Below are 72,089 nucleotides of genomic sequence, written 5' to 3' on the forward strand. Positions count from 1 at the left end.
TCCCACAGCTACCTGGATTACACCTCCTCCCACCCTGCCTTTTGTAAAAATGCCAGCCTGTATTCCCAATTCCTCCGCTTCCACCACATCTGCTCCCAGTAGGACCAGTTCCACCACCGAACACACCAGATGGCCTCCTTCTTCAAAGACTGCATTTGGTCGATGATGCCATCCAGCGCATCTCATCCACTTTGTGCACCTCCACTCTCAAACCCCACCCCTCCAACCGTAGCAAGGACAGAACCCTCCCTCCTCACCTTCCACCCCACCCGCCTCCGCATACATCACATCACCCTCTGCCATTTCCACCACCTACAAACGGACCCCACCTCCAGAGATATGTTTCCCTCCCCAATCCTATCTGCTTTCCATAAAGACCATTCCCTCTGTGACTCTCTTGTCAGGTCCACACCCCGCATCAACCCACCTTCCCCTCCTGGTACCTTCCCTTGCCACTGTAGAAATTGCAAAACCTGCACCTACACCTCCCCTCTCACCTCCATCAAAGGCCCCAAAGGAGCCTTTCACATCCATCAGAGTTTTACCTGCACTTCCACACATGACATCTACTGTATCCATTGGTCCTGATGCATTCTCCTCCATATTGGGGAGATAGGACGCCTACTTCCAGAGTGCTTGAGAGAAGTAGGGCGGCACGGTGGCACAGTGGTTAGCACTGCTGCTTCACAGCGCCAGAGACCCGGGTTCAATTCCCGACTCGGGCGACTGACTGTGTGGAGTTTGCACGTTCTCCCCGTGTCTGCGTGGGTTTCCTCCGGGTGCTCCGGTTTCCTCCCACAGTCCAAAGATGTGCAGGTCAGGTGATTTGGCCATGCTAAATTGCCCGTAGTGTTAGGTAAAAGGGGTAATTGTAGGGGAATGGGTGGGTTGCGCTTCGGCGGGTCGGTGTGGACTTGTTGGGCCGAAGGGCCTGTTTCCACACTGTAAGTAATCTAATCTAATCTAAAGGTAACACCTCGGCACACCCGCACCAAACAACCTCACCACCCTATGGCCAAACATTTCAACTCCCCCTCTCACTCCATCAAGGACATGCAGTTCCTAGCCTCCTCCATCGCCACACCTTAACCACCCAATGCCTGGAGGAAGATCACCTCATCTTCCGCCTCGGGACCCTCCAACCACATGGCATCAATGTGGACGTCACCAGTTTCGTCATTTCCCCTCCACCCACTTTATCTCAGATCCAGCTACCCAACTCAGCACCACCCTCATGACCTGTCCATCTTCTTCTCCACCTATCCGCTGCACCTTCCTCTCCAACCTATCACCCCCACCTCCATCTACCCATCACACTCAGTTATCTTTCCCCTAGCCCCACCCTCTCCCATTTATCTTTCCACTCGCTTGACTCACAAGCTGCATTCCTGATGATGCCCGAAACATTGATTCTCCTGCTCCTCAGATGCTGCCTGACCTGCTGTGCTTTTCTTGACTCTGATCTCCAACACCTGCAGTCCTCACTTTCGCCTTTGCTTACTTCTTTGTCTGCTCAATTCTTCCCTCTTTCTGGGCTCCATCTCCACCTATCGTTTACCCCTGTCCTCTCCCCAGCTCCATCTTCAGCATACACACCAACCTTTTCCTAACTGCAATCAGTTCTGAAGAAGAAGGGTCATGGGATCCAAAACAGTACCTCTGCTTTTTCTTTACAGATGCTGCCGGACCTACTGAATTTTTCCAGCAATTTCTGTTTTTGTGCAAAGTACTTATTCAAGCCATCTGCAGTCTCTTTGTTTTTCATGGATTCCTCCCCCCCCGACTCACTTTCTATTGCACAAACATTCCCTTTTTAAATGCCCGTGGAAACCCTTATCATATGTTTTTATTTTTCTTACTAGCTTTCTGTTATACTCTAATTTTCCCTCCGTGTTAAACTTTTATTCATGTTTTGCAGATTTTATATCCTGTTCAATATTTTGACCTGTTATTCGTATTTGTGCAATGATATGCTTTTTAAAGTTTAGATTAGAGTGGTGCTGGAAAAGCACAGCAGGTCAAGCAGCATCCGAGGAGCAGGAAAATCGACGTTTCGGGCAAAAGCCCTTCATCAGGAATGGAGGCAGGGAGACTCTAGGGTGGAGAGATAAGGGGCCTCCATTCCTGATGAAGGGCTTTTGCCTGAAACGTTGATTTTCCTGCTCCCCGGATACTGCCTGACCTGCAGTGTTTTTCCAGCACCGCTCTGGTTTCCAGCATTTGCAGTCCTTACTTTTGCCTACCCGATATGCTTTTTAAGTTAACCCAAAAAATCTGCAAGTGTTTTCTCATTGAAATGTTTCTATTCTGTGTATTCTGAAACAACCCCCTCAATCTGCCATTGCGTCTCTATTAACCTATCCCTGAATCTAATTTTCCAGTTCACTTTAGCTTGCTGTCCTCATTATTACCTTTATTTAAGTTAAAAATACTAGTCTTGAATCCACTCTCCTCTTCCTCAAAGTGCACCATATTGTGTTGCTGTTATCTAGGTGCAACATTACCATGAGGTCATTAATTCATTCTATCTCATTGTACAATACAAGATCCAATATAGCCTGGTGTCAATATAGCTCTCAATCTGTTATTCTCAGAAGCTATCCCAAAAAAATTCTATGAACTCATCTTCTCGTCTACATTTGGTCGTCTGATTTTTCCAGTCCACATGCAGATTAATATCCCCCTTAATTTTCCTACTTCTCACAATTTCCTATTGTTCCTTCCTCTGTAATCCTTCTGACTTTGAGTGTACTGCTCAGGGGGCGCTGTGCAAATGACTCCTTACCTTTATAATTTTGCAACTCTACCGGAAACTATTGCTATATTCTGGTTTCTATTTCATCCCTTTCTATTGTTCTAGTGCATCCCTTCTAATTCTTCTTAGCCTTTGACCTTTGTAAATATCTTTTAGCCTTCAATATTCAGTTCTCAATCAACGTCATGTTTGGACCAAGGCCGCAATGAGGTCATGTGCTGATAGACTCTGCTGGAAATGAAGCTGAGTAAGTAAATTATTGTGGAGGAAATGTTGCTTAATAGCACTGTTGATGACTCCTTCTTCACTTTGCTGATGATTAAGAGTAGACTGATGGGACGGTTATTGGCCCATTGGATTTCTCCTGCTTTTTGTGTCCAGGGCATACCTGGGTAATTTTCCACATCCCTGGGTAGATACCAGTATTATAGCTGTACTGGAACAGTGGCTAGTTTTAGAGGTTAATATTCAGTACTATTACTGGAATGTTACCATGGCCCATGGCCCACATGGAATGAATTGAATTGGCTGAAGGCTGGCATTTGTGATGCTGGAATCCACTGGAAGAGGTTGAATCGGATCATCCATTTGAGTCTTCAGGCTGAAGATTGTTGTGAATATCTTTTGCACTGATATGCTGGGCTCTTCAATCATCGAGGATGGGGATACTTGCTGGTTCCCTCCTCCAGTGAGTTGTTTAATTGTCCACCATCATTCACCACTGGGTGTAGCAGAATTGTAGACTTTACATCCGACTCGTTGGTTGTGGGATTACTTTGTCCTGTCAATTTCTTTCCATTCCACCATGTGGCATGTAAGTAATCCAGTGTTGTAGCTTCACCTGACACTTCATTATTAGATTGCCGGTCACTTTGTGACCTTCAGTTGTTGATGTTTCTGCCATTTTCTCACAGTTTCTCACTAGCTAATATGTCCATATCCCTCAGGATTTCTAACACTGCTGACAACTCTCCTTTCAACCTTCTTTTCTCTGAAGACAACAACCTCAGATTCTCTAATCTCTGCACATACCCCACCCTTGGAACTACTTGTTAACAACAGGAGCCTATATTTATACAGGACATTTAAAGTAATGTAACACCCCAAAGCATGGTGTGTGAATGGAGGCAATAGCGTTCCTTTTAGATTTTCAGCCTTGACCTTGGTGCTATAAAAATATAGGTTGTTGGTGGTTGCAGAAGTTACAGGGATGGGTAGTTCTGTCGATGTAAGTTGGAGGTGTTGCTACAGTTTAACCTGTAACCAGTACCTGCTTCAGCCACAGTTTTTACTGATGGATACTGAGTTCAGTTGCAGCAATTGCAAACAAGTAAATGACTGAATAGTGTTTGAATAGTAATGACTGAATTCTTACATTAAATTTCCTCTCAACACAAGTTTTGTTTCTTCACATTGTCTCATGTCTATCTCTTTTTATGTTTCAATATCATCCTTTTTGTCATTTACTTTCCCCCTGCCTTTCACCCTATCACTGACCCTTCTGTTTGTTCTCTTCTTCAATTCCTCTTTTCCTGAACTGATCTAAAAACTGTTACATCTCCAAGCACTCTACCTTGGACAAAAAGTCACTGCCCTGAAATGTTAATTCTGGTTCTCTCTCCGCAGATGCTGGACCTATCCATTATGGTCTGTTTTTACATTTACTATGTGTTGGTCTTGACACACCCAGGTTCTCTGAAACTGGGACGTGACCACTATTCAGTCATTTACTTGTTTGCAATTGCTGCAACTGAACTCAGTATCCATCAGTAAAATACTGTGGCTGAAGCAGGTACTGGTTACAGGTTAAACTGTAGCAACACCTCCAACTTACATCGACAGAACTACCCATCCCTGTAACTTCTGCCACCACCAACAACCTATATTTGTATAGCACCAAGGTCAAGGCTGAAAATCTAAAAGGAACGCTATTGCCTCCATTCACACACCATGCTTACTTGCACATGCACCGTCAACTATTCACTTTTCCTGGCTAAGATCTACGAATTCCTTTTCAATTACCATAGAATTATCATATGTACAATTATTTCAGTTGTTTAAACAGGAAGCACATCCCCTCTTTTTCAGAAGGACTCTAGAAGGATAGTAACATTGTAGCTATCCAAGTGTCACCACATCTGATGAACAAAATAAAACACATCCTCCATGTTTGTTTGTATGTAGTTTACAAATTGCATACAGGTTAATTTTTATATCAGTTTTAGTGCATCACAATCATAATGCTGCAAAGATTACACACAAGCTTTATCTTGTCTGTCACAGTAGCTTTCATTTTTGTGGGTCAAGAGCTCTTGCAGGAAATTTAACCAATTTATTACGTTTGAAGTTTCTCACTTGCAGACAAATAGCTAACTGTCTTCTTGTTTAATTTTGTTTAATTGTTCCATTATTAATAAATTTCCCTCTTCTCACATTCTGCAGTTTATTAGGACAGTTGTGTGTTGGCACAGTCTTTCTATGTGAACTCTGCAATTCAACAAGTCAGAATGATTTTCATAGAAGCAGAATAAAATCCAATAGTACCTTTGAGAATAGAATGATGAGTTTAATAGCCTTGCTTTTACATTTCGGAAATATGCTTTTGTTCTTTCAATACCTTCAGTGTTTTCAAATTCATCCTTCACACACTAACGCATGGTGCTCATAGGCATGGATGGCAATCTATATATATCTCTGATAGTTTTATGCTGAGCTCTGTATAGACCTGACAAGTTTTGTGAAAAAAAATTATATGAGGTTCACAAATCTTATTCACTATCTCACATAAGTCTTACTGGTTCTCATGGATTTTCCTGCAGTGCTTTATCCACATATAGTTTTGATAACATCATCAAGATGTCCCGTATTTCAAGTCTGCTTTCCATTTTATGTAATTTGGTAAGGGGAGACTGTGGTGTAGTGACAATGTGACTAGCTTATTAATCGAGGGGACCTGGGTTCAAATCACATTGCAGCTACTGGAATTTCATTTCAATTAATAAAATCCAGAATTTAAAAATTGTCAGCGGAGTCTCTGTAGTCTACTCTCTCAGTTGAGAGAGATGGCTTGGCAGTGGTTTAACCTGAGGGTCACACCTCAGGTAGGGCACAAGGGATAACCTTCATGGTGACTTCAGCTATTTGTGGCACCCTGCAAGACAAACAGCCATTGAGCTAACTGACCCCTCCCTATAGCTAGTCAGTGAAATAACTATCATTACTTCTCATAAGAATGGCTCTGTTTCACTAATATGCTTTATGAAAGGAAATCTGTTACACGTGATTCCAGAACCATGACAGTGTTGTCGATTCTTAACTGCCCTCTTAAAATTACGTAGTTAACCACACAGTTCAAGGGCTATCAGAGATAGGCAACAAATGCTGGACTTGCCAGCAACACTCACATTCGATAAAAGAATAAATAAATAAACACATTTTAATTAATGTTTTCTGCACGGCCCAAGAATTGAAGTCTCTCGATCTATGTATCCAGTTCCAGGGATTTTGGATTTTGAGAACAAAATGTGCGTTAATAACATCTAAATTGTTTTTAAAAATCCTAATAACTATTGTTTTGATGTGGAGGTTGAACCCCTCTGTGAATTAAAACACGCAGAAAATCTCACCTTGCCTTGATATCTATTAAAATGTGAGTGTGTGAGTGACAGAGAACTCCTAATTCGGACTATTTAAGGAAAAATAACAATTTATTTTCCTAACTCTAATAGTGAATACTAAACAATGAACAAACGGAACACTGTTTCCTTTAATCAAACGCCTACTAACATACTGTTCCATAACACACTTATTAAACATTACACTAACCTAACTCAAGTCCACACAGCCTCTGTCTGCTGCACTGTCTTCAATCTTCCAGCTGCTGACCTCTCGGTCTTTTTCTTTCTTTTCACTGTGAGTATGTTTTACATGAAAAGGTATCTTTTGACAGAGTGTCTTCTAATTTCGTTAAGAGCAAGATGTTAGATGGGCAGTTCGCTCTCTGGCTCTATGGATTGATGATAGTTGCTCTCCCCTAATTTTTAAAATGCTAGGTTTATATATGTCCCTGTGGTGCATTAAATTCTTATAAATTGATTGGTTTCCAGGTGTCAAAACAATAAAATTCAAATTCCATTTGCTTCTGGCATAATTTAAATTAATTGGTTTAACTTGAATTGTTGTCAAAACAGCAACCAAAACTCAGGTATCCATTTAACGGCCAATTGTTACATGTATCTATTTTGAAACAGCCCATCTCCCAGCCTTTCCATTCAGGCAGCTGAGCCTGCACTTTAGTTTTCAGAAAACACTCTATCTTAAAGTGAACATACATACTTTCGACTTTGTGAAATTATTTTTCATGTTCCTTCGAAACCTTTATCTTGTTGTGTAAGGTAATGATTCTGAACAGGTTAATGTTGAACTACACTCAGCTCCTCTTACTCTGTTGATGTCGCTCAGTCTTTGGTTGGAGAAAATCAAGAGATTTGTATGAGCTCCTGTTGGGAGAAAATGTGTCTCCTATAGCTTCTGACAATCTGAAGTAATTATGCCAAAAGAACTCATGTAACTTGCATATATTATTGTCATACAATAAACTACCTTGTTTTGTAAGAAAGTGCCTCTTCTGTTCAGACGCTGCTGTGGTCTGTCCTGTACCTTGAGGAGTAGACAGGCCCTTAGATGCAACATAGAAAGGAGGATTGATGGCGACAAATTATTTCAATAACGCAGACCCAGAGAGTCACATTCATGTAGAGTGGCAAAACACACATTTCTTTCACAAAGTTTTTATTCTATAAGTTATGCTTTCTTCACACCTTCCATTAGCTTGCCAGGTTACTCGACCTCATACCTCATAGTGTACACCAAAGGCTAGAAAGTTTCTCTTAGACACTTTCTGTGGACGAACTCTGAGAAGATTCACTCTATATCTTTGTCCTTTTTGAAGTAATGCATTTATCTACTCCTGAGCACCTGTAGACCCAAGGTTGTAATCATTACTCTGTGAAATAAGTCCATTGAGGCTGGTATCCCAGCACCAAGTCACCCTTTATTTACGTGAAGAGTCCTTAGCAGTGATCCAGCTCCCTCAGAGCCAGCTCTCAGAGTGAACAGAACTTCTGACCCTCCTGTTTATATTTGTCAGCCAAGGCTCCCTGATGGGAACAAGTTAACTGCCCCAATTAGGGAACTCATATTCTATGCGGTCTACCTGGCTGACCTCGGTACAATCACTGTACTTAGTAGCTAAACACATAGATCTCATCTTTTAAATTTTTTTTTTGGATGTTGATTTCACTGGCAAGGATGGTAAATTATTGTCTATCCTTAGTTGCTAAAAGTGCTTAATTACATCAGTTCTGAGGATACACAAGAGCCACATTGGTGTGAGATTATAATCACATAGAAATATTTATAGCACAGGATGAAATCATTTGCGTCAACATGTCTATATCAAACCAGGTAAAGACAACAGTTTCCTTTCTCTTAATTTAACTGGGAAAATATTAAATTCATTGTATTTTTACAACTATCTAACAGTTCATGGCCAACTTTACTGGCATCAGCTCCTTTGCTAATTTATAATCTGAAATGATCAAACTTCTTGTCCTCTGGATTATTTTTATTTCAAAAATATACTTTATTTATAAAAGAACTTATGTACATAGTCCCTAAATCAATTCAGTATAGTAGCAGATTAAGAAAAAAAATCATAGAATCCTTATAGTGTAGAAGCAGACTATTCAGCCCTCACCAACTCAAAAGGGCGTCCCACCCAGTCCCATCACTGTATTTATTGTGGCAAAAACTATTGCCAATTTAGCATGCCAAATCGACCTAACCTGCACATCTTTGGACTGTGGGAGGGAATGGGAGCAAACCTGGGCAGACACTGGGAGAATGTGCAAACTCCACATGGTCAGTCACCCAAGGCTGGAATTGAACCTGAGTCCCTGGTGCTGTGAGGCAACAGTGCTAACCACTGAGCCACTGTGCTGCCCTAGGTGAAGTCTTCACCTGATGAAGAAGCAGCGCTCTGAAAATTTCTGATTTCTGGTAAACCTGTTGGACTATAACCTGATGTTATGTGACTTTTGATTTTGTCCACCCAAGTCCAACATTGGCATCTCCACATCATGAAGAAAGAAACAGAGGATTGATTGATTTGATTTATTGTCATGCATACCTAAGTACAGTGAAAGCTTTGTACAGGCAAATCTTAGTAAGGAAGAACATACAGATCATAGGGTGAAAAGAACGTGTGGACAGAGTAAGGCATAAAGGTCACACCACACAGGATGAGCACGAGGCAGCAAAAAAACCAAAGGCATTTCTTACTTATATAAGACTATTTCTACATATATTTGAGGCACTGCGGGGTCCAATAATTGAACGGTCCTTCATTTAACTTCAGCAGAAAGACTTTAGAGTGATCTTTCCCCATTGTGTCTGGGCGTTAGCTGCTCCTAGCTTTAGTGCATCCCTCAATGTATAGGCCTGGACCTTGGAATGTGCCAGTCTGCAACATGCTGTCGAGGTCAACCCCTTGTGCTGGAAAACCAACAGGTTTCAGGCAGACCAAAAAGCACCTCCCACTGAGTTGGTGGTCCTCCAGGTGCACTCAATATTTGTTTCAGCGTGTATTCTGTGGAACAGATTACAGCACAGAGTCCTGCATCATGGAGCTAGTCTGGATGAACCTCGATAAAAACCATTGCATCTCTCTACAGACTTCCCTTACACAGGCACATTCCAGAAAGAGGTGAGTGTGAAGTCTACCCCTGCTTCGTGGGCAGCGTGTGGTGGTGCAAACAGTCCGGGCGTATATGAAGGATCTCACAGGCAGTGCCTTTCTCACCACCAGCCAACCGATGTCTTGGTGCTTGTTGGAAAGTTCTGGTGATGAGGCAGTTAGGCAGTTAGGGAACAACCCGACAGGATCTACCCCTCCTTTACACACAGGTTCTTGAGGACACTATGTGCTGACTACTTCCTGATAGACTTGTGGTCAAAGATGTTTTCCTTTGCAAGTCTCAGAACAGACCTTGGCGATGTCAGACCCATCCTTGGCAACATTGGGGACAAATAGAACTTGGTGTTTGTGTATCGAGGGTCTATGCACAGTTTGATTTGATTTGGTTTATTGTGGTCACATGTACCTAAGTACAGTGAAAAGCTTTGTTTTTCAAGCAGTAGAAGCAGATCATAGCAAACGAGGCTGCACAGGAAGTACAATAAGCAAGATCAACATTAGCAAGATCAACATTATTTGAAGTTAGAAAGGGTCATTCATCAGTCTAATATTGGCAGGGAATAAGCTGTTCTTGAACTTGTTGGTGTGTGTGTGTATGTGTGTGTGTGTGTTCAAACCTTTGTATCTTCTGCCTGACAGAAGAGGTTGGAAAAGTGCATTACTGGAATGGGAGGGTGTCTTTGGTGATTTTGGCAGCCTTTCTGTGGCAAAGTGAAGTGTAAATGCAGTCCATGGATGAGAGGTTGATTTCTGTGATGGTCTGAGCTGTGCATCCAACTTTCTGCGGTTTCCTTTGGTCCTGGGAAGAGCAGTTGCCACACCAGGCCATTATAATGCAGCCACACGCAAAGGAGACCATCAGGATGAGGGCAGCGTTGGGGACATTCTTCCCCCTACATTATCCAGAGTTTTATCCAAGATGTCCCTGCAGACACCCATCCATCTTAGACCTCCAGGTGAAGTGGAAGATGGCTTGGGTGACTGCAATGGCACAAGTTTCAGGGAATGGGCCAGACCTGCACCACATACAACACCAGAGTGCCTCATACCTGATGACCAGGTTTTTACCTGCAAAGGAGAGGGAGTGGTGTTCCCAAAAGCCCAGTTTCTGCTTCACCTTGACAATGTGCCCCTCCCATGTTTTTGCACATGACCTGGCCCCTCCGAACCACATTCCCAGCACCTTCAGGTAACCTGTCCAGATGGTGATGGGGATAAAGGATTGGTCGGCCCAGTTCCCAAAGGCTTTGCTTTTGCCTCAATTTATCTTGGCTCCAGAGACCAGTTCGCACTACTCGCAGATGCTTATGAATCTATGCACTGACAGCGGATCCGAGCAGAAAATGGTGACATCATCCATGTACAGGGAGGCTTTGACCTGCAGGCTTCCTCTGCCTGGAATAGTCACCCCTCTCAGGCTCACATCCTTCCTGATGGCCTCAGAAAAGGATCTACACAACACACAAACAAGGCAGGAGAGAGTGGGCAGCCATGCCTGACTCCAGATCCGGTTGGGAAGCTTTCTGATTCACACACATTGATTGTGATTGCACTAACAATGTTGGTGCAGAGCAGTCAGATCCAATTGCAAATTTCCTCCCCAAAGCCCATTTTGGTCAGCATGTCCAAAATGTAAGTGTGCGATATCCTGTCACAGGCCTTCTCCTGGTGCAGGCTGAGGCAGGTGAAATACCGTGTTCCATATCAATACTCTCCCAGACCTTGAGATCATCACTGGATCGTGATTGTGAGTGGAACTTGGAGGATCGTTTGTTGAGTTGATGTCAGATTTACTGTCACTGCTGGCTTGGTGACTTCTAGACTTCATCAAGCTGCTGCTTCACATTGGATCTGGAAGATTTCATACTCCGTTATGGCATCCTCATTTCCTTTATCGTGAGTGCTGCTCTGAAATACCATATCAGCAGTGTATATCCATTCCCCTTGCTTGTATGTCACATCCAGATAATATCTCTGTAACTGGAGGAACATTCTTTACAGATGTGTTGGAGTAGACAGGAGCAGTTTGAGAAAAATACTTTGAAGAGGCTTGTAGTCAGACCCGACTGTCACTTTGTCTTTTCCAAGTAAGTATTAATGAGAAAGTTCACAAATACAGCCACTCCTTCTTGACCTGAGTGTACTGACGTTCCATTTGCATTGTGAGTCTGGATATGAATGCATCCAGTTAACCTTGTTGCATGAGAGATTTCCTTCATTATTTATATGAGATGTAAATGTCACTGGCAAGGCTGACACTGTCGTCATCTTTAGGTTCCCTTGAACTGATTGGTTCTCTAGATCGTTTCAGAGGGTAGTTAAAAGTCAACCACATATGGGCGTATCTGGAGTCACATATGGGCCAGACGAGGAAAAGAAATATGCCATCCTTACCATTAGGACATTAGTGAGGCAGGTAGGTTTTTATGCCAATCAATAGTGGTTACATAGTGGCCAATAGATTAGCTTTTTGTTTCAGTTTCAGGTTTTGTTGAATTCAGATTTCACCATCTGATGGTAGGATTCAGACCCACATTCCCAGAGTAGCTGTGGGTTACATTCAGCTTCACTTACCATTAACCAATTATCACGTCTAGGAGAATGAAGACCTTTGCTGTTAAAAGTTGTGATGACATTCCGTTGATGGTTGGCACGGGCAGTGAGATCTCTTTTGTTAGATCAATGCAGACTCTCCAAGATGGCGGCTACGTAGCAGCACAATCAGCCCAGGAGCCTGCAGTTCAGTCTGCTCTGTCTGCCTTACTTTTATTTGCTTTCCATAACTTTTTTTTAACATTTCAATTTATTATGGTGCCTTTCCTTTTTTAAACAACTTTGGAGGGAGGCGTCTTTTCCCAGCCCAGGCTCAGCAACGTGGTAGTTTCCAGTAGTCTGGAATGGCATCTGGCAGGGCGGTCTCATCCAGGAGGTGTGGTCTCAGCCTGGTGTGACAGTCTCAGCTTGGCTCTGCACGGTGGTCCTGGCCCAGCGTGGTGTGGTGGTCTCAGCCCAATAGGGCAGTCTCAGCCTGGCCATGTGTGATGGTCTCAGATGGTGGGGCAGTCTCAGCCTGGCCTTGCGTGGTGTGGTGGTCTCAGCCCAGTGGAGCACTCTCAGCCTGGCCTTGCGTGGTGTGGTGGTCTCAGCCCAGTGGAGCACTCTCAGCCTGGCCTTGCGTGGTGTGGTGGTCTCAGCCCAGTGGGGCACTCTCAGCCTGGCCTTGCGTGGTGTGGTGGTCTCAGCCCAGTGGGGCAGTCTCAGCCTGGCCTTGCGTGGTGTGGTGGTCTCAGCCCAGTGGAGCACTCTCAGCCTGGCCTTGCGTGGTGTGGTGGTCTCAGCCCAGTGGGGCACTCTCAGCCTGGCCTTGCGTGGTGTGGTGGTCTCAGCCCAGTGGGGCAGTCTCAGCCTGGCCCTGTGTGGTGTGGTGGTCTCAGCCCAGTGGAGCACTCTCAGCCTGGCCTTGCGTGGTGTGGTGGTCTCAGCCCAGTGGGGCAGTCTCAGCCTGGCCTTGCGTGGTGTGGTGGTCTCAGCCCAGTGGAGCACTCTCAGCCTGGCCTTGCGTGGTGTGGTGGTCTCAGCCCAGTGGAGCACTCTCAGCCTGGCCTTGCGTGGTGTGGTGGTCTCAGCCCAGTGGGGCAGTCTCAGCCCAGCCCTGCGTGGTGTGGTGGTCTCAGCCCAGTAGGGCAGTCTCAGCCTGGCCTTGCGTGGTGTGGTGGTCTCAGCCCAGTGGGGCAGTCTCAGCCTGGCCTTGCGTGGTGTGGTGGTCTCAGCCCGGCCTTGTGGGATGGTTTCAGCCCTGTGTGGTGGTCTTGGCCCAGTGGGGCAGTCTCAGCCTGGCCATGTATGGTGGTCTCAGCCCGGTGAGGCATTCTCAGCCCAGCCCTGCATGATGGTCTCGGCCCAGTGGGGCAGGCTCAGCCCGGCCGAGCGTGGTGGTCTCAGCCTGGTGAGGCATTCTCAGCCCGGCCCTGCATGATGGTCTCGGCCCAGTGGGGCAGGCTCAGCCCGGCCCAGCGTGGTAGTCTCGGCCCAGTGGGGCAGTCTCAGCCCAGCCCAGCGTGGTGGTCTCGGCCCAGTGGGGCAGTGTCAGCCTGGCCCAGCGTGGTGGTCTCGGCCTTGTTTTCCAACATACCCTGAAACCAGGAGCCGTTAATTGAACTGTGATGAACTGTTACTTTTTTTTCTTCAGTCATTAATTTAGGCAGCGTGGAATGGAAAGTTATAAAAGTTTGCACTGTATGTTTGTAAAAATACACCTGACAATAAATTGCTAATGTCCTAACTCTTCTAACTTTCCAGGTTGTTGCACTGCTACCATGCTGCTAATCCAATCTGAATGAGTTATCACTTTCAGAATTATTCCCTTCTTTTACAGCTCACCGACCTTGCCTTTCAGGTTGGCCTTGAGGGCAGCTGGAACTCTCCTTGGCAGATGCTAAATTAGTCTCACACTCTCTTCTATGTTGCAATGACATTCTCCAGGAAGACATCCTGAACTTGTAACGGCATTCTACTCCTCTAGGATCCGTTCTCTGCTCAATGGTGTAGTGCGGTGACAAATTTCAAATCTCTTTTGGCATCTTGAGGGTTACTGGTCCATGCTTTAGACTAAGATGAATATCTTTTGCCGGCCATCTATGATGTGAAATTCCAAATCTTTGTTATTGCCATTATATTGTGCTCACAAAATAATCTGTCCTTTTGGTAAACGTACAGTGCTATCATATCCTATCATATAGCCTTTACCTTACTTTTGATGGCTTCATTTTTGGATGATCCTTTTGGATGAACTGCTTTGCACACTGTGAAGGTCATGAAAATGCATGATGCATGAGTCTCTATCTTACACTTTATGTTGCCCTGATATTCTCCTTCTGCAGTTGTCATTCTAATAATCACAAACAGTTGATATCCTAGCAAGCTGATCGAATCTGTTTCATGGTATAGTGTCTTCAGCCGATATCTCTCTAGTGCCCATCTATACCTGCTTGATGTGCTTCCGACTGGCCATACACTTATTCAGTTTCTTGCTATGAGACCACTGTTTGCCCCCCCTGGATGTGCCTTCTGTGCCTTTCTATGACATCATTTGCAGTACTTGCATCCTGTCCTTTGACTGGGATTGTTCTGCCCTTTTCGCTTGGAACGTCTATCAGCACTACTCTGAAAGCTTGTGATCTCAAATAAACCTGTGGGACTATAACCTGGTTTCATGTGATTTCTGACTTTGTCCACCCCATGTCCAACACTGGCACTTCCACATTGTGGCTAACATTGAAGTCACTACTCTTCAAGCGCCATCTTTCGTTGCTGAGCCAACTCTCCTCCACCCACTGCTTCGCCCTGTGCTGAACTCTTCAATGTCAGAGCCACCTCTCTCACCGGTGGACGCACCTTGATGCCGCTGTGATACCCTTCCGTCACTGCTGCACCGTCGCCAGCGCTGGAGCTAACCAACCACGAAGTTGGCGATCCTCAGGTGCCATCAAGTTTCTCCTCTCTCAGTAGATGTGTTTTTACTGTGGACTCTCTCATGCCTAATGCAATCCAATCTTTAATAAGAATGTCTTTTAATTGCACAAGTTCACAGCATTCTAGGAATTGTGTTAATGCAGCCACATATTGATCAATGGGCCCTCTTTCATCAGAGGCCCTAATATTGACCATGTACCATTCGGGGATCAGTGTGTGCCTTTGAGGCTTTCAAACTTTCTGCAGGTTTATTTTTTACTGAGGAAAGATTTTGTGTGGAACACATTTAAATCACTTTCTCCCCATCGCTGATAATATCTAACTGCTCATATCTGCTCTGACTTATTAAGTAAATCTATTGCATTTTTGTTGATAAAATTGTCAGTCCTGTTTCATATCCTTTTTCATTTCAACTGGCATGGGAGAGGAGAAGTTGCAGCCAGTGTATCTTGCCTAGTCTTTCAGTTGTGGCTTGCCCTTTGTCCAGGTTTTGACTTCCGATGGTTTTTAGCAGTGTTTCAGCAGACCTGAACATTCCTATGTTCGCCTTTTTGTAACTATACTTCTAGACAGCCCTCCATAGAATCATAGAGCCATCAAGTTGTACAGCACAGAAACAGATCCTTCGGTCCAACTCGTTCATGCTGACCAGATATCCTAAATTAATCTAGTCTCATTTGCCAGTATGGTCCACATCTCACTAAACCTTCTTATTCATATAACCATCCGGATACCTTTTAAATATTGTAATTGTACCAGCCGCCACCACTTCCTCTGGAAGCTTGTTTCAGACATACACCACCCTCTGTCTGAAAACGTTGCCCCTTAGGTCTCTTTTAAATCTTTTTCATCTCTCCTTAAACCTGTGCCCTCTAGTTTTAGACTCCCCTATTCTGGGGAAAAGACTTTGGCTATTCACCCTGAGCATGCCCCTCATGATTTAATAAACTTCTGTAAGGTCACCTCTCAGCCTCTGATGCTCCAGGGAAAATAGCCCCAGCCTATTCAGCCAATCCCTATAGCTCAAATCCTCCTTCCCTGGCAACATCCTTGTAAATCTTTTCTGCACCCCTTCAAGTTTCACAATATTCTTTCTATAGCAGGGAAACCAGAATTGCTCGCAGTATTCCAAAAGTGGCCTAATCAATGTCCTGTACAACTGCAACTTGACCTCCCAACTCTTATACTCAATACTCTGACCAATAAAGGCAAGCATACCAAATGCCTTTTCCACTATCCTTCTACCTGTGATTCCACTTTCAAGGAGCTATGAACCTGCACTCCGAGATCTTTTTGTTCAGCAACACTCCCTAGGACTTTACCATTAAGTGAATAGATCCTGCCCTGATTTGCCTTTCCAAAATGCAGCACCTCCCATTTATCTGAATTAAACTCCATCTATCACTTCTCAGCACATTGTCCCAAGATCCCGTTCTACTTTGAGGTAACCTTCTTCGCTGTCCACTACACCTCCAATTTTGGTGTCATCTGCAAACTTACTAACTACTCCTCCTAGGTTTATGTCCAAGTCATTTACATAAATGACAAAAAGCATTGGTCCCAGCACTGATCCTTGTGGCACATCGCTGGTCACAGGCCTCCAGTATGAAAAGCAACCCTCCACCACCACACTCTGTCTTCTACCTTTGAGCCAGTTCTGTATCCAAATGGCTAGTTCTCCCTGTATTCCATGAGATCTAACCTTGCTAACCAGTCTCCCATGGGGAACCTTGTTGAACACCTTACTGAAGTCCATATAGATCACATCCACCGCTCTGCCCTCCTCAACCCTCTTTGGTTACTTCTTCAAAAAACTCAATCAAGTTTGTGAGACATGATTTCCCATGCACAAAGCCATGTTGACTATCCTAATCAGTCCTTGCCTTTCCAAATACATGTACATCCTGTCCCTCAGGATTCCCTCCAACAACTTGCCTACCACCGATGTCAGGCTCACTGGTCTATAGTTCCCCTGGCTTGTCCTTACCACCCTTCTTAAACCGTGGCACCACGTTAGCCAACCTCCAGTCTTCCGGCACCTCACCAGTGACTATCGATGATACAAATATATCAGCAAGAGGCCCAGCAATCACTTCCCTAAGTTTCCACAGAGTTCTAGGGTACACCTGATCAGGTCCTGGGGATTTTCAAGACATCCAGCACTTCCTCCTCTGTAATATGGACATTTTTCAAGATGTCACCATCTATTTCCCTACATTCTATATCTCCCATGTCCTTTTCCACAGCAAATACTGTTGCAAAATACTCATTTAGTATCTCTCCCCCATTATCTGCGGCTCCACACAAAGGCCGCCTTGCTGAATAGGGGCCCTATTCTCTCCCTAATTGCCCTTTTGTTCTTAATATATTTGTAAAAACTCTTTGTATTCTCATTCACCCTATTTGCCAAAGCTACTTCGTGTTCCCTTTTTGCCCTCCTGATTTCCCTCTTACATATACTCTTACTACCTTCTAGGGATTCACTTGACATTTACTTCCTTCTTATTCTTGACCAAAACCTCAAATTCTTTAGTCATCCAGCATTCCCTATACCTACCAGCCCTAATAGGAACATACTGTCTCTGGACTCTCGTTATCTCATTTCTGACGGATTCACATTTTCTAGTCATCCCTTAACCTGCGAACATCTGGCCCCAATCAACTTTTGAAAGTTCTTGCCCAATACTGTCAAAATTGGTGTTAACTTTTAGATCTGGTCTGTCCTTTTCCACCTCTATTTTAAAACTTATAGAATTATGGTCACTGTGCTCCTCCACTGACACCTCAGTCACCTCTCTGTTTTCCTTCCCAATAGTGAAGTCAAGTTTTGCATCTTCTCCAGTAGGTGCATCCACATTCTGCATCAGAAAATGTTCTTGTACACAGTTAACAAATTCTTCTCCATCCAAGCCCTTAACACTATGGCAGTCCCAGTCTATGTTTGGAAAGTTAATCATCAGATCATGCAGTACAGAAGAGGCCTTTTGGCTTATTGAGTCAAAATAATGCTAAATCTATACTAGTCCTATTTTCCAGCAGTAATGCACATTCAAGTAATTTTTTTAAAAGTTCTAAATCCCAGCTCATTCTGACATTGTTACAAGTTCTCTCAAGACCAATGTTGCTTGCAATGAGTATTTATTGAACAGGCCCTAAAATGGATATCTGCATTGAGTGTACCTCATATTAAACTTCACATGACTACAGAAAGCTGGTGTCACCTGAGGATAGAGTCATAGAGTCACAGAGATGTACAACACAGAAACATGTTTGGTCCAACCCGTCCATGTGATCAAATATCCCAACCCAATCTAATCCCACCTGCCAGCACCTTGTCCAAATCCCTCCAAACCCTTCTTATTCATATACCCTTCCAGATGCCTTTTAAATGTTGCAATTGTACTAGGCTTCACCACTACCTCTGGCAGCTCATTCCATACACGTACCACCCTCTGAGTGAAAAAGTTGCACCTTAGGTCTCTTTTATATCTTTCCCCTCTCATCTTAAACCTATGCCCTCTAGTTCTGGACTCCCCCCCCCCCCACCTCAGGGAAAAGACTTTATCTATTTATCCTATCTATGCCCCTCATGATTTTATAAACCTCTACAAGGTCACCCCTCAGCCTCTGATGCTCCAGGGAAAACAGCTCTAGTCTATTCAACCTCTCCCTGTAGCTTCAGTCCTCCAACCCTGGCAACATCCTTGTCAATCTTTTCTGAACCCTTTCAAGTTTCACAACATCTTTCCGGTAGGAAGGAGACCAGAACTGCACGCAATATTCCAACAGTGGCCTAACCAATGTCCTGTACAGTCGCAACATGACCTCCCAACTTCTGCACTCAATACTCTGACCACTAAAGGACAGAATACCAAACGTCTTCTTCACTATCCTATCTACCTGTAACTCCACTCTCAAGGAGCAGGAACCTATAGTGTTGCATTTCTATCTCAAACACTCTCACAACTTGTGAAAGTATAGGGATAACCCTTTAACAGCTGTAGAAATTCTGACTTACCCAGTGTAACACATCATGGGTGAAAATAATTAATTATAGTTTAAAAATGTCACCCACTGTTTGATACATTTTACACTAGTACATTAGTTTCCCATCTGTTGGATTTGTAAATTGTCCTGCTGAGCGTAGGTGGATGGTATTGGGTACAGCCTAAACTCCAAGAGCATTTATAATTACTACAAATTAAATGAACACTGTGGTCTGTTCATACCTAAGATAGAATATATACAGTTCAAAGGGCAAACATCAGATTTAGATGTGAGATCTGTGCCCCTCACTGTCATTCTCCCATTGATAAGAGAATAAACATTGGCCACAACATTGAAAAATGCCTGTTTTTGTTTCCCTTTGAAATCCTGTTGCTGTGGCATTATTACATCCACCTAAGAGTTCATTTACAGTGCAGCGAGAGATTCAATTTCACACCAATCGCTGGAGGGGGGGGGGGGGTCTCATTGGAGCCCTAAGATAGTCCTGTTTTCCTGGGCATGAATGTCCCATTACACGGGAAACATCTTACTGCAGCGTTTCCATTTGTTTCAATGTAACAGCATTCTGAAAGGTTTGTTACAATCTTGCTGCCTTTTCCCACAAATAAACTTCTCTTGTTGGTGAAGGAGTATTCCAGACTTTGTTTTTTTTTTACGTTTTATGAAATTTAGATTCGGGTTCCCCTAATGGACAATACTTGCTCTCTCCCCCCGGCCAGTCCCACAGTATAAACAGCGGCTGCAGCTGCCCCGCCTCGCCGCCTGTCAGTGCCTGGAGCCCGGCCAGCGGAAGGAAGCTGAAGCCTCCACCCCCGGAACTCGCTCCACGCTCCATGGCTGCACAGGAGGAAGTGGCTGCTCTGGGAGCCATTTATAGCGAAGATTTCCAGCTTCTGTCTGAATCAGGTGAAGATTTGCAGCTCTGCGGGATCTGGGGGTTCAGTTGCTGCAGCTCAGATGTGATATCTCAGAGCCTGCACCTCCTGATCCCCCAGTGAGATTCCTGCAGCTCAGACACTTAGACCCTGGATCTCCTGATCCCTCAGTGAGATTCCTGCAGCTCAGACACTTAGACCCTGGATCTCCTGATCCCTTAGTGAGATTCCTGCAGCTCAGACACTTAGACCCTGGATCTCCTGATCCCTCAGTGAGATTCCTGCAGCTCAGACACTTAGACCCTGGATCTCCTGATCCCTCAGTGAGATTCCTACAGCTCAGACAGATAGACCCTAGATCATCTGGCCCCTGTTAAATCTTTCTGCTCTCATCTAGTTTCGAATTCCCCCCCACCTGAGGGAAAAGAACCTTTACTATTGACCTGGAGAGATTTGATGGGGGTCAAAACAATGGCTGTAGTCTTCTTAACAATTAATTGATGAAAATTTCATTTCATCTTGAACTGAATGTTGAACATGAAGTGTGACAGTGAACAGGCCAACAGAGATATGGTTTGATAATATTCATGTTGAACTTGATGTTGTTACTGAATGTATACAAGAAATGAAAGGTGATTCAGGCAGGCAGTAAACTGTAGCCCATGTACATTTGGTTATATAACTTAAAGGACATCAATCCACAACAAGTCTGGGAGAGGAGGATGGTGGTGGAGGGTTACTCTTCAGATTGGAGGCTTGTGACCAGCAGTGTGCCACTGGCTCAATGCTGGGTCCAATGCTTTTTGTCGTTCATATAGGATGTGAACATAAGAGGTATAGTTAGTAAGTTTGCAGATGACACTAAAATTGGAGGTGTAGTGTACAGTGATGAAGGTTACCTCAGAGTACAATGGGATCTTGATCAGATGGGCCAATGGGTTGAAGAGTGGCAGATGGAGTTAATTTAGATAAATGTGAGTTGCTGCATTTTGGAAAGGCAAATCAGGGTATGACCTTTACACTTAATGGTAAGGTCCTGGGGAGTGTTGATGAACAAAGAGACCTTGGAGTGCAGGTTTATAGTTCTTTAAAAGTGGAGTCACAGGTAGATAGGATAATGAAGAAGGCATTTGATAGGCTTATTTTTATTGGTCAGTGCATTGAGTACTGGAGTTGGTCATGTTGTGGCTGTACAGATCATTGGTTTGGTGTTTTTGGAGTATTGCCTGTAATTCTGGTTTCCCTCCTATAGGAAGGGTGTCGTGAAACCTGAAAGGTGGTCTCTGGCTATTGAACTTCTGGTTAGTTACTTTAACAAAACCATTCATTATTTCAAATTTGGGGTGGCACAGTGGCTCAGTGATTAGCACCGCTGCCTCACGGTGCCAGGGACCTGGGTTTGATTCCAGCCTCGGGCAATTGTCTGTGTGGAGTTTGCACATTCTCTCCGTGTTTACGTGGGTTTCCTCCGGGTGTTCTGATTTCCTCCCCCAATCCACAGATGTGCAGGTTAGGTGAATTGGCAATGCTAAATTGCCCATAGTGTTCAGGGATATGTAGGTTAGGTGCGTTAGTCCAGGGTAAATGGAGGGGAATGGGTCTGGGTGGGTTGATATTTTGAGGGTCAGTATGGACCTGTTTGGCTAAAGGGCCTGTTTCCACACAGTAGGGATTCTATGATTCTCAGTGAGATTCCTGCTCAGACACATAGACCCTAGATCAGCTGATGCCTTAGTGATATTCCTTCAGCTCAGACACATGGTTTCAGGATCTCCTGACCCTTCAGTGAGATTCCTGCAGCTCAGACACAGACACTGGATCTCCTGATCTCTCAATGAGATTCCTGCCGCTCAGACGTGGAAATCCTGGAGCTCCTGCTCCCCCATGAAACTCCTGTATTTCCGACAGCTCAGACATGGAATTATCGAATTGTTGTAAAATACAGATGGCCATTCAGCCTGCCATGTTGGTACTGATTTTCTGCAAGGGTGACTCAGTTAGTTACACACCTTTGTCCTTGCGTTGAAGTGATTAACAAATGTAGTTAATATGATATGGTGCAAAACCCCTTTTCGTATAAGTGGTTCAGGTCTGGAATGTATTGCCTGGTAATGTGGTGGAGGCAGTCGATTGAGGCATTTAAGAGGGCGTTTCAAGCAAATAGTACCATATTTGCTTGAAACAATTTGTAAAGAATTGGGGAAAAGGCAGAGAGAAATATGGTACTAAGTGATAATCCTCATTGGAGAGTCTGTGTGGGCACCATGGCAAGTTCTAAGGAAGGGACACCACACTCAAAACATTAACTCTGATTTCTCTCCTCAGATGCTGCCAGACCTGCTGAGCTCTTCCAGCAATTTCTGTTTTTGTTTCTGATTTTCAGCATCTGCAGTTCTTTTGGTTAATTTTTACAATGGGAAGCGTGGCCCCCTTCTGCATCGTAACAAGTCTGTGATTCTGAGAGTTACCCAATTTTCTTTCCCAAGCCACAAACTGAATCTGCTTCCGGGACTCAGCATCTTCCAGATCATAACCGCTCACGGAAAAATGTTTTTTTCCCAAAGGTTACCATTGCTTCTTTTGCTATAAATAAATAAAAGCAAAATTCTGGAAATGGTCATCAATTTTCTTCAGAATTGTGAACATTATCTGCAGGATTGCTGACCAATTGCAAATCCATCTGTTGGATTCCTCATCCAAAAAATAAGCAGGAATGAACTTGCGTTTATGTATCACCTTCCACCACCTCAGATCACCCATCTCTGGTGCTGGTGTTGCTTTAGCCCTCCATCACCTGCACAGTTAATTTGGTGTCAGTGTTTCTAGATTAGTGCCATCACCAATTTCAGAGTATTAATCAAATCTTTGTGCCTTCTGGCTGGAATGATAACTTTCAAATGCAGTTAGTATGAGTCTTGGCTCAGTGATAGCACTCTCATCTTTGATTAAGTAAGATTTGAGGTCAACGCACAGACCTCCGGCCGGAGCACAGTGTTGAAAATGGCACTTCATTGCAATACTGTGGGAAGTGCTATATTGTTGTAGGTGCTGGCATTTGAATAAAAGATGTGAAATTGCTCTCTCGGGTGGGTTTCATGACACCGTCTGAAGTTTTTTAGGAATCTTAGCACCCAGGTATCCCTCAGCCAGCTTGGCTAGAGGCAGACAATGAGGTAGTATAAGACAAATTTTGTTTTTGGGATCTTACTGTGCATGCCCACACAGCATTTCCTTGCAATACTATAGTGACTAAAACTGAATGCACTTCCTTGACAATGAAACACTTTTGTGATCCATCTGAAGGTAATGAAAAATGTTTTAAAATGTTGGTAGCTGTTAGTAGTTATTTTGAGGATGGCATAGTGGCTCAGTGTCAGCACTGTTGCCTCACAGTGCCAGGGACCCTGGTTCAGTCTCAGCCTCGTGTGACTGTGTGGGGTTTGCACATTATCCACGCGTGTCTGCGTGGATCTCCTCTGGTGCTCTGGTTTCCTCCCACAGTCCAAAGATGTGCAGGTTAGGTGGATTGGCCATGCTAAATTAGTTGTAGTGTGTGAGGATGTGAAGGCTAGGTAGATTAGCTATGTGAAATGCAGAGTTATGGGGATGTGGTGGGATGCTTTTCAGAGGGTCAGCGTCATTCAGTGGGTTGAATGGTCTGCTTCCAAACTCTATGGATTCTATAATTAGTACATATTTCAAGTTGGTGATATTAACAGATCTTTGTATTCTAATTTAGAATTTAAATGCATCAGTGAAACATCAATACTGGGACAACCCAGTTAATCAGTGATATATTTGCAAATACGACAGGTTGCCTGGTCTTTTAGGTTTGAATTATCGAGGGTTTATGGCTCCCCATTTTCTTTGAGCTATAGGTTGACTATCTTTGATCATTGGGTCTGTCTTTGTGCAGTTGAGCATGTTTATGACAGTGGGTTAAAGATACGTGTTTCTGTCTGGGTTTAGGATGTGCTGAAAAAGTTGTAAACTTTTAAAAAGTTACATTTATTTTGGCCTTGTTTTTTGTCAGAATCCTAAGATAGGCTGTCGTGATTGCTTGCGTGATTAATTATTACAAAAACTCCGTTAGCAATCCATCAGCAAGTGCAATGGAGGAAGTAGCTGACCTGAGACAGATTTTGCAAAGCAACTTAATTTTTATTATACTGAGAATTCAGTGCTGACTTTAATTCACTAAACTATGATGTGTTTGTGGAAACGTTACAATCTCAATGCTAACTCTGCAATGTTGAATTTATTTGATGTGTTACAGAATCCAAGGGGATTACTTTCCAAATCCATACCATCTGTGAACACCATGCAAAGAAAATCCAGTTAAAAGTCACTTTTCATTTATCCCCTGAGTATCCTGTGTGCCTTCCAGACATCTCCATCTGCTCAGATCAGCTCAACCGCAAGCAGTGTTGTGATTTGAAGCTAAGTTTGATGCAATATGCAGACTCTCTTCTTGGCCAGCCTATGGTTTATGAGTTGATGATGTGGCTCCAGCAGAACTTTAAGGATGATGCTGACCGTGTCTTAGTGGACCAGACCAGTGAAGGGGACAGTTCACAGCAGCTTTGCAGTGCAGATAGTGGCGTGTGGATGGCACTTTTGCACTTAGATCACATGAGAGCCAAAGCAAAGTACATAAAGAGCATAGAGAAGTGGACTTCTGACCTCAGACTCACTGGAAGATTGATGTTCTTGGGAAAACTCATATTAATTCTTCTGCAGGGAGAGAGGAAAGATATCAAGGTAGTAATCTTGCTTCTCAGAGTTGTGATTTTACTAATCTATCGGGCCTTTTCCATTTCAATAAGTTACGTATTGTGTCTTTACAAAATGTTCTTTTCATGTTAATCTTCTATCTCTGCTCTCCCGAAGTTCTTGGCTCCTTGCTGCAGTGTAGTTTTAGTTTGCATGCTTTGGTAAGAGCCATAAGAGCCCATTATTCAACAGCAAGATGTCAGACCAGTGATAGGGGACCAGAAATATGTCATTCAGCCCATCGAGTCTGCTGAGCTGTTCAGTGAGATCATGCTTGATTTAATAATCCTTAACTCCACTTGCATAAATTCACAACCCTCAGCGAGATGAAATTTGTTTTCCTCTCTTCTTAAATGGGAGACCTCTTACTCTGAAATTATGCGTTCTGGTCCTAGATTCTCTCACAAGGGGAAACAGCCTATCCACATTTACCCTTCAAGCCTTCTAGAATGTTGCTTGCTTCAATAAGGTTGCCTGTCTTTCCCTTTGGACTCCAATGAGTACAGACCCAACTTACTCCACCTGTTATCATCAGAAAATCTCTTCATACCTGGATCAATCTTGTGAGCTTTTCTGGATTGCCTCAAATAAGTCTTTCCTTTGATAACGGGACCAAAAATTTTTTTCCCACTCACTTAATGTATTTCTATCTGACTACAAACTCTGTGTCTCCTCACAACTTGCTTCTCCATCTATTGTGGTATCATCTGCAAACTTGGCTATGGTACATTCACTTCCATCATCTACGTCAGGAATATAAGTTGTAAATAATTGTAACCTGGGGAGTGATCCCTATGACACTTGACTAGTTACAGGTTGCCATCCTGAAAGTGCCCCTATTATCCCAAGTCTTTGTTTTTTATTAGTTAGGAAAATGCTCCCAACAGTTCCTACCTTTTTAAGTAGTGTTATGTGTGATAACTTATAAAAGTTATCACACATAACACTACTTAAAAAGGTAGGCACGGTGGCACAGTGGTGTGGGCGGCACGGTGGCACAGTGGTTAGCACTGCTGCCTCACAGCGCCAGAGACCCGGGTTCAATTCCCACCTCAGGCGACTGACTGTGTGGAGTTTGCACGTTCTCCCCGTGTCTGCGTGGGTTTCCTCCGGGTGCTCCGGTTTCCTCCCACAGTCCAAAGATGTGCAGGTCAGGTGAATTGACCATGCTAAATTGCCCGTAGTGTTAGGTTAAAGGGGTAAATGTAGGGGTATGGGTGGGTTGCGCTTCGGCGGGTCGGTGTGGATTTGTTGGGCCGAAGGGCCTGTTTCCACACTGTAAGTAATCTAATCTAATCTAATCTAATCTAATCTAATCTAAAAGTATTTTGGAAATCCAAATAGGTTAGATTTACTAGTTTCCCAAGATAAAGTCTGCTTTCTAACATCGCGAACAATTCTAAAAAATTTGTCAGTCATAATTTTCTGTTTATGACTCTGCTTGATTATGTTTTGAATTTAGAACATAGAACAATACAGAGCAGAACAGGCCCTACGGCCCTCAATGTTGCGCCGACCTGTGAATTATTCTTGGCTCGTCCCTCTACACTATCCCAAAATCATCCATGTGCTTATCTAAGGATTGTTTAAATCTCCCTACTGTGGCTGAGTTTATTACATTGGCAGGTAGGGCATTCCAAGCCCTACTAAATGCTTTGGTAGAATATCGTTTATAGTAGTGACTAATATTTTCCGATGACAGACGCTAAGCTAACTGACCTAGAGCCACTTGTTTCTCATCTCTCTTTTTGAATAGCAGTGTTACATTTGCAGTTTCCAATCTTCTGTGATTTTCCAGAATCTAACGAGTTTCGGAAAATCATTACCATTGTACCCACCATCTCTGCAGTTAGTTCCTTTGATCTCCTGGGATTAGAGGAGAAAGTGAGGTCTGCAGATGCTGGAGATCAGAGCTGGAAATGTGTTGCTGGAAAAGCGCAGCAGGTCAGGCAGCATCCAGGGAACAGGAGAATCGACGTTTCGGGCATAAGCCCTGAAGAAGGGCTTATGCCCGAAACGTCGATTCTCCTGTTCCCTGGATGCTGCCTGACCTGCTGCGCTTTTCCAGCAACACATTTCCAGCTCCTGGGATTAGACCCAGGAAACCAATGTTCCTTCTGCACTGCATGACTGCGCTTACAGCCGCTCCAAGGTTCCATGCATAACAATCAGCCTTCGACATCCCGATCTTGGTTCTGGAATTTGCTGCTGTGCACGGACCTTGGAGGCCCACATAGCCGGAAAGAAAACTATTGGCTTTGGCCTTATTTGTTTCCCTAGTTTTGTTTTCCGTGTAGTGTTAGTTATTGCATTTATTTCCAGCCTGGCTTTTTCCCCTTGACTATTTAGCCTTTTGGAATGCTCTAAGTGTCTAACACGATGACTGATGCACAAAATGTATTCATCTGCCCTGCTATTTCTTGATTCCCCATTCTTATTTCCCCAGCCACACTCTCTAAGAGGCCTATGTTCACTTTGCCTCTCTATTCCTTTTGTATTTTACAAACATCTATTATTCCTTTTGTATTACTTGCTAGTTTACCCTCCTAGTTTACTTTATCCCACTTCATTATTTTTATGATGATCTCTTGTTGGTTTTTATAATTTTCTCAATCCTCAATGTTGCCACTACTCTTTGCTACATTGTATGCTTTTCCTTTCAATTTAATGCTATCCGCAACTTCCTTGGTTAATCATGGTTGTTTATTCCCTTGCTCGAATTCTTTCTCACTAGGATGTAGTGAGAAATGGATGAACTGCAAGTATATTGCAATAGATGAACTGTTTTCTTAAATACAACCATTGTTTGTCAACTGTCTTTGCTGCTAAACGCCTTTCCCAGTCCATCCCAGCCAAGACTGCCGTCATTCTTTTGAGATTACCCTTATTCAAGTTTAGCACAATTGTTTTTGACTCCAGTTTCTCACTCTCAAACTGAATGCACAAATCTATCTTATTATAATCATTGTTTTCTTGAGCATCTTTTGCTCTGAGATTATTTATTAAGCCTGCTTTATTATATGTCAGTAGATCCAAAATAGCATAATCCCTGATTATCGAACAATATGTTTTGAATAAGGTTTTCCTGAATCCTCTTCCTTGTGGCTACCTTTGCCAATTTGATTTTCCCAATCTATATGAAGATTAAAGTCATACATGATTAATGAGTTTTTTTAATAATACATGGCCTCATTATCTCCGATTTATTCTCTGTCCCACATTTAGCTACTGTTAGGGGGCCTATAGATCAGTGTTCCCTCTAATTTTCTTACTGACCGCAGGGACCTCTGAGCCACATGCAGGGAAGTAGTCTCTAATTTCTGTGTGCAGAATATTAGAGCAACGCAGCTTAGAGGGAACATTGCTAGAGACTGCTCCCACTAGTGCTTCTCTCCCTTGTTATTTCTTTCCGTCCGCCCATAAGGATTCCATGACTTTCAATCCAGATCATCTCTTGCTGTTATACTAATTCCGTACTGTACTAACTAAGCCACCCGACCACCCTTTTCTTCCTGTCTGCCATTTCAAGAATTCAGACCCCTAAATATTCAGTTCCCAGATTTGATTGCCTCGTAAAAAAGTCTCAGTAATGACCATAAGATCATACCTGTTAACTTTTACTTCTGCCATTTACTCATTTATTCTGTCCTGAATACTACATAAGTAAAGAACATTTAATACAGTCCTTTCACTAATTTTTTTCTTACTTTGATCCTATTTATAAATAGAGCATCATTTATATTTGTGCACTCTGTCCCTTATAGTTACCGAAACAAATGTCCTCCTTTGCTGCCAAAATCTTTTGCTTTGTCAGCCTACAAATCCCCTCTTCAGGACTTTCGTTTCCATCTCTGTTTAGTTTAAAGCTCTCTATACAGCCCTTGTTATTTGATTCGCTAGGACTCTGGTCCCATTACAATATAAGTGAAGCCCATGATGCCAAAATATTTCCCTTCTATCCAGTACTGGTGCCAGTGCCCCGTGAATTGAAATCATTTCCTCCCACATCAATCTTCGAGCCATGCACTAAATTTCTTGACTTTATTTATCACATGTCAGTTTGCCTGTGGCGCAGGTAGTTATCCTGAGATCATTACTTTGGAGGCTGTCCTATTTAGTTTGGTCCTAACTGTTCAAAGTCTTTCAGAGCTACCGACTAGTCCTCTTAATGTCATTGGTATCAATGGGGATGATGACAACTGGATCGCTCCCTTGCCTCTCCAAGTTCCTTTCCAACCCTGAGGCGATGCCCTTAACTGTGCCTCTGGGCAGGCAACACAACTTGGTAAAAACAATGACTGCAGATGCTGGAAACCAGATTCTGGATTAGTGGTGCTGGAAGAGCACAGCAGTTCAGGCAGAATCTGAGGAGCAGTAAAATCGACGTTTCGGGCAAAAGCCCTTCATCAGGAATAAAGGCAGAGAGCCTGAAGGGTGGAGAGATAAGCTAGAGAAGGGTGGGGGTGGGGAGAAAGTAGCATAGAGTACAATAGGTGAGTGGGGGAGGGGATGAAGGTGATAGGTCAAGGAGGAGGGTGGAGTGGATAGGTGGGAAAGAAGATAGGCAGGTAGGACAAGTAATGGGGACAGTGCTGAGCTGGAAGTTTGGAACTAGGGTGAGGTGGGAGAAGGGGAAATGAGGAAACTGTTGAAGTCCACATTGATGCCCTGGGGTTGAAGTGTCTCGAGGCGGAAGATGAGGCGTTCTTCCTTCAGGCATCTGGTGGTGAGGAAGCAGCGGTGAAGGAGGCCCAGGACCTCCATGTCCTCGGCAGAGTGGGAGGGGGAATTGAAATGTTGGGCCACAGGGCGGTGTGGTTGATTGGTGCGGGTGTCCCGGAGATGTTCCCTAAAGCGCTCTGCTAGGAGGCATCCAGTCTCCCCAATGTAGAGGAGACCGCATCGGGAGCAACGGATACAATAAATGATATTGGTGGATGTGCTGGTAAAACTTTGGATGTGGAAGGCTCCTTTAGGGCCTTGGATGGAGGTGAGGGAGGAGGTGTGGGCACAGGTTTTGCAATTCCTGCGGTGGCAGGGGAAGGTGTCAGGATGGGAGGGTGGGTTGTAGGGGGTGTGGACCTGACCAGGTAGTCACGGAGGGAACGGTCTTTGCGGAAGGCAGAAAGGTGTGGGGAGGGAAATCTATCCCTGGTGGTGGGGTCCATTTGGAGGTGGCGGAAATGTCAGCGGATGATTTGGTTTTTGTGAAGGTTGGTAGGGTAGAAGGTGAGCACCAGGGGCGTTCTGTCCTTGTTACAGTTGGAGGGGTGGGGTCTGAGGGCGGAGATGCGGGATGTGGACGAGATGCGTTGGAGGGCATCTTTAACCACGTGGGAAGGGAAATTGCGGTCTCTAAAGAAGGAGGCCATCTGGTGTGTTCTGTGATGGAACTGGTCCTCCTGGGAGCAGATACGGCGGAGGCGGAGGAATTGGGAATACGGGATGGCATTCTTGCAAGAGGTGGGGTGGGAAGAGGTGGCAACACAACTTCCATAACCAACTTTTACGACGGCTGTAAATGGCATCTATCTCCCTAAATACACTGTCCCCTACAACTACTAAGTCCCAGATACCTCCCCCATTGCTGAATGCCTTCCTGTACTAAAAGTGTGTGGTCAGTTTGCTTATCCACCTCACTCTCATTCACTCAGCTTGCAAGAACTTGGTACCTGTTGGACATTTGTAGATGCTGAGACTCTTTGCAAACTACCCCTCAATTCTACATAGTTGCCTCACTGGCAGGTCTTGACACTGATATCCAGCTCAAATGTTAAATACCTCAGCTGAGGGGTGTGACCACCTGCTGTAGTTACCTGTCCAGGACCCTTTCCCATTCCCTGGCATGATGTAATGTGTGCAGCCCTGACTCCAGTTCCTCAGCTCGGATCCAACATTGGTTCAGTGCAAGCATGTGGAAGCTGAGTCCAAGTCTTGGCATCCCTTGCACAAGTTGACCAACAGATATGGCAAACTTTATTTTAACCAGTCCTTTAAGAATCAGGACAAATAAACCCCTCAAATCCTGTGATGTTTGCTGGATTAATGTGTCCAATTATTTACCTCAGCGTAAATATACTTATTGTTCAATCGAAGGGCCACACAAAATATCAACAGTTGATTCAATTTCTCCTCAAATACCGCAATCTCTGCAAGTCTGGATTGTCAGTTGAGATTGAGAATGAGAAGGCTCTCTACCAATATGTTTTATTTAAGGCAAAGTTGCATTATTATTTCAGTGATTTATGCTGTAATTAAAGTTTAACAGTGATGTATATGCCCCCTGAATTACACTTCAATTACTTAGCATCTGTTTTTATATTATGTTGTGGATCTCCTGATTATGGAGGAGAAAGTGAGAACTGCAGATGCTGGAGATGAGAGCTGAAAATGTGTTGCTGGAAAAGCACAGCAGGTCAGGCAGCATCCAAGGAGCAGGAGAATCGACGTTTCGGGCGTGAGCCCTTCTTCAGGAATGAGGAAAGTGTGTCCAGCAGGCTAAGATAAAAGGTAGGGAGGAGGGACTTGGGGGAGGGGCGTTGGAAATGCGATAGGTGGAAGGAGGTCAAGGTGAGGGTGATAGGCCAGAGTGGGGCTGGGGGGGCGGAGAGGTCAGGAAGAAGATTGCAGGTTAGAAAGGCGGTGCTGAGTTTGAGGGATTTGACTGAGACAAGGTGGGGGGAGGGGAAATGAGGAAACTGGAGAAATCTGAGTTCATCCCTTGTGGTTGGAGGGTTCTGAGGCGGAAGATGAAGCGCTCTTCCTCCAACCGTCGTGTTGCTATGGTCTGGCAATGGAGGAGTCCAAGGATCTGCATGTCCTTGGTGGAGTGGGAGAGGGAGTTGAAGCGTTGAGCCATGGGATGGTTGGGTTGGTTGGTCCGGGTGTCCCAGAGGTGTTTTCTGAAACCACTCCCTCCGTGACTCCCTCGTCAGGTCCACATCCCCCACCAACCCAACCTCCACTCCCGGCACCTTCCCCTGCAACCGCAAGAAATGCAAAACTTGCGCCCACACCTCCCCCCTTACTTCCCTCCAAAGGCCCAAGGGATCCTTCCATATCCGCCACAAATTCATCTGCACCTCCACACACACATCATTTACTGCATCCGCTGCACCCGATGTGGCCTCCTCTGTATTGGGGAGACAGGCCACCTACTTGTGGAACGTTTCAGAGAACACCTCTGGGACACCCAGACCAGCCAACCCAACCACCCTGTGGCTCAACACTTCAACTCCCTCTCCCACTCCACCAAGGACATGCAGGTCCTTGGACTCCTCCATCGCCAGACCATAGCAACACGACGGTTGGAGGAAGAGCGCCTCATCTTCCGCCCAGGAACCCTCCAACCACAAGGGATGAACTCAGATTTCTCCAGTTTCCTCATTTCCCCTCCCCCCACCTTGTCTCAGTCAAATCCCTTGAACTCAGCACCGCCTTTATAACCTGCAATCTTCTTCCTGACCTCTCCGCCCCCATCCCCACTCTGGCCTATCACCCTCACCTTGACCTCCTTCCACCTATCGCATTTCCAATGCCCCTCCCCCAAGCCCCTCCTCCCTACCTTTTATCTTAGCCTGCTGGACACACTTTCCTCATTCCTGAAGAAGGGCTCATGCCTGAAACGTTGATTCTCCTGCTCCTTGGATGCTGCCTGACCTGCTGTGCTTTTCCAGCAACACATTTTCAGCTCTCATCTCCTGATTATCCCATTATTTGATTAATCGGCACATTCCTGGTCCCATAGGTGCGAAATAATAAAAAGTTTATTGTACATTGAGAAGATTCACTTGATATGATGAGAAGCATCCATCTTGGACTGCCTCTCTTCCTTTAGCTCAAAGGTGCCTGACATTAAGATCATAAGACCATAAGACATAGGAGTGGAAGTAAGGCCATTCGGCCCATCGAGTCCAATCCACCATTCAATCATGGCTGATGGGCATTTCACTCTCCCTGCTACCCTTAATTCACTATAAAGTGAACAGGTGCAGCCCCAACACTGAACCCTGTGGGACATCATTTGTCACCAGCTGCCATTCCAAAAAAAGATCAAGAATTTATCAATCTCTGCCTTGAATACATTTAACGTTCCGGCCACCATTGCGGTCCATGTCAATGAATTCCACAGGCCCACCACTCCCTGGTTGAATAAATGCCTCATTTCTGTTCAAAATTGACACCCTCTAATTCTAAGGCTGTGCCCACAGGTCCTAGTCGCCCTGCCTAATGGAAACAACTTCCCGGCGTCCACCCTCTCTAAGCCATGCATTATCTTGTAAGTTTCTATTAGATCTCCCCTCAACCTTCTAAACTCTAAATGAATACCATCCCAGGATCCTGAGCCGTTCATCGTATGTTAGGCCTACCATTCCTGGGATCATCCGAGTGAATTTCTGCTGGACATGCTCAGTGCCAGTATGTCCTTCCTGAGGTGTGGGGCCCAAATTTGGACACAGTATTCTAAATGGGGCCTAACTAGAGCGTTATAAAGTCCCAGAAGCACATCGCTGCTTTTATATTCCTACAGTCTTGAGATAAAAGACAACATTACGTTCTCTTTCTTAATCACGGACTCAACCTGCGAGTTAACCTTTAGAGAATCCTGGACGAACACTCCCAGATCTCTTTGTATTTTGGCTTTCAGAATTTTCTCATCGCTTACAAAATAGTCCATGCCTATATGCTTTTTTCCAAAGTGCAAGACCTCGCATTTACTCACGTTGAATTTTATCAGCCATTTCCTGGACCACTCTCCTAAACTGTCTAAGCCTTTCTGCAGCCTCTCCACCTAACTCCATATCATCGGCAAACTTCACCAGAATGCCCCCGGTCCCTTCATTCAGATTATTAATATATAAAGTGAACAGCTGCGGCCCCAACACTGAACCCTGTGGGACATCATTTGTCACCAGCTGCCATTCCAAAAAAAGAACCTTTTATCCCAACTCTCTGCCTTCTGTCAGACAGCCAATCCTCAATCCATTGCAGGAGCTCACCTTGAACATCATGGGCCCTCACCTTACTCAGCAGCCTCCCGTGAGGCACATTATCAAAGGCCTTTTCAAAGTCTAGATAGATAACATCCACTGGGTTTCCCTGGTCGAACCTACTTGTTACCTCTTCAAAGAATTCTAACAGGTTTGTCAGGAACAACCTCCCCATACTAAATCCATGCTAACTTGTTCTAATCCAACTTTGCAATTCCAAGAATTTAGGAATCTTATCCTTAACGACAGATTCTAGAATTTTACCTACAGTCAAGATTAGGCTAATCGGCCTGTAATTTTCCATCTTTTGTCTTGATCCTTTTTTGAACAAGGGGGTTACAACAGCGATTTTCCAATCATCTGGGACTTTCCCTGACTCCAGATATTTTTGAAAGATCACAGTCAGTGCCTCCACTATTTCCTCAGCCACTTCTCTCAGAACTCTAGGATGTAGCCCATCCAGGCCAGGAGATTTATCAATTTTTAAACCTTTTAGCTTTTCTAGCACTTTCTCTTTTGTAATGGCTACCATACTCCACTCTGTCCCCCTGACTCAGCTTAATTGTTGGGATATTACTCATGTCTTCCACTGTGAAGACTGACACTTAGTACTTAGTAAGTTCTTCAGCTATTTCCTTATCTCCCAGCACTAGCCTTCCTGCATCAATTTGGAGCGGCCCAATGTCTATTTTTGCCTTTCGTTTGTTTCTTATGTATTGAAAGAAACTTTTACTATCATTTCTAATATTACTGGCTAGCTTACCTTCATATTTGATCCTCTCCTTCTTTCTTTCTCTCTTTGTTATCCTCTGTTTATTTTTGTAGTCTTGCCAATTTTCTGATTTCCCAGTGCTCTTGACCACTTTATTGGGTCTCTGTTTTTCCGTGTTGCATTTCCTGACTTCCTTTGTTAGCCATGGCTGTCTGCTTTTCACCCCCACCGCCAACACTGGATAATCTTTCTTTTCTTTGGGATGAACTTCTGTACTGTGTACTCAATTACACCTCGAAACTCCTGCCAGAAACTCTTCCCCACTAGGCTCTGCTTCCAGTCAATTTTTCAGTTTCTCTCTCATGTCCCTGTAATTACCTTTATTTAACTGTAACACCATTACATCCAATTTTACCTTCTCTCTTTTGAACTGCAGACTGAACTGTACCATATTATGATCGCTGCCTCCTAAGTTTTCCCTTACTTTCAGATCTTTTATAAAGTCTGGCTCATTACATAGCACTAAGTCCAGAATAGCCTGCTCCTTTGTGGGCTCCATGACAAGCTGTTCCAAAAAGCCATGCTGTAAGCATTCAATGAATTCCCTTTCTTTGGATCCACCGGCAACATTATTCACCCAGTCCACCTGCATGTTGAAGTCCCGCATGATCACCGTGACCTTGTCTTTCTGACATGCCCTATCTATTTCCATGTACATCTTGAGCCCCTGATCTTGACCACTGCTGGGAGGTCTGTACATAACTCCCATTATGGTTTGTTTGCCTTTGTGATCCCTCAACTCCACCCACACAGACTCCACATCCTCTGACCCTATGTCATTCAATGCCATAGATTTAATTTCATTCTTAACTAACAAGACAGCCTCACCCCCTCTGCCCACCTCCCTGTCTTTTCAATAAGTTATAAATCTTGGATGTTTAACTGCCAGTCCTGAACCCCCTGCAGCCACGTCTCTGTGATGCCCACCACATCATAATCATTCATGATGATTTGTGCTGTTAATTCGTCAACTTTGTTACAAATACTACGAGCATTCAGGTAGAGTGCCTTAATGCTAACTTTCTTATCACTATTAGAGATATTGGAAATCATAAGATGTCCTAAGTTATCCTTCCTTTTTGCTGCATTCCTAATCTGCCTCGAGCTTAAACCCACCTGCTAACCTGCTGCTTATCTTTCCATTTATCTCCATACTCCCTATTGCTTTCCCTCTCCCTTCCCCCCCCGACTCAGAACTTTAAAGTCCTACTGACCACCCTATTTATCCTTTTCGTTAGAACACTGGTTCCAGATCAGTTCAGGTGGAGACCCATCCCAACGGTACAGAGCCCTGTGGGTTCCAAAATTGATGCCAATGCCCCATAAAATGGAATCCCTCTTTCCCACACCGATCCCTTAGCCACGTGTTTACTTCCCAAACTTTCTTAGAACACACCTACTTAAATAGCAATCACTTGCCTTCCCAACAGCCTCCCTGCTCTGACCTCACTTCTGCCCAGTCCCTACCACTCCGTGCTGTAAAAAAAAAACCCTCTGCTGCTGACACCAGCTCGTGTGAAAAGATCAGGGATCAAATTGGAGACTTCCTTGCATCTTAGATTAAGCTATGCACCCTGCTGAAAGTTGCTGAATTAAGGGAAAATTTACATGATATATTTTTCCTTAAAGAATTCTCAATTCAGTGGTGATAGAGACGAGCATGCACGATAAAGATCAACTCAAGATTGTTAGATGTAGTTCCATCTGATTTGCTTTTCAATTAAAAATGATCTGGTGAAAGCCATGAGTTGGGACAATGCACCGCAATCCAGCTGTTTTTAAAAATTGAATTGCTCAAAAATCATCAACTTTGTGCACTTAACTTGTGTGTCCTTTTGATGTTAAAATGGAAAGGACTATCTAGTCCTCCAGAAAACCTCTAAGGTGGATGTGGACTCCAGTGGAAGGAAATGCAAAGAAAAGATGCTAAGTGTTCTGTGTGAAGTAAAGCTTCAAGCAGGGCAGCTCAGGTAAAGCTCATCAAATAGACATCGCATTACAGCATGTCAAAGTAGATTAGATTAATTGTTTCATTCTGAATATTGGATGAGAAGTACTGATTTTAATAAAAAAAAGTATTTCCCTTTCAGGCTTACAAGCTTTGCTGTGAAAGAGTTTGCATCAGGGGCTGAGTTGCATCAAGAATTTGAAGCGCTGGGCTTGTCAGGCTTGTATGACAAGTTTGTAAGATTTTCAAAGATTCCTGCAACCTGACTTGATGGATGAGTATAAAAGCACACAGCTGTGACTTTGTGAGGCAAATAGAATTTCAATAGGACTTAGTCTCACTGAATACAACCAATATTTAAGTGATGTTTGACAACCATTCAAACCCACGAAACATGGACAGGTAAATCTTTGCAAGAAATCTTCAAAAAAATGTTGAATGCTTTTTTGTTTGAATTTGTTAATAAAATGATTGGGTTTAAATGTGTACTTTGTATGGCTATTCTGTAATGTACATTGAATTGATATTCTGAAATGTTTGGCTTTAAGATTGCAGTTCGGTCAATTATTAAACTGCTCCTACACAGAAAAGGAAGTACGTTTGACAATTCTGGAAAATGTTTGATAGAAACCTGGGAGCAGGAGTACGCCATTCTGCCCATCGAGCCTGCTCCACCATTCAGCTACATCTGGCTTTGATCTTTGAGTCGTCATTGTCTACAGGTTTAGTACCAGAGGACTGGAGGGTTGCAAATGTTGTGCCCCTGCTCAAGAAGGACAGTAGAGATGACCCAGATAATTATAGACCAGTGAGCCTTACATCTGTTGTAGGAAAAGCTTTGGAAAGGATTATAAGAGAGAGGATTTATAATCATCTCGCAAGCAACAATTTGATTGCAGATAGTCAACATGGTTTTGTCAAGGGCAGGTCGTGTCTCACAAATCTCATTGAGTTTTTTGAGAAGGTGACCAAGCATGTGGATGAGGATAGGGCAGTTAACATGGTGTACATGGACTTCAGTAAAGCCTTTGATAAGGTTCTACATGGTAGGCTGTTGGAGAAAATGCAGAGGCATGGGATTGAGGGTGATTTAGCAGTTTGGCTTAGAAACTGACTTTCTGTAAGAAGGCAATGAGTGATGGTTGATGGAAAATATTCAGCCTGGTGTCCAGTTACTAGTGGTGTGTCACAAGGATCACTTTTGGGACCACTGCTGTTTGTCATTTTTATAAATGACTTAGACGCAGGCATAGGTGGATGGATTAGTAAATTTGCAGACGACACTAAAGTTGGTGGAGTAGTGGACAGTGTGGAAGAATGTTACAGATTGCAGGGGGACTTGGATAAACTGCAGAATTGGGCTGAGAGATGGCAAATGGAGTTCAATGCAGCTAAATGTAAAGTGATTCACTTTGGGAAGAATAACAGGAAGGTAGAATACTGGGTCAATGTAAAGATTCTTGGTAGTATGGATGTGCAGAGGGATCTTGGAGACCAAGTACATAGATCCCTGAAAGTTGCCACCCAGGTTGATAGTGCTGTTAAGAAGGTATTAGGTTTTATTGGTAGAGGGATTGAGTTCAGGAACCATATTGTCATGCTGCAACTATACAAACACTAGTGCGGCCGGACTAGGAATATTGTATACAGTTCTGGTCGCCCCATTACAGAAAGGATGTGGAAGCATTGGAAAAGGTGCAGAGGAGATTTACCAGGATGTTGCCTGGTCTGGAGGGAAGGTCTTATGAGGAAAGGCTGAGAGACTTGAACCTGTTCTCATCGAAAGAAGAGGGTTTTGATAGAGACATACAAGATGATCAGAGGATTAGATAGGACAGACCGTGAAAGTCTTTTTCTGAGGATGATGATGTCAGCTTGTACCCAGGGGCATAACTACAGATTTGAGGGGTGATAGATTTAAGACAGATGTCAGAGGCAGGTTCTTTACACAGAGTGGTAAGGGCGTGGGATGCCCTACCTGCCAATGTAGTTAACTCAGCCACATTAAGGGCATTTAAACAATCCTTGGATAAGCACATGGATGATGATGGACTAGTGTTGGGGGATGGGTTTAGATTAGTTCACAGGTTGGCATGACATTGAGGGCCTGTGCTACATGTATTGTTCTGTGTTCTACGTTCTATGATCGGTCATCTACCTTAATATCACTTTCCCACACTATCCCCAAGTCCTTTGATGTCTTTGCTATCTATAAATCTATTGGTATCTGTCTTGAAATGTTCAGTGATTGGACTTCCACAGCTTTCTGAGGTAGAAGTTTCCAAAGATTTACCACCCTCTAACTGAAGAAAGTCGTCATCTTAGTGTTACGCTGGCACTGCATTATATTAGATTGGTTTTATGACAATGTTTTCAAGTGAAAGTCAATTCAATCTGTTGTTGCTGAAAATCTATATACAGGAAAGAGGCACTTTAGGGAGTGAGTTACTTCAGAATTCCCTGCTCATTGTATTTTATGGTTGGTCCAGTTCAGTTCCAGATCCGTGGTAACCTCCGGGATATTAATGGCTTGAGAGTTGGTGATGGCATTGTCACTCAGTGGGAGGCAGCTAGATTGCCTTTTGTGGGAGACTGTTGATGACATCTTTACTGATAATTGAAAGTAGACAAAGTAGAGTAGGAATTGGCTAGGTTTTATTTGTGTTGCTTTTCGTGGATGGGACATTCCTAGACAATTTCTCACATTGCAGTTGTGACATTTTGTGGTCTTGCCAAGACTAATTTGACAAGAATGATCAGGCGATCCAGGATTTCCCAGAGAACAAACACAAGGTGTTCCTGAACTGGCAACTCCATCGAAACATGAGAGACAGGAAACAAGCCAATTGGCAACTGAAGACTGAGGTGTAACAACAAACCCATGACCTAAAGAGTCGATAGTGAGTGGAAAGACTGCAGGAAGCTCAGCAACTCCCGAATAACCACAATGTGCTAAGCTTTTTCACCGCAATCACAGTGGGAGGACAAAATTGCAGCGGAAAGGCACTCTTGACATGAATCCATAACCTCATTGTCCTTGTCTGGATGGAGGGGAGCAAACTGGGAGATCTCAGGCACCATAATTGTCACTACCTTCAAGCAAGGAGTTAAAAATCTCACACCAGGTTATAGTCCAACAGGTTTAATTGGAAGCACACTAGCTTTTGGACCTGTTGGACTATAACCTGGTGTTGTGTGATTTTTAACTTTGTACACCCCAGTCCAACACCAGCATCTCCAATTCAAGCAAGGAGACAGGATGACTGTGGAACGTACATGGGCTTTCCCTACTGCCCACTGTGGGAAAGGTCATCATGAGAATCCGCCTCAAGCTCCTCTTCCAAGTACTTGAATAACCCCTCATCAAATCTGAATGTAACTTCTGCCCATCAAAATGCACAATGGACAAAGCCAAGAAAAGTGCATGGACCAGTACTAAGTTCTGTACTTGGCCTTCTTTGGTCTCTCAAAGGTTTTTGAGTCTGTCAGCCGTGAGGCATTGTAGAATATCCTCCTCAAATCCAACTGCCTGCAGAAATTTGTCACCATTCTACCTGCTTCATGATGACATGCAAACTGTGATTCTCACCAATGGATCTTCACAGACCCATTATGAGTGCAGACTAGGGTCAGATAGGGCTGTGTTATTACACAAATTCTCTTCTCTATCTTTCTTGCCACAGCACTCCATCCTGTCTCCACGAATCTCCTTGCCAGAGTAGTGCTAACCTTTGGATGTGGGGAACTTTTGCCTCCAGGCTAGAACCAAGATCACCCAAACATATCATTGAGCTGCAATATGCAGATGTAACCCGCACATACACAGCCTCAAGAGGCCAAGATACAAACCACCATAGCTTTCACGTAGATGTATGGGAGAATGGGCCTCAGACTAAACATTCGGAAAACAAAGATTCTCTGCCAATCCGCTCCTACCACTCAAAACTGCCCCTAACCATCAAAATCCATGACATCACTGGACAATGTGGATCTTTCCCCAGACCTTGAGAATCTCCTCTCACTATGAGCAGACATTGATGATGAAATCCAACATTAATTCCATGCACCAGGGCAGCCTTTGGATGCCTGAAGAGCAGAGTGTACAAAATATGAGATCTCAAACCCAGCACCAAGATCCGTGTCCTCATTCTCCTGTATGCATCAGAAGTATGGACATATATAGCAAATACCTCACACCGTGGAATATTATGCCCAACACTGCCTTTGTAAAATCCTGCAAATCCACTGGCAGGGTGTACCAACCTGAGCATTCTCTCCCAGGCCACTCATCCTCATATAGAGACACTTTTGTTACACACTACCAGTTGCGATGAGCAGGCCTGTTGTCCAAATGCCAAATACAGGACTCCCAAAACAACTGCTGTCCAAGCTCCACATGGTTAGCAATCACTAGGAAGGCAGAGGAAATGGTATAAGGACACCCTGAAAGCCTTCCTAAACATATGCAACATCCCCTCTGGCACACAAGAATCTCTTGTCCTGGAATGCACAAACTAGAGAAGAAACACTTATGAAGTTGCCAACCACTTTGAGATTTATAGGGTGGAGCACATGGAGGCCGAGCACAGTCCAGAAGGTCCCACACACCCGCCTCATCAAACATAATCTGCCCTACCCATAGCAGACTCTTTGGCTCCAGATTAGACAATGTAGCCACCTCAAAGCCCAACCCCCCAAGTGGGAGCAAGTCTTCTACACTGCTGAAGAAGAAGAAGAGCAGATCTTAATTCTTGAAAACCTTTTTAGATAACCAACATTGTTGAGATGGACCAGCCTATATTATATGGAAAGTCCAAAGTGATGTTTTTCTGAAGCCCCCAGAAGCCACCTGTCGCCTTGTAGTTGAGTGTCATTTTGCGGTCTTGCCAGGAAGGCAACATTTATGTGTTTAGTTTGCAATCCTCTCTCCTTTTTGCTGTATGCCTTGGGACTTCTTTCTGTCAGAAAGCCTCGGAATAACTTTTGGAGTTTTAAGAGCATCCTCTTCAATCAAGCTGGCACAACAGACAATATTTTTTTCATGTCACTCTCAAGTGATATGCAGCTAGTTTCTTCTTTGACCCTAAATCCATATGTGATCATGGAATTTTCTGTACACGTTCACAATTGACAACAATACCTTTAACTGCAGTTGGGCACTCAAAACCTCATCTATTCCCACTACTAGTTAGTGCATGATTATTTCTTCGTTGGACATATCTTGTCTGCACTCAGTTTTCTGATAAACTGTAAAGGTCTGCTCTGAATGTTTCTGTACTGCAGTTTTATGGAGTTTGTTCCTGGAGGAAATTACATCTCTCTGGATGGTGACATGTCCATCTAGCTTTCCTATCACACTTGCTGTGCTTTTTACTTTCATTATCTGTCAAGTTGAATGATGTGAGTACATATTCGCTGCTTCAACCGCCTTCCCTTAAATTACGCTTATCTAATTCCCAGTCTTAGAATCAGGTTTGATTCAGTGTGATCCCCAACTTGTTTTTGCAGCTTGGCCATTCATGAAGCTTGGGGAATAGTTTAATTTTTGGTTAAACGGAAAGGGGATAGAATTTTGATGTTCACAGTGTAGGAGGTTTCGGCCATAATGTCTTTGCCAGTTTTTTGCAAGAACAATACACAATTAACTTCATTGTTGCCGTCACTCCATAGCCCCATAAATTCCTCTACTTCAGTTATTTACCTCATTTCCGTTAAAGAATTGTACAGTGGCCTGTGCCCTAATCACAGGTACTCCATGTGACAAAATGTTCCATACTTCAACAAGTCTGTGTGAAGTCCTTTCTCCACACCCCTCTCCTCACTACCAAATGGCAATTTAAAAAAGAGAACTCTGGTCAGTGATTAACCAAGTAGATTAACCAGAGGAAATAATCTATTTTTTTCCCAATCAAAATCTTACCTCTTTTTAAGGATTGATCATATTAAAATGTTAATTTGGAAGAGACAGCAGCCCAGGTTTTTGCGGTAGAAGAAGGGGTGAGGCTATAGGTTTATTTTTATGAAAATTGGACAGTTAAATGTGGAAATCAGGAAACTTTTGAGGTTATTTGCTCCTTGAAAAGTTACGCTTTGGCTAGAATCTCATCAATCGATGCACCATTCAAACACATTGCATAACCTGAAGTTATTGTTGTTATCTACCAGGTATCCAGTAAACTTACCAGGAAAAGCTATGGGCTTGTTCATTCTAGTTGAAGTATAGTTTTAAATCAGTCTTCATTTGGATAGATGGGAGTTTTCTGTGACAGGACGAGTACCTCTGATCCATTGCCCAGCCTCTGTCTCCAGTTTTAAACGTGGGTGCGATTCATTGGTCTCTGAAAGTTCTGAGTTCTTACTTCTGTCTCCTAGCAGATGGCAACGCCCCCTAGTGGGCATACCCTGGTACTTCTCCTGAGCTAATGTGCTAAATGAATTGAGAGTACAGGGCAACCTCGATTATCCAAACATGATTATCTGAATTTCAGATTATCCAAACAAGATCTCAAGGTCCCAGTGCTTGGGTAAACTATTATCCGAACATTCAATTATTCGAATATTCAATTATCCGAACAAAATTATCCCCACCCATGTGTTTTGGATGATCGAGATTGCACCCTGTATTATCAGCTTTGTTTGGTGCAGTTAGGGGATAGGAGGAAGTGATGGCCAAGTGGTAGTATCACTGTATGATTAACCTAGAGACCCACCTAATGTTCTTGAGTCCTGGGTTCGAATCCTGCCATGGCGGATAATGGAATTGGAATTCAATAAAAATCTGGCTAATGATGACCATGTTGGGAAAAACCCATCTGGTTCACCAATGCCAAGTAGGGAAGGAAACTGTCATCCTTAACTGGTCTGGCCTACATGTGACTCCAGACCAAAAGCAATGGGGTTGACTGAACTGCCCTTTTGGCATGTAGGGATGCGTAATAACTGCTGGCCTAGCCAGCAACCCCATATTCCAAGAATGATTATTTTCTAAAATCCATTCAAAGTGAGTGATGGAAGAGTCAGATGATCTTTGTAAATTGACAGTGGACAGCAGGAACATGTGTAACACATCCAGGGCACTCCCCTAACTAAGTGACTTGCCACTTCGGAAAAGATTGGGACCACACCCAATGTCATGCCTTTGTTAACAATTAAATGAGAAAAATGCAGAAATGCTCCTGCTCAAGTAACCCTCATCAAGAGGAAGGTACCTGAAAAAGAGTAGTCTTAATTACTGTCAAGTACTTTATCAGACACTGAATGTATGATTTAAAAATATGGAGTTTCATTTATTCAGATCTTAATAGTTGGACATTGTACATAACTGGGGAAAAAAGTTCTATTTCTCTAAACCATTTTACTACCCATTTTTAAAATTCACTTTCTATATCTGATTTGATATTGAATATAATATTTTTATCTTAACCTTCCTAATTCATACTCTGTGTTGCTCATTAATGACATAGTGCATTGTGATAGTGGTAAACATAGTTGTCTTCCAAGCAGTTTACCTGGGATTGATACCTGGCTGTCGCAAGGTTTCAATTTTAGGGTTGCACAGTGACTCAATGGTTAGCACTGCTGCCTCATAGCGCCAGACACCCGGGTTCGATTCTAGCCTCGCGTGTCTGTCTGTTTGGAAATTACCTGCTCTCCGTGTCTGTGTGGGTTTCCTCCAGGTGCTCCAGTTTCCTCCCATGGTCCAAATATGTGCAGGCTAGGTGGATTGACCATGCTAACTTGCCCACAGTATCCAGGGGTATGCAGGCTAGATGGATTGACCATGAAAATTGCAGGGTTACAGGAATAGGGTAACAGGTTGAGTCTTGTTTCAGTGTTGTTTGGAGGGTCAGTGTGCACTTGGTGGGCCACATGGGCTGCTTCCACACTGTAGGGATCTTATGACTCTTCAGCCTGATTGCTGATGGAAATCCGGAGTTGTTTGTCCTGTTCAAATGTTCTGAAGAGAGGGCTACACTTTCCAACTGTTTAGCTGAGAGGAACAGCCAGTGCCAAAGCCAATAGATAATGTGTTGTTAAGTGCAAATGAGCTCATCTAATCTCATTTTAACCTTTTATTGCTACAGTGACTGTTATACTGGTATCTCAATATATTTTCCATGACCATCACTCTCCATCCTCGGCATATTCTTGATGAATCCGTGCATACTTTGTGGCTTTATTGTCCCTTTACAATGTGGTATTCAGATGGAGCAAAATGTTCTACCTGTGATCGAACTAACATTATGTGAAATTTAATGCTTCCTACTTTAATTTGCACACTTATTTCTTAAACTTACAATGTTATTGACATTTTGGGTCTTTACCTACCTGGGTCAACACTTTGCAGGAGCTAATCATTTCACTTGCCAGGTCCTCCTGTTCATTAACTTGTACAATATCTTATTTCACAAACTTAGGACTTGATTTGACTATTCTAACGCAAATTTCAAACACGACTCATGAATGTCATGCTGGATGCACACATTGGACTGTGTTTTCCCCATCCTATGGAGATGTGTTTGAAGATGGGGGCAGAGAGTGTTAGCTAAGACATGGGACACTCTGTTGGGATGGCTTCCTGATACTGCCTTATCTCAGGGCAAGTTTCCCAGGCTGGGCTGGCATTGGGAGTTGGCACTATGGAGGTCAGTCATCAGGCAATCAGGGTCGCAATTAACGGCCATTTTCTCATGGCGATAAGTGGACCTTTGACTGAGCCATAAGGTTAAAACAGCCACAAATAGAACCACCTGCAAATGGTCCTGAGGTCAAGTTTCCAAAGCCTGCAGGATTAATCAGCCCATTGGATTGTATTTTCAGGCCCCCTCACCACGAAGTATGAGGAACCCACAGCCCACCACCTTCCTTGCTTCATGGAGCTATCCTCCATAATGCAATAGGTGGGCAGCTGCAAAATTAGCATCGCATACCCACCATGTTTCAATAAGTAATTGATGGGCAAGTGACCCATGCTATATGGTTGAAATAGTATATTATCTGCACCACAATACCGTTGGCATGCGTAGGAGGTCAGGAGTGAGAAATCCACCATTTGGGCAAAAGTTGTAAAAAGGCAGAGGGAGGTGGATGCAGTTCATTCCTGTGCACATTGGGTACATCCCAAAAGATGTCATCCCAACTTCATTGCATCCCAACTGGCCTCCAAGACCAGGTGCTCCCCCACTGTCACCCTATTCCCCCTTAGCCTCATCTAGAGTCATAGGTTTCTACATCATGGAAACAGACTCTTTGGTCCAACCCGTCCATCTCGACCAGATATCCTAAATTAATCCAGTCCCATTTGCCAGCATTTGGCCCACATTCCTCTAAGCCTTTCCTATTCTTGAATCCATCCAGATGCCTTTCAAATGTTGTAATTGTACCAGCCTCCACCACTCCCTTTGGTAGCTTGTTCCATACACGCACTACCTTCTGTGTGAAAAAAGTTTCCCCGAGGTCCCTTGTAAATCTTACCCCTCTTACCTTTAACCTATGCCTTCTAGCTTTGGACTCCTCTACCCTGGGGAAAAGACCTTTGCTAATCACCCAATCCATGCCCCTCATTTCTTGGCTACCACATCCTTTGCCACTCTAAAAGCTCAGGGCAAATCTACCTCCGAAGTTCTTTGTGAGACTCCTTGCAGTTCCCACTGTTGGCGTTCAGATGGATCAGAAGGCTAATCTTAACTGAGAAGATGGCAAACAGCTGTCATGGGCACTGACAAAGTCTCACTCCTTTGCTTATTTTGTCTAACTGTAGTGTGTTAAGGTTGTGGGGCAGGCTTTTGTTAGGTGAGTTGGCTTTTTAAAAATTATTCTTTCATGGGACAAGGGTGTCGCTAGCTACACCAGCATTTATTGCCCATCCCAATCGCCGAGAGGGCAATTAAGAGTCAACCATGTTGCTGTGGCTCTGGAGTCACATGTAGGCCAGACCAGACCAGACAAGGATGGCAACTTCCCTCCCTAAAGGACATTAGTGAACCAGATGGGTTTTTCCTGACAATGGATTCATGGTCATCATTAGACTTTTAATTCCAAATTTATTTTATTGAATTCAAATTCTATCATCTGCCTTGGTGGGAATCAAATCTGGGTTCCCAGAACATTACCTGAGTATCTGGATTAACGATCAAGCGATAATCCCGTGAGGCCATTGTCTCCCTTGTTTCCTTATTTTGATCCCAAATGTGTGGAGGGGTGGAGCAGAAGAAGAAACAATCTTTCACCACCCCACTATCAAGTCCATCCCATTGTCTTGTGAGAAGCCCCTCACCAACTTGCACTAACACTTGTTGGCTTTAAATCTGACTTTGGAGACTGTGAGTCCATGTGATTTTCCACCAGGAACTCTGAATAAATGTTGCTGGGCCTTAGAGAAAGGAAGCTTAATTAGACATATCGGTAAAAAAAAAATTCATGCGGATCCATCCATATGTGTTCTGATTTTAGTCTGCTGATATTCCTGTGAAAATGGAAATGAGAACTGATACTCCCAGCCTGCATCTGAATCTGTTAGTTCGTGATAAGTAATACATTTTGGGATAATTATAATCCATAGCATTGGATTACATAGGAGAGGATAACAAATGATATAAAGACATAGAAGCAGTTAATTCAATCCGAACGTCCATTTTACCATTTATAATCCATTTGAGCCTTTTCCCATTTTTCTTATCTAAGTCTACTATTCATAACCACCATTTATTCCTTTTGTGCTTCCCCCTTATCTCTTAAATACATGTATATTCCTCACCTTAACCACTCCCTGTGATAGGGAGATCTACATTCTCACCACTGTTTGGTGGAAGTTTCTTTTGTATTTCCTATTAGATTTTGTTTTGTGTGACTGTCATAGATTGATGTGCCTCTTCTCTATATCGAATGTCAAATGGCCAGAGACATTTATTAAATTACCCCTCCAGACTTCCTTTTCAAGTGTGAAGAGACTCAGCCTGTCAATATTTTCTTGATGTATATACCCAGGCACTCCTTGCATCATCCTTATCAATCATCTGTACACTTTCTGCTTTGTTTTGATGTCCTTTTTATATTATGGAAACCTGAACTGAAAACAATACTGGAAGCATGGTCTAAATGAGGTTTGATGTGTGTTTAATGTAATTTCGTTAGTTTAGCATAATTTCCATTCTATAGTAATTAAGAATGATTGAGAAGTACACTGGAAGTAATCGTTATACTTGCAGGAATGTTCCAGGATGCATTTGCTGTAGGAAGGATAGAAAGAGGGTCAAGAGAGAATAACATTTTAGATAAGGGATAACATTACTGCTGTACTTTGGAAGGATATTCCCAGGAATACATCCAGGGAAGTTATTTGGGTGGAACTGAGAAATAAGAAAGGAGTGATCACCTCATTGAGATTATATTATAGACCCCCTATTAGTCAGCAGGAAATTGAGAAACAAAAATGTCAGGAAATTTCAGTTATCTGTAAGAAAAATAGAGTAGTTATGGTAGGGAATTTTAACTTTCCAAACATAGAATGGGACTGCCAAAGTTTTAAGGGTTTCGATGGAGAGGAATTTGTTAAGTGTGTACAAGAACCTTTTCTGGTTCAGGATGCAGATATTCTGACTAGAGAAGGTGCAAAACTTGACCTGCTCTTGGGAAATAAGGCAGGGCAGGTGACTGAGGTGTCAGTGGGGGAGCACTTTGGGACCAGTGGCCATAATTCTATTAGATTTAAAATAGTGATGGAAAAGGATAGACCAGATCCAAAAGTTGAAGTTCGAAATTGGAGGAAGGCTAATTTTGACAGTATTTGGCAAGAACGTTCAAAAGCTGATTGGGGGCAGATGTTCACAGGTAAAGGGATGGCTGGAAAATGGGAAGCCTTCAAAAATGAGGTAACCAGAGTCTAGAGACAATATATTCCTGTTGGATGACGAGAGAAATTGAGGTTTTGGTTAAGAAAAAGAAGAAAGCATATGTCAGGTATAGACAGGATAGATTGAGTGAATCTTTAGAAGAGTATAACAGCAGTAGGAGTATCCTTAAGAGAGAAATCAGGAGGGAAAAAAACAGGACATGAGATAGCTTTGGCAAATAGGGTTAAGGAGAATTCAAAGGGTTTTTATAAATACATTAAGGACAAAAGGGTAACTAGGGAGAGAATAGGGCTCCTCAAAGATCAGCAAGGCAGCCTCTGTGTGGAGCCGCAGGAGATGGGGGTGATACTAAATGAGTATTTTGCATCAGTGTTTACTGTGGAAAAGGACATGGAAGATATAGACTGTAGGGAAATAGATGGTGACATCTTGAAAAATGTCCATATTATGGAGGAGGAGGTGCTGGATGTCTTGAAATGCATAAAAGTGGATAAATCCCCAGGACCTGATCAGGTGTACCCGAGAACTCTGTGGGAAGCTCAGGAAGTGATTGCTGGGCCCCTTGCTGAGATATTTGTATCATTGATAGTCACAGGTGAGGTGCCGGAAGACTGGAGGTTGGCTAACGTGGTGCCACTGTTTAAGAAGGGTGGTAAGGACAAGCCAGGGAGCTATAGACCAGTGAGCCTGACGTCGGTGGTGGGCAAGTTGTTTGAGGGAATCCTGAGGGACAGGATGTACATGTATTTGGAAAGGCAAGGACTGATTAGGAATAGTCAACACAGCTTTGGGCATGGGAAATCATGTCTCACAAACTTGATTGAGTTTTTTGAAGAAGTAACAAAGAGGATTGATGAGGGTAGAGTGGTAGACGTGATCTGTATGAACTTCAGTAAGTCATTTGACAAGGTTCCCCATGGGCGATTGGTTAGCAAGGTTAGATCTCATGGAATACAGGGAGAACTAGTCATTTGGATGCAGAACTGGCTCAGAGATACAAAACAGAGGGTGGTGGTGATAGAGGATTGTTTTTCAGACTGGAGGCCTGTGACCAGTTCTGTGCCACAAAGATCGATGCTGGGCCCACTACTTCTCATCATTTATATAAATGATTTGGATATGAACATAAGAGGTGTTAGTAAGTTTGCAGATGACACCAAAATTGGAGATGTAGTGGACAGTGAAGAAGGTTACCTCAGAGTACTATGGATCTTGATCAGATGGACCAGTGGGCTGAGGAGTGACAGACGGAGTTTAATTTAGATAAATGTGAGGTGCTGCATTTTGGAAAAGCAAATCAGAGTAGGACTTATACACTTAATGGTAAGGTCCTGGGGAGTGTTGCTGAACAAAGTGACCTTTGAGTGCAGGTTCACAGTTCCTTGAAAGTGGGGTCGCAGGTAGGTAGGATAGTGAAGAACGTGTTTGGTATGCTTTCCTTTATTGGTCAGAGTATTGAGTACAGGAGTTGGGAGGTTGTGTTGCGGCTGTACAGGACATTGGTTTGGCCACTGTTGGAATTTGCGTGCAATTCTGGTCTCCTTCCTATCGGAAAGACGTTGTGAAACCTGAAAGGGATCAAAAACGATTTACAAGGATGTTGCCAGGGTTGGAGGATTTGAGCTCTAGGGAGAGGCTGAACAGGCTGGGGCTGTTTTCCCTGGAGCGTCGGAGGCTGAGGGGTGACTTTATAGAGATTTACAAAATTATGAGGGGCATGGATAGGATAAATAGACAAAGTCTTTTCTCTGGGGTCGAGGAATTCCGAACTAGGCGGCATAGGTTTAGGTGAGAGGGGAAAAATGTAAAAGAGACCTAATGGGCACCTTTGTCATGCAAAGGTTGATGCGTGTGTGGAATGAGTTGCCAGAGGAAGTGATGGAAGCTAATGTAATTACAACATTTAAATGGCATCGGGATGGGTATATGAATAGGAAGGATTTAGAGGGATATGGACCAAGTGTTGGCAAATGGGACTAGATTAGGTTAGGATATCTGATCGGCATGGATGAGTTAGACCAAAGGGTCTGTTTCCATGCTGTACGTCTCTTTGACTCTATGGCTCTAAATGTGCATTGAATTGAATATTTAACATTGATACTTTTAAATGTTCAGATATGTCGGAGGGTACTGTCCAACAATTCATAGGAAGATAGAAGTGGCAGCAGAGTAGGTTATATGGTTCTACCATTCAGTAAGATCAAAAATAACTTTCAACTTCAACTCCACTTTCTCAATACACTTGCCTTCATTGCTTAGTCCTTTGCATAGAGGCGTTGGGAAGTCACGTTGAGGTTGTAGAGGACGTTGACGAGGTCTCTTCTGGAATATTATGTCCAGTTCTAGTTGCCCAGTTATAGGAAGGATATTATCAAGCTGGAGAGGGTTCAGAAGAGATTTACCAGAACGTTGCTGGGTATGAACAGGGACTCTTTTTCACTGGAGAGTAGGAGACTGAGAGGTGACCTTATAGAAGTTTATAAAATCATAACGGGCGTAGATAAGGATTAATGGTAGGCATCTTTTGTCTAGGATGGGGTTTTCAAGACTACGGGGCACAATTTTAAGGTGAGAGGAGAGAGATTTAGAATAGTCACTAGGGGCAAATCTTTTACACAGAGGGTGGTTCATGTGTGGAATGAACTTCCTGAGGGAGTGGTTGATCTGGGCACAAATTACAACATTTAAAAGACATTTGGATAAGTACATGGATATGAAAGGTTTGGAGAGAAATGGGCCAGGAGCAGACTAGTTTAGTTTGGGATTATGTTCAGCATGGACTGGTTGGACTGAGGGTCTATTTGTGTGCTGTATGAGTCTATGACTCAGTAATGAGCTATAGTCGTTATTGTCTGAATTGGCTTGTTTCTAATTGAAATTCTTCCATTTCATCCAGCATATAGCTGAACAGCTGTTCCCATTTGTGATATAAAAGTTAGCACTTTGTGGGTTAAATATGTGAATCAGATTACTTTGTAGCATAATGTGTTGTAGTAGGCCAAGCTATTAACTGGGAAGAGCTTCCAATGAAGTGATTACTTGAACCTGAAACCTAAACTCTAAATGGGGACAAAATGGTTAACATAGATTGAGCCTTCAGCTTTTATTCCTTCATCCAGTAGAGCACGAAGACTCGGGGCTGTGATTTTCAACGAATTGAAAATGATTGTCCAGGGTTGCTCATGAAAGTCTTTATGTACAAAATTGAGAAAACTAAGGAAACCTCTCCAGTGCCGCACAGGCTGAAGAGAATGCGGCTGCTTAGCAACGATTTGGCAGCCAACCAGTCGAATAACTGATCATTACAAGGACCTGTGCTTGCCCCTGTTTCATTTGAAGTGGAATCCAGCTGCAAGCACGAATTTGCATATGAAAATATCAGAATGAGTTCTTTTATAGGTCAGGAAGGACGAGCTTCTTCCTGCTGTTCTTTACATTCTTATATAAGCACATTAACTGTATCACTTGACCACAAACTTACTTCCTAATTGAAATTACACACAAATTACACTGTGCAGTGAGCACATGCAGCACGATTGATTTAGCCTCTTTAATTAAACATTTCATTTCTTTTTAAAGAAACACAGCTATTGAGACGCTAGCCCAGAATGTCGAAATGCTGCTACACTGAATGGGGGCGGTGGGGGACATTGGGAGTGTAGCCGAGATGGCACTGGAGAAATGCCTTGTTGCTTTTCACTTTGAGAGGTTGGTTCTCTCCAATGGCATTATATTGAATCATAGAATCCCGAACAGTGTGGAAGGAGATCATTTGGCCCATCAAGTCCACACTGACCCTCCAAAGAATATTCCACTACACCCACCCCCAACCCTATCCCTGTAGCCCTGCATTCCCCATGGCTAATCCACCTAACCTTCACATCCCGAGACACTATGGTCAATTTAGCAAGGGTAATCCACCTAACCTACGCATCTTTAGATTGTGGGAGGAAACTGGAGCACCTGGAGGAAACCCATGGTGACAAAGGGAGAATGTGCAAACTCCACACAGACAGTCACCCGGAGGTGGAATTGAACCCGGGTCCCTGGCGCTATGAGGCAGCAGTGCTAATTATGGGACTCTGCAAGGAGGTTGTGTTTATGGGAGACTCAGATATTGCAAAGTTGAGAGTTAGGGTGGGCAACATGCCCCTGGGCACTGAGAGAATTTAAATCCAAGTTCGAAAAGGATTCACATCTATATCATGAAGTATCTTTTGACTGCTTGTGGGAAGTAAATAGCTAAAGCATTTCTTTACCCATTGCAGTTAGATACAGAAGTGAATTTGTTCTTGTCACGTAACACTGTTGTAATAAATAAACATGAATGCAGTGTACTGAGACGACATAAAAAGCTCTTAAATGTAGTTGCATCATTTTTGCTGTCAGTTATTTCCGATAAAGTTGAAAAGTGACCATAGTACAGTACATTCATATTATTTATGTAATTATGGTACATGAAAGGACAATTTTCATCTTTACATAACTGCAGTGGTAACAAAAACATTTTATTTATTTACTTAGTAGACGGTAGTCAAAAAAAGTACTTACTGCACAGTCGTGGAGTACATTTCTCCTAAATGTCATTCCAAATCCCGTGATTCCTTGGCCATTGCAAAATCCATCTTTGCAAAAGTGCAACTTCCCACTCCCTGTTGAAAAGCTTACATGTTTCCTGACTTTACTTCAGTTTAATTCTAAATCATACCAGTTTCCTTCTAAGCCACACAATATCCTGACTTGAAACTATATTACAGTCCTTTTAGTGTCCTGGAATTCCTTTCCTCACTGCACTACTGGAGTACCCCCAAGGACTGCAGTGGTTCAAGAAGGCAGCTCACCCCACCTTGTCAAGGACAGTGGGGTTGGCCAATGACCTTCATGTGCCATAAAAAATAAAAGGCAAACAATTTTGCACATTCACAATCTTGATAATGAATCTGTTGCTTTTGCTGACTTTTGCTGTTTCAGTTTTGGACAGAGTAGAGAGTCCGGAACCAACTAGTAATAGTGCATGATGCAAATGGTCGTAAAAACATAAAAAATTATTGGCTTCGAAGGAAACCATTCACCACTTCCTGTTTCTGTTGTCTCAAAAAGAGTCAATCTGCTTAATTTATCCAGGTCATTGTCTGCAGCCCTGCAAGTTATCACATTTTGACTGCATGTCGAATCATTTATCAGATGTGATGAATAATTCTACATCTCTTGCTCTTTCAGACTGTGAGATACAGGTCTTTACCATCCTTAGTTGAAAAAAATAATCCTCAACTCACTGAATTACTTTTAAACTATGCATTATGAAGGTCAAAGCAATTGTCTTCGGTTCCAACCCAACTTCCATTAGTTAGCTATTAGATCCATCCCCCCCCTGCCAAGCAATGGTCTCAGGTTTAGCCAGGTGAGTTGTAAGCTCAACACTCTACTTAGGCTTCAACTGACTTTCTAATTACATTTGATTTTTGTCAGCAAGGCCACCAACTTTCACTTTTGTAACACTGTTTGCTTCTGCTATTGCCTGCAGCCATCTCCAGCTGAAACTCTTATTCACACACGGCACGGTGGCACAGTGGTTAGCACTGCTGCCTCACAGCGCTAGAGATCTGGGTTCAATTCCCGACTCAGGTGACTGACTGTGTGGAGTTTGCACGTTCTCCCCGTGTCTGCGTGGGTTTCCTCCGGGTGCTCCGGTTTCCTCCCACAGTCCAAAGATGTGCAGGGTCAGGTGAATTGGCCATACTAAATTGCCCGTAGTGTTAGGTAAGGGGTATGGGTGGGTTTCGCTTCGGCGGGTCGGTGTGGACTTGTTGGGCCGAAGGGCCTGTTTCCACACTGTAATCTAATCTAATCACACTTAATGGTAAGGTCCTAGGGAGTGTTGCTGAACAAAGAGACCTTGGAGTGCAGGTTCATAGCTCCTTGAAAGTGGAGTCGCAGGTAGATAGGATAGTGAAGAAGGCGGTTGGTATGCTTTCTTTTATTGGTCAGAGTATTAAGTACAGGTGTTGGGAGGTCATGTTGTGGCTGTACAAGACATTGGTTAGGTCACTGTTGGAATATTGCGTGCAATTCTGGTCTCCTTCCTATCAGAAAGATGTTGTGAAACTTGAAAGGGTTCAGAAAAGATTTACAAGGATGTTGCCAGGGTTGGAGCATTTGAACTATGGGGAGATGCTGAACAGGCTGGGGCTATTTTCCCTGGACCGTTGGAGTTTAAGGGGTGACCTTATAGAGGTTTACAAAATTATGAGGGGCATGGATAGGGTAAATAGGCAAAGTCTTTTTCCTGGGGTCGGGGAGTCCAGAACTAGAGGGCATAGGTTTAGGGTGAGAGGGGAAAGATATAAAAGGGACCTAAGGGGCAACTTTTTCACGCAGAGTGGTACGTGTATGAAATGAACTGCCAGAGGAAGTGGTGGAGGCTGGTACAATTGCAACATTTAAAAGGCATTTGGATGGTATATGAATAGGAAGGGTTTGGAGGGATATGGGCCGGGTGCTGGCAGGTAGGACTAGATTGGGTTGGGATATCTGGTCAGCATGGATGGGTTGGACCGAAGGGTGTGTTTCCATGCTGTACATCTCTATAACTCTATGCTTTTTTTATCTCCGGATTCAGCCGTTACAATGCGCTCACCATTGGTCTACCACCTTTTACATTCCTTAGCATAAAATCATATAAAAACCTCCTGCCTGTACCCAATTTGGAATGTGTCCCATTCATCATCAGCTCCATGTTTACTGACCTGTATTGACTCCCAGAAAACCAAACTCTTAATTTTAATCTTCTCACCCATGTATTACATTCCCTCCAAATTCCCTTCACCACTTCACAATTTGGTTGTACCCACACCATTGCAATCCATGTCTTTATCTGTCTAGCTCCTAACCTCTTGCATCTCCTCCCTAGGTTTATCAACCTGTCCCCCTTTGAGAAGTACCTGAACAGTGACATTGCTCACCAGAATGTAAAACTGAATTCAGGTTTGCACCCTTGCATGGTGAGATCTAATCAAAACAATGGAAAAGTCATTCTGCCTCAGAAGGCATTGGTTGATCAATAGTTTTGTTTTGAGACACGTTACAGAAGTGCAACAGAATGGAAGGATCCATGACACATTAAATTTCACCTGATGTTGACACTTTAAGCCCAAAATGGGGAAGTCCGTATTCCCAACAATATTATGAATCCGGAAAGCACACATCATTAACAAGCCATCTTAACTTAAAGGCGAAAGTGAGTACTGCAGATGCTGGAGATTAGAGTCGAGAGTGTGGTGCTGGAAAAGCACAATAGGTCAGGCAGCATCCGTGGAGCAGGAAAATCGACGTTTCGGGCAAAAGCCCTTCATCAGGAATTTTAACTTGAAACTTTTTAATTTAAACTCCATTGAGTTGGAATTAGCAGGAGCAATGCATTTTGCAGTACAGACCATTAGACCTCACTCTTCACTCAGGTGTGTTATTGCCCTGTACCATCTGGAGTCTATCATTAAAATATTCCAACCATTCAGTAAAGATTGGTTTAGTTTATCAAGATATCAACGTTTCATGTTCAGAATGAATCCAATGGGTCACAGTTGATAATGAAATTCTCCTGAAGTTCAGCCTGAGGGATATCCCACCTCACAGTGGTGTACACCCATTGGGAATCTAGAATGAAGACATTTTTGTTATGCTACTCTTCAGCTGTTTGACGGACAAAATGCAAACAAATCAGAAGTGATTTCAGTCAAGATGAGAAACAAGTAAACAGACGAAAAATGACAATTCATTTGTTTTTTCTTTCTTGGAAAACAGAAAATGCAGGAAATTCTGGACAATAAGATCATAAGATATTACAGAAGGAGTTGGAGAAAACACTTGGGCCTAAAAGGTTTAAAGAGTATGGGGAAAAAGTCAAACTGTCTGATGAGTTGAATGATCAGCCATGGTCATAACGAAAGACAGAGCAAATTCAAAGGGCGGACAGGGCTATTCCTACTCCTATTTTCTATATTTCTGTGTAGGCATAGGAGCAGAAGTTGGCTGTTCTCTGTGCCACCATTCAGCACGATCATGGATGACCTGATAATCCTTAACCTCACTTTTTCCCATAGCCTTTGATTCCATTTACTCAATAAAAATCTGTCTATCTCAGCCTTGCATATACTTAAAGATCCTGCCACAATACCTCTTTGCAGCAAAGAATTACATAGATTCTGAGAGAAAATTTACCTCCACATCTCTATCTTAAACTGGTGAACCCTTAATCTGAGATGCTGGAAATCTGAAATGAGAACTGAAAATGCTGGAGAAGCTCAACAGGATTGGCAGCATTGATGGAGAGAAAAGCAGAGTAAATGTTTCGAGTCTGCTATGACTTTTCAGAACTAAAAGGAGTGAAAAATTGTGTTGATAAAAGGGGAAGAGAATCATATGGAACTGATAGTGTAGGTGTCCAGAGCAAGAGGCAAAAAGAGTGCTAATGGTGGTAATGGAGATGGAAAATAGAGGTAAATGTTAGGTATGAAAAGGAGGACATGGGTCCTCACTGCTAAGAGCAAAACCAACAAGACACAAACAAAATGGAAAACAGAGGTCCATGGGTGACATGGTGGTTCAGTGGTTAGCACTGCTGCCTCATAGCACCAGGGACCTGGGTTCAATTCCACCCTCCACACATATGGTAGGTTTGACAGTGACATAGCATGATGCCATCCAACATCGTGTCCAGCCCCTTAACCGCTCAGTGCTCTGAACTGTGACAAGTTGCCTGCATCTCCCTCTGAACTATAAAAACGATGCAAACCACAGAGACTGGCAACCTATAAGTTAGGGCACAGTGAGTGACTGCCGAGGAGGTAAGTAAGAGACTTGCTCCACTACACTAACACCTTCCACCCCGACCTCAAATTCACCTGGACAGTCTCGGACTCCTCCCTCCCCTTCCTAGACCTTTCTGTTTCTATCTCAGACGACCGAATCAACACGGACATCTACTACAAACCGACCGACTCCCACAGCTACCTGGACTACACCTCCTCCCACCCCGCCCCCTGTAAAAACGCCATCCCATTCTCCCAATTCCTTCGTCTCCGCCGCATCTGCTCCCAGGAGGACCAGTTCAAAATACGCACAACACAGACGGCCTCCTTCTTCAAGGACCGCAATTTCCCCCCCGACGTGATCGACGATGCCCTCCACCGCATCTCCTCCACTTCCCGCTCCTCCGCCCTTGAGCCCCGCCCCTCCAACCGCCACCAGGACAGAACCCCACTGGTCCTCACCTACCACCCCACCAATCTCCATGTACAGCGCATCATCCGCCGTCACTTCCGCCACCTCCAAACGGACCCCACCACCAAGGATATATTTCCCTCCCCTCCCCTATCAGCTTTCCGTAGAGACCACTCCCTCCGCGACTCCCTTGTCAGATCCACACCCCCCACCGACCCAACCTCCACTCCCGGCACCTTCCCTTGCAACCGCAGGAGGTGCAACACTTGCGCCCACACCTCCCCCCTCACTTCTCTCCAAGGCCCCAAAGGAAACTTCCATATCCGCCACAGATTCACCTGCACCTCCACCCACATTATCTACTGCATCCGCTGCAGCCGGTGTGGCCTCCTCTATATTGGGGAGACAGGCCGCCTACTTGCGGAGCGATTCAGAGAGCACCTCTGGGCCACCCGGACGAACCAACCCAATCACCCTGTAGCACAGCATTTCAACTCCCCCTCCCACTCCACCGAGGATATGCAGGTCATTGGACTCATCCACCGCCAAACCACAACAACGCGACGGTCGGAGGAGGAGCGTCTTATCTTCCGACTGGGAACCCTCCAACCACAGGGGATGAACTTGGACTTCACCAGTTTCTTCATCCCCCCTCCCCCCACCTTGTCTCAGCCGAATTCCTCCAGCCCGGCACCGCCTTCCTGACCTGCAGTCTTCTTCTTGACCTCTCCGCCTCCACCCTACTCCGACCTATCACCCTCACCTTGACCTCTTTCCACCTATCACATTTCCAACGCCCCTCCTCCAAGTCCCTCCTCCCTACCTTTTATCTTCTCCTGCTGAACACTCTCTGCTCATTCCTGAAGAAGGGCATGTGCCCGAAACGTCGAATCTTCTGTTCCCTAGATGCTGCCTGACCTGCTGTGCTGTTCCAGCAATAAAGTTTCAGCTTTGATCTCCAGCGTCTGCAGACCTCACTTTCTCCACTTGCTTATGCTTGCTGATTCCTGTGGCCAAAGTGTCTTGGCAGAAACATGCAATCTTATGTGGCCCTAAGCTCCGTGTCTTGAAAGACTGAGATGGTGTGTCAGTTGGTCCAATAGCAGCAATGTTGATATGGTTTGGTAATGCACATGTGTGTGGAAGAAGAGTGGTGGAAGACAGTGTCCATGGAGTATGCAGGGACACTGTGGTGAAGACAGAGTTGTCTGAAGGTGCAACCAAACAAGTGGCAAGCTGCTGCCCTGGGTACCCATTCAGAGATGGAGAGGAGAATTGGAAGATGTATTGAAATGGGCCCCCTTTATCTAATAATGAGATGCAAATGCATGGAAATAGGTAGTGCAATGGGATTCAGAACTCATTATTTAAACCTAAAAGGAAATTGGAAATGTGTTTCATCGATGCAACGTGGTATTTTTTACATTTTTTTTTGCCATATTTCTCAACTTTCTCACAATGGTCCATGCTGCTCAAATCAGCAAAAGGTTCCTACTTTATGTTGAGTTGGTAGCTCTCTTTGTACATGGCACATTTTTGAGGATCTTGATTCACAGTTGATTTTCCTTCAAGGCTGATCACTTCCTATGGAGCTGGGCACCACTTCCAAAGACAGGAAGAATCTTTATTCTTACTGCAAGTTCGATGTTTCTGGACACCTTCTCCCTCTGGAGCAAAAGAGAAAGCAGTTTCTACCACGGCAGCTGTTCACAAGAGGTGGTCTCAATGCATGAAAATATATTCAGTTGCCCCTCAGTTGACCTAAAGGGCTGAAATAAAATATTTTGCTGCCAACTTATGCCTATTGCTTTGTGCCAATACAAATGCAGTGATGTCTAGGAAATTAATGTTTTCCTTGTGAGTTGTGGCTTCAAGTTGAATAGAGCTTGGAGAGTTGAGGATACTGATGAGTTCTTCTAATTAGAACATAGAACAAAGAAGGATACAGCGCAGTACAGGCCCTTTGGCCCTCGATGTTGCGCCGATCCAAGCCCACCTAACCTACACTAGCCCACTAGCCTCCATATGCCTATCCAATGCCCGCTTAAATGCCCATAAAGAGGGAGAGTCCACCACTGCTACTGGCAGTGCATTCCATGAACTCACGACTCGCTGAGTAAAGAACCTACCCCTAACATCTGTCCTATACCTACCACCCCTTAATTTAAAGCTATGCCCCCTCGTAATAGCTGACTCCATACCTGGAAAAAGGTTCTCATGGTCAACCCTATATAAACCCCTAATCATCTTGTACACCTCTATCAAGTCACCCCTAAACCTTCTTTTCTCCAATGAAAACAACCCCAAGTGCCTCAGCCTTTCCTCATACGATCTTCCTACCATACCAGGCAACATCCTGGTAAACCTCCTCTGCAAATGTTCCAGTGCCTCCACATCCTTCCTATAGTATGGCGACCAAAACTGCACACTATACTCCAGGTGCGGCCGCACCAGAGTCTTATACAACTGCAACATGATCTCAGGACTCCGGAACACAATTCCTCTACCAATAAAAGCCAGTACGCCATATGCCTTCTTCACCGCACTATTTACCTGGGTGGCAACTTTCAAAGATCTGTGTACATGGACACCAAGATCCCTCTGCTCATCCACACTACCAAGTATCCGACCATTAGCCCAGTACCCCATCTTTTTGTTACTCTTAAATTCTACGTTTGTTTGAGGCCACTCAAATATGTCAGAAGTATGGGAGGTATTCTTATGATGTGACTGTATGATCTAATAAATGAGAATGAAAATGGAGTCCCTGACAACCAAAATGTCGGATCCAAAAATTATAAAGTAGCCCTAAATCTGAAGAGCCTTTGTGAACATTCATTTGAAGTAAGGCCAGGTTCAAAGGAGTGGAGCTGACTGAATACTGTGAATGCGAAGTTGGGTGTAATTATTAGAAAAAGCTATCAATGTAAAGTATATCATCCTGAACCCTGAACTCTCAATGGGCTTTTTAAAAATAAGAGGCTGAGAGTCCGAAAATGAAGAAGCTTTGCTGAATGGTTTTAGGGATGTGGAATCACAGCAAAATGGAGGTTGCTCTCCTAAGATGCCTGAGGGCATTTTGTAGAGGGGCATAAAAGTAAGATAGGATTTAGATGGAATAAATAGAAACTGTTTCCAACAGAAAAGTATTGATAATATGATGCCCTAGATTTAACTTAATTTAAATTGGTGGCAAAAGAACAAGAGGTGATACAAGGCAAAAGGGTTTACACAGATAATGGTTAGGATTAGGAGTGCACTCACTCCTTGACACTGAATTGGATACAGATTCATAGGAAATTTGATAAATATTTGGAAGGCAAAGTGAAAGAATGTGTAGGGCAGGGGCAGTGGTGGAATGCACGGGGTTTCTCTTTGAAAGAACTGGCTCAGACTCGATGGGCCAAATGGCTTCCTTCTGTACTGCATTATTTTATTGTATTGGAGTCAAAACATATTGTGAAGGCATTTGACAGAGGCTGTCAACCTGTCAGGGGTTTAAGGGGTAGGAAGATGGGGGGGCAATGGAGATAAGGGACCTACAGGCACGAGGACCCATGGTGTCTCTCCCTGGCCCTGACCACAGAAGTGACAGGGAATGATACAATTCTTCTCCTAAATTAACTCAAAATTATTTGATCATCACCTGAACTAATTTCTTCCAGCAGCACAATAAAGAAAATTTGAGAATATTGTCAGCTGAAGTAATTGAAAAAAAAGATTCCTGCCAAAAAGAAACTACATGCACTGTTTTTTTTCTCTGATCATTAGGTGCATATTATGTAATCAGGTGACTGACTGTGTGGAGTTTGCGCATTCTCCCTGTGTCTGTGTGGGTTTCCTCCCACAGTCCCCTGTGTCTGTGTGGGTTTCCTCCCACAGTCCAAAAATGTGCAGGTTAGGTGAATTGGCCATGCTAAATTGCCTGTAGTGTTAGGTGTAGGGACTGGGTGGGTTGTGCTTCGGTGGGTCGGTGTGGACTTGTTGGGCCGAAGAGCCTGTTTCCACACTGTAAGTAATCTAATATGTTATGAAGTGCTTTAGGACATTCTGAAGATGAAAAGTGCTCATAAAAGCTTCCTTTCTTATTCTCATTTATGTTGACACTTCAGTAGTTAATGTGAATATTGTGATTTGTAGGCCTGGCTTATTTTCTGTGAATTAGTTAGTTACTCTTGTTTTGGAAGACTAATTTTAAAAACTCATGTTTGATCAATGCACGGTAATAGCTTCTTGTTATCTGATACAAGTTGGTGCAGTGGATGAATTGACATGTCAACTGTGGCTCATCGGTCATGTTTCCTAGAATCATAGAATCCCGTCAGTGCCAGAGCAGCCCATTCGGCCCAACGAGTCCACACCGACCTATACTTTTTGCGAAAACAAAAGAAAATAACTCTGACTAAATGTTTCCCAGGGTATTGCTAATTGGTTGATTATCAGAATATTGAGAGTGTTTGCCGGAGTTCTGTTTATGGCAAGATGATTTATCTTCTTGATGACACATTGACCTTAGGAGCTATTGAGTGATATACAAAGGGGTGAGCACACTGGATGGCTGGATCTGATTACAGCCATGCTGGGACGGCATGAAAGCTGATGCATAGGGTTCAGTGGTAGTGCCCTTCCCTCTGAACCAGAAGGTATCAAGTCCCACCCTACGATGTTATGGCCATGATGTGTCACAGCATATCCAATTAGGTTGATTAATTTATTTTTTAATAAGTTGATGCACAATAATACTGAAATATTCTAGATGTGGTTAGTCACATACACACAGTCAAAAATATCATATTCCAGATAATCTGACGCTAAGAATCCTTTTTTTTCTCAGCAGGAGGCATAATGACTTAATTATAACAGATAGAGTGAAATCTGCTCCTGTTGGGAAGTCAACTATTTCATTCAAGTCACATATGAATTAATTTTGGTAAAGTAAATGTCTATTGACTTGTTACATGTTAATATTCTGTAGGTATCTCATTTTGTACAAAACGTGTAGAAGGTGCAGATTACAATTTATCTCTGGCATCAGTTTTTAATATTTAAAACAAATTGGCTGTTATTGATTCTGATTTCCTATTTCCTCAGTCAGTTCAGATTGGCTCTTGTAGCAAATGGGTTCATTCAACACTTGATTGTTTCCTTTTTTAATTTTAAGATTGCAACGTTGATTATCAGGCATCTTTGCTCACTAACAAATGTGTATGCTGAATTGCTTAGCAGCTAGGTAGTTATGTAATGCCAAATTATACTGACTGCATGAAGACAAAGATGTTGCCCTACATTTGAACCAGGAAGAGCAACAATTGTGTGTTTATCGATGTGTCATTATTCTGCTGGGTTTAGAGAAATGCCATGGTTTCCTTTGTATCACCTCTTCAGCACCTAAACATTATCATCATTTGTGAACTTATTTGTGAACTTGTTTCAAACAAGCTGCTATTAGTTTTCCTGCCCCCACTCCCAACCTATTCATTGTTTTCCATTAATGTCCACAGCTGTCTCCAGTAACTTATTTATGGTGCATGAGTAAACTGATAACATTTTACACTTCCCACTTTTTCAGTTGTGACCTTGAACCTTAATCAAGCTCATACATTTTACCTGAAACCATTTAAATGTCCATTGGAGTATGTTGTTTATGCTCTGTGTAAGTCATTAGTAGGTCTAACTTGAAATACTGTGTGCAGATTTAGGCACCCCACCTTCAGAAAGGACAGTACTGTATTGAGGACAGAATGATGAAATAATAATGTGGATTTATGGTGAGGTTCGAGAGCATTAAATGTCTTTGAAATTGCATGTGAGTTTTTGAAGTTCTCAAAGGCACAAATAATGTATACATCACAAGATTTATTTTAAAATCTTGAACTGTGAGCATGGAACGAGAGACTGAACAGAGAATTAACAAGTTTCATTTCCATTACTACAGTACAGTAAATATTTTGTACTTATTCAAAACCAAACAAATTGCATTAATCTTCAGTTTGTGTATTTTACATTAAAAATTCAAATAATTGAGACTGGCACTGCAGTGCAATGCACAGAATCTGCATTGCTAGAGATGAGAGTTTAAATTGAAGTTACCACGATTATGTCTTCACTTTTTGAGCAATTCTAATTCTCCATCAAAATAATATGTTGGTTGTATTTGACAATTTGTACCCTCGTACCATATTGTTAGAGATTATTTTGCAAGGAAACTTGCTCCTACCGAAGAGGAAGTGAAGAGTATATCTGGGCACATGTCTCAATAGAGCCATAGAGGTGTACAACACAGAGACAGACCCTTCGGTCCAACTCATCCATGCCGACCATATATCCTAATTAAATCTAGCCCCTTTTGCCAGTATGTGACCCCTATCCTCTAAACCCTTCCTGTTCACATGTCAATCTAAATACCTTTTAAATGTTATAATTGTACCAGCCTCCAAAACTTTCTCTAGCAGCTCATTCCATACATGCACCATCCACTGCACAAAAAATTTGCCACTTGGTCCCCTCTCAACTTAGACATATGTCCTCTTGTTTTGAACACCCCCACACCGGGGAAACGATCTTGTCTATTTCCCATATCTATGCCCCTCATGATTTTATAAACCTCTATAAAGTCACCCCTCAGTCACGACGCTCCAGAGAAAATAACCACAATCTATTCAGCCTGTCCCTATAGCTCAAACCCTCCAACCCTGGCAACATCGTTGTAAATGTTTTCTGAACCCTTTCAAGTTTCACAACATTCTTCTTATAGCAGGGAGACCAGAATTGCATGCAGTATTCTAATCAGTGGCCTAATCAATGTCCTGTACTCAACATGACCTCCCAACTCCGATAGTCAATGCACTGACTAATAAAGGCAAGCATGCCAAATGCCTTCTTCCCTATCTCATCTACCTGTGACTCCACTTTCAAGGAACCTTGAACCTGCACTCCATGGTCTCTTTGTTCAGCAACACTTCCCAGGACCTTACCATTAAGTGTATAATACCCCCTGCCCTGATTTGCCTTTCTGAAATGCAGCACCTCACATTTATCAAAATTAAACTCCGTCTGGCACTCCTCAGCCCATTGGCCCATCTGATCAAGATCCTGTTGTAATCTAAGGTAACCTTCTTCAATGTCCACTATCCCTCCAATTTTGGTGTCATTTGCAAACTTACCAACTGTACCTCCTATGTGCACATCCAAATCATTTATATAAATGACGAAAAGCAGTGGACCTAGCACCGATCCTTGTGGCACACTGCTGGTCACAGGCCTGCAGTCTGAAGAGCAAACCTCCACCACCATCCTTTGTCTTCTATCTTTGAGCCAGTTCTGCATGCAAATAGCTGGTTTCCTCCTTTACTCCATGTGATCTAACCTTGCTAACCAAGCTACCACACCTTAACTGAAATCCATACAGAGCACAGCAGTTCAGGCAGCATCTGAGGAGCAGTAAAATCGATGTTTCGGGCAAAAGCCCTTCGTCAGGAATAAAGGCAGAGAGCTTGAAGGGTGGAGAGATAAGCTAGAGGAGGGTGGGGGTGGGGAGAAAGTAGCATAGAGTACAATAGGTGAGTGGGGGAGGGGATGAAGGTGATAGGTCAGGGAGGAGGATGGAGTGAATAGGTGGAAAAGAAGATAGGCAGGTAGGACAAGTCATGGGGACAGTGCTGAGCTGGAAGTTTGGAACTAGGGTGAGGGGGGAAAGGGGAAATGAGGAAACTGTTGAAGTCCACATTGATGCCCTGGGGTTGAAGTGTTCCAAGGCGGAAGATGAGGCGTTCTTCCTCCAGGCATCTGGTGGTGAGGGAGCGGCGGTGAAGGAGGCCCAGGACCTCCATATCCTCGGCAGAGTGGGAGGGGGAGTTGAAATGTTGGGCCACAGGGCGGTGTGGTTGATTGGTGCGGGTGTCCCGAAGATGTTCCCTAAAGCACTCTGCATCCAGTCTCCCCAATGGAGAGGAGACCACATCGGGAGCAACGGATACAATAAATGATATTGGTGGATGAGCAGGTAAAACTTTGATGGATGTGAAAGGCTCCTTTAGGGCCTTGGATGGAGGTGAGGGAGGAGGTGTGGGCGCAGGTTTTGCAATTCCTGCGGTGGCAGGGGAAGGTGCCAGGATGGGAGGGTGGGTTATAGGGGGGGCATGGACCTGACCAGGTAGTCTCGGAGGGAACGGTGTTTGTGGAAGGCGGAAAGGGGTGGGGAGGGAAATATATCCCTAGTGGTGAGGTCTGTTTGGAGGTGGCGGAAATGTCGGCTGTTGATTCAGGCCCACGCCTCCCAGTCTCCCCAGGTCCACCCCAGGGCATCAATGTGGACTTCACCAGTTTCCTCATTTCCCCTTCCCCCACCTCAGCCTAGTTCCAAACTTCCAGCTCAGCACTATCCCCATGACTTGTCCTACCTGCCTATCTTCTTTTCCACCTATCCACTCCACCCTCCTCCCTGACCTATCACCTTTATCCCCTCCCCCACTCACCTATTGTACTCTATGCTACTTTCTCCTCACCCCCACTCTCCTCTAGCTTATCTCTCCACCCTTCAGGCTCTCTGCCTTTATTCCTGATGAAGGGCTTTTGCCTGAAACGTCGATTTTCCTGCTCCTCGGATGCTGCCTGAACTGCTGTGCTCTTCCAGCACCACTAATCCAGAATCTGGTTTCCAGCATCTGCAGTCATTGTTTTTCCCTCCATAAAGATCACGTCCACTGCTCTGCCCTCATCAATCCTCTTTGTTACTTCTTCAAATAACTTAACCAAGTCAGATATTTAGTTTCCCTACTTCGGTCATTTTGAGTTTGAGTTTGATTTACTACTGTCACGTACAAAGATACAGTGAAAAGTATTGTTATATAGGCAGATTGTACCATAAAAAGTGCATTAGGATAGCAGAATAGAGTGTGGAATACAGTGTTGCAGCCAGAGAGAAGGTGCAGAGAGAGAAACCAGAATTAACATTTGAGAGATCTGTTCAAAACTCTCATAGCAGTGGGGAAGATACTGTTCTTGAATCCATTCATAAATGCAATCAAACTTTTAAATCTTCTGCTCAATAGAAGAGAGTGTAACCAAGGTGGACGGGGTCTTTTGATTATTTTGGTAGCTCTCCAAGACAGCAGGAAGTATAGATGGAGTCAATGGATGGGAGACTGGTTTGCATGATGGACTGGGTTGTGATCACGACTTTCTCTAGTTTCTTGTGGTCTTGGGAAGGGCAGTTTCAGGTACATCCAGGAAAGATACTTTTTATGGTGCATCTATAAAAATCAATAAGAGTCTTTGTGGACATGCCGAGTTTACTTAGCCTCCTGAGGAAGTCGAGATGTTGATGTACTTTCTTGACTGTTGCGTTGATGTAGGTGGACCAGGACAGTTAGTTGGTGATGAATTCCTGATGAAGGGCTTTTGCCCAAAACGTTGATTTTCGTGCCCCTTGGATGCTGCCTGACCTGATGTGCTTTACCTGCACCACACTCTTGACAGGACAGTTAGTTGGTGATCGTCACTCCCAGGAATTTGACGCTGTCGACGATCTCCACCTCACCACCATTGGTGCAAACAGGAGTGTGCGTTTCAATTTGCATCCTAAAGTCAATGCCCAAGTCCTCCTTTTTGCTGATGTTGATGGCGAGATTGTTGTCTTTACTCCATGCCACTGAGTACTCAATCTCTTTTGTGTCTTCTGTTTCATGTGACCTACAACAGTGGTATCATCAGCAAATGGAGTTTGGGGTGGAATTTGGCCACAATTGAGAGTGTATATGGAGTACAGTAGGGGGATGAGTACACAGCCTTGTGGGGCACCGGTGTTGAGGATTATGGTGGAGGAGGGGTTTTCAGTAAGATTGCAGTCTATGGGTCAGGACCCAGTTATAGAGGGGGAAACTGAGACCTATGTCTTGGAGTTTAGAGTAAAGTTTGTTTGTAATGACCATGTTGAAGGCAGAGCTAATTTTTTTTGAGAAGTCGGAACACAAGAGGCAATTCAGCCCTTTGAGGATGTACTCATTTGATTAAATGATAGTGAATCTGTATCTTAACTGCATTTAGCCACCATGGTTTCGTATCTCTAAACATCCCAAATGAACAACATTCATCCCTCTCAGTTTTGAAACTTTTAATGGATCTAGTGTCTATTTGTTTTTGGGACTAGAGTTCCAAATTTCCATTATATAACACAGTGGGGAGACAGCAACTTCTAAACCTCCCTTCTCCAGGACAATTAGCACTAAGTAGTGAGTGTTGGCCTTGCCAATGATGCCCACATCCCATGAATAACTTCAATAAAAAGTTTGGAATTAAAATTTCATAGATGACCATGAATCCATTGTCGATTGTTGGAAAAACCCATCTCTTTCACTAATGCCCTCGAGGGAAGGAAACAATCACCCTTACTTGGTCTGGCCTACATGTGACTCCAGAGCCACAGCAATGTGACTAACTCTTAACTACACTCTGGGCAATTAGGGATGGGCAATAAATGCTGGTCCAGTCAGCGACACCCTCATCCTGTGAATGAATGAAAAAAAAGAACAATTGAAAATAAAACTCATGAATTGTAAGTCAGACTAGTATTGCATGTAACTTTCACAATGTATCTTGTTCTGATTCAGTATAATTTCAGGCCTGCTAAATAAACTTGATTTACAGTTTAGCCTGAATCATGCAGCCTATGTGAATACTAGTAATAAAATAAAAATGTTAATCCTATGGCACACTAAACCATATATAAAGTTCCATATTTTATCTTGTAGATGTGTCATTCACAGAGGAACTATATTTTGCTGTGGTTAGATTACTCTGAAGCATACACCTACTCAACTTCTCCCCTCACCTGAAGTGTGGTGACCCTCAGGCTAAACCAGTTGTTTCTCTATCTCTATCACTCTCTCGCTGATGTGAGAACAGCCCTGTGGTCTGGTAAGACTGTGGCAAATTTACGTTTTGCTATAGGCATGTTATTTTTTAATTTGACAATATTATGCACCACAGAATGGCCAGCGGTCAAGCTCAGATGTCACACAAAGTTTAATGAATGTGGGCCTCACTGTAAACAAAGGTATGAGCAGTCTCAGAATCAAAAGATTGTTCAGTTTGAAGTGTTCCATGGAGACAAAAATCCTTAAAATCACCTCCCAACTATGAAAAGTTGGTTTCTAAAAGAAATTGGTTTGATAGCAAAATGAGGTGTGGAGAAACTTATTTTCTGGCAGAAATAATTCATTATGAAGAATTATAGTCATCTTGTATTTGGAGAGGATTGAGTACAGTTGGTTACCATTGCTGTCTGCTTGAAGGGGTTGCTGTCTGCTAAGATTCTAATACAAACTAAACCAGGGATGATTAGAGCAACACATTGAGGGAACAAATCTATGTTCCATACGTAGATTGCAATCTTTTGTCAAGAAGGGATTTAACAAAATCATTACCAGAACATGCCCATGGTCATACAATGCACTCTTTTTCTCTAAGGATCATAGTTGTGATAATCCTATTGCAGTACCACTGAGATAAAGACAGAATATTACTTTTAGACCTCAAGGTAGAATTTAGTCTCACAAATCAGGCCTACACGGTATTGGCGAACTTATCCCCCAAATTATTTTTAATTTAATTCTTTTTATTGTCTTGGCCAAGATATGTGAGCAGAATTTAATATCCAAACTCATATGTTTGACAGCTACAATAAATGCAAACTATTATATATAATTAGCTTTTTAAAACTCCGCTTAATAATTTTTCTTGCAAGAGCTAAAGGAGATTATGCCCGCAGGTTAATTCATTTGTATGCAAATTGTGAAATGCAAACAAAATAATATAATGATATTGTACATCATATCAACTGATTTCCAGAGGTTTGTACCTATGAAACTCTTCAATTCCATAATATGAACTGTCATTTATATTCCCTTATTTGTCTCCTCATGGTTTTATCCCGCAGCCTTTAACCAGGGATTCAAATTAACAGTAATTAGCTTCAGGCTATAACAACAGGAGCTGGCTACTGATTTACAATGAATGGAAGCCTGCTTAGTTGGCTATTCTCAATCAGTAGCAAACTGCACATTAATAGCTAATCTCTGCTGTATTGTGCATGGAGTTTATCCCTGGTCCATAACCCATTTTTCACCATTCACATAAAAAATAATGGAGGCAAACAACAGGAATTTGAACTTATGAATGTGGATTTGGCTATCAATAGGAAAGTATTGATACTCATCACTGAACTTGAAGAAAGCTGCCTGCAAACATTTACTAATCTCTCTGCTGTGGATTTGCTCTTTCCCAATGTTTGAATCTGCTGTCATGTAAAGGAGTCCTCCAGGCAATTTTTATCCAGCAATAATAATATCATGAACCAACAAACCATCCAAATGCCTTGAAATATGGACAACAAATCAGAAAATGAAATGCACTGATCATGCTTCATTTTTTGCAAAGAGCAGATAAGCAATTGAGGTATACATTTGGGATGGAGTAGAAGCTGAAATATCAATACAAACATAAATTCTTTATAAGAATATATGCAATATTTTGCATATTACAATATTTTGCTGTTTCTCAAATATAAAACTAGTTTTTTTCAGAGCCAGAGAGGCTATTTAAAAGTAATTATGAACTTAGTATGTTATTATAAATTCTGTTACATTTTCATTCAATATAATATTTTCAAATTTTTTAAAATGCGAAAACTAATCATATAAAGGAGAGAACTGGATCAATTTAGTGCATTCCATTTAATTGTAGTCTGCTGGGAATTTAACAGGGTACTTTATGGAGTAGCATAACATTATGTAGTTGTGTAGAATCACTGACAGAAACGTCTGTATTTCTGAAATTGATTGTCCATGTGTGAACCCCAGATGTTGCCATCAGTTTAAAAGGCGTTTTGCCATCATTTATCCTGCAAAGTCTAATTCAGACACTCTATCTCTTCTACGCCAAACAGCAGAACCTACCTTCTGTGGTGGGGATGTCCAGCACAACAGATATAATGGCTTGGCTTTTATGTACCCGCTCTGGACATATTTTTGGTGACATGTAAATCTAGTGACCAGTTCACCATCTTCCCATACAATCCTGAGCTATCTCTCATATTTTGGAGTGGAGGAGTGGGTGCGCACCAAAATCGACAGCCTGTCTGCCACATTGAATAAACAAAGGTCAATAGAGTTTGTTAGAAGTTCAATTGACCCCCAGTAATATCCTATCCCTGCCTAACATGGTTGGTATGGGCAGGCAGATGGGAGTAGGCAGTTTATTTTAGACAAAAGTTTGGGAATGAAAGAGGTATAATCTTTAGTTGGCAGTGTGGCTTTGCATATTGGGAATGCCTGATAGACAATAGTACTCAGCCTTTCTTCCTGTCTGCCTGGACTTTAAAACTCATCCCTGCCACTCTCTTGCCTCCTACACCTTACCCCTCCCTCAAATGCGCAAACCCTTGCATCTTAATGCTCCAGACTTATTTGGGTCTGGGAATTATTGGGACTTTTATCTTGGAATGTCACCCGCCTCCAGTCCTAGTCATGTTCACGACCGGCTTCTTGGTGCTACCAGGAGTGCTGAAGAGGGTGGCCAGTCAATTTGTCCGACAGCTCCAGAGGACACAGCTTCCCTTGATTGAGGTCAACCTGCACGAGTTGGATCACAGTGCGTTATAGCCGTGCTGAGGGCTTCGTTGGTGAGCTGCTGGCTTTCCTTCTAAGGTGTGAGCAGTCCTTCCATACAACCCAACCCTCCTATAAATCAAGCGAGGCCATTCTCAGGAGGTGTTAGGAGTCATTTCTTCACACACAGAGTAGTAGGGATTTGGAAACCTTTCCCTGCCCCAAAGGTTAGTTCATTATCTCAGTATTGAGAGCAATAACTTCTTGTTGAATAAGGGCAACAAGAGAACAAAGGTGGATATCTGGAACTAAGCTACAGACCAACCATGATCTAACCAATGGTGGGACTGGTTTGAGGGACTGGATAACCTCATGTTCTTATATAATCTCACCTGTGAATATAGAGGCCTGTTGACATCTGTGTCATATTCGCTTTATCTGTGAGTTGACGGATATAAATTGGTACAGACATTTTAAATCAGTACCAGAACTGCCATGATCAATCCTGGTTTGCATTTGGTTACATCTCATCAATGATTGTAGTAGTTTTGAGTTTATTGAAATTTCTACTGTCAGATGTGAGTAATACTAAGAGCACACTTGCTGGATCGCAGTCAGCAAGGATCCTCACTGACGTAAATGTACGGACAGCCATATTATTTCTGTTCAATTGTACTATTCACAATAACATAATTATGGACTCATAACATTAGAAAAGGTCAGGTTTTTTGCTGATTTTAGCCAAATTGAGCAATACCGAATCACAATATCTAAACAATAGTCTGTGTCCTTATAATTGCAATACGAATATAGTTTATGGGGCCTACAAAACGTGCCATAATATTTTTCAGATAAGCCTAGATTATAGACTTCAATAAAGTGAAATCTTTAAGTGCATAAAATATTGTCTGTGACATGAAGTGTAAGGATAAAAATAGCCAATTTTTAAATCACTGTACTACTGCTCATTTGATCATTTATTCATCAATGCAATCTAAACAAAAACAGAAAGCACTCAACAAAAGGATGTGTTTACCACAAAAGTGATTAGGCTCCAATATGTA

General features: G+C 43.3%; 1 protein-coding gene across 1 annotated transcript; it reads left to right on the forward strand.

Moving 5' to 3' along the window:
• Positions 1 to 19,790: 19,790 nt before the first annotated feature.
• rwdd3 (RWD domain containing 3) lies at positions 19,791 to 36,836 on the forward strand. The gene is made up of 4 exons (XM_043698855.2): positions 19,791 to 19,898; positions 24,144 to 24,628; positions 36,257 to 36,372; positions 36,493 to 36,836. The coding sequence occupies exons 1-4, from the start codon at positions 19,826 to 19,828 to the stop codon at positions 36,614 to 36,616; spliced, it is 798 nt and encodes a 265-aa protein (XP_043554790.2). The 5' UTR covers positions 19,791 to 19,825; the 3' UTR covers positions 36,617 to 36,836.
• Positions 36,837 to 72,089: the final 35,253 nt, after the last annotated feature.

The sequence above is a fragment of the Chiloscyllium plagiosum genome, unplaced genomic scaffold (assembly GCF_037043375.1).
Source record: "Chiloscyllium plagiosum isolate Xiang-an unplaced genomic scaffold, Cpla_swu_hap1 HiC_scaffold_9, whole genome shotgun sequence".
Lineage (NCBI taxonomy): Eukaryota > Metazoa > Chordata > Chondrichthyes > Orectolobiformes > Hemiscylliidae > Chiloscyllium > Chiloscyllium plagiosum.

Bases quoted from the DNA above. Each gene is read 5' to 3' on its own strand.
- rwdd3 (XM_043698855.2), top strand. From the start codon at position 19,826: ATGGCTGCACAGGAGGAAGTGGCTGCTCTGGGAGCCATTTATAGCGAA. The intron at 19,899-24,143 runs GTGAAGATTTGC...GATGTGTTACAG, and splicing joins CCAGCTTCTGTCTGAATCAG to AATCCAAGGGGATTACTTTC. The intron at 24,629-36,256 runs GTAGTAATCTTG...TAAAATGGAAAG, and splicing joins GAGAGAGGAAAGATATCAAG to GACTATCTAGTCCTCCAGAA.